At 54.4% G+C, this 60,948-nt stretch overlaps 1 protein-coding gene across 1 annotated transcript; it reads right to left on the bottom strand.

Moving 5' to 3' along the window:
• Positions 1–3,238: 3,238 nt before the first annotated feature.
• CSPG4 (chondroitin sulfate proteoglycan 4) lies at positions 3,239–30,125 on the bottom strand (the record flags this gene model as incomplete). Its single annotated transcript, XM_083871312.1, has 10 exons — positions 3,239–6,145; positions 6,338–6,521; positions 7,389–7,543; positions 7,674–7,808; positions 7,979–8,177; positions 11,092–11,268; positions 11,644–12,123; positions 12,404–15,982; positions 16,973–17,136; positions 30,032–30,125. The coding sequence occupies 10 exons, from the start codon at positions 30,123–30,125 to the stop codon at positions 4,266–4,268; spliced, it is 7,047 nt and encodes a 2,348-aa protein (XP_083727438.1). The 3' UTR covers positions 3,239–4,265.
• Positions 30,126–60,948: the final 30,823 nt, after the last annotated feature.

Below are 60,948 nucleotides of genomic sequence, written 5' to 3'. Positions count from 1 at the left end.
TCGGCTCCTCCAGGCAAAGATACGAGCACCAGCTGGTTCCCTTGGCTGTGGCTATAAACGCTCCCTTCTGCTCCCAGCCCAGGGAAATTATGGGGAATCACTGGTGTCTGTTTTAGGGAATAAGCTGGGAATCAGCTTTAATGAGGGTGTGTCAGCCTTCCAGGTTCCCCCTGCTAAGCATAGCCAGTGTGATGCTCAGGTCAGACCCTGCCCCAGCTCTCTGTGCCAGCCAGGATTCTGTCTCTCCAGTTCCTCAGAAGGTGCTGAGCACAAGGGGTAGATCCTGCACTGCCAGGGAGCTGTGTTTCTGGGTGTGTTGTTTGTGCAGGAGGGGTGGGGAGCCCAGGCTCTGGGATGTGGTTATCCCTCCGTCATTGTGTGTCCGCCTTGGAGTTGCTGGGTGTGGAAACAGAGGTCAGGCTCAATTTATCTGAAATTTAAATCGCAGCTGGGCTGGGGAGCCATGGCAGGCATGGGGGATGCTTTCTGCTGTCCGGGTCCTCACCACTCCATACTTTCCCTGGGAGCTGGGAATCTCCTCTGGCCCTGCAGCGTAAATCCGTGTGCTCTATCTCACGTGGGCAGGTGGTGGGAGAGATGCCAGCCCGGGGCCAGCCCTGTCCCTGTGTGCGTTTGTTTGAGGTGCTCCCAGGGTGACGTTCCAGCTCTTCCCCCGGGCTCCATCCCATCCTGCCGGGCTCGCTGCCAGCTGAGCCTGTTCTGCAGGCTGCGGGCATGACTGGCCCGAATCACACAGGCACGTAGCAGGGAGGGAGGGAGAGCTCCCGGCATCCCGGGGCACCGGGCTTGGCTTGGAGCCAAGTGGAGGTACCGAGTCTCGTCACAGCATGCAGCTGTCAGCCTCGGGTCTGGCTCTGAGCTTTCCACGTAGGACAGCTCCCAGGAGGACCTGACCTCCCTTCACCTGCCTTGGTGTCCTCCTGCCCTCGCAGGAGACTGCTCCTCATCACCTGCCATCAGGCAGCCTGACCTGTGCCCCCTGAGGAGACCCGGGATGCTGCTCCTGGCTTCCGGTGAAGTCCAGTGCATCTCCTGGGGCTGGTGAGAGCTGCCAGGGAGGTTTTGGGACTGGGACAGAGAGGCCGTAGCCCTGGGACCATGCCTCCCCAAAAGAGAGTTTTGCAGGGGTTGCCTGCCTGAGCTCAGGGGGTTCCTGTGCTCAGTCCGAGGAGAAATATGGACAGTGCTGTTCCAAGGTCCTACAGCTGTTGTGGTCCAGAGCAGTGGGGGATTTTGGAAGCATTGGATGCTTACGTGGGTCCCAGTCTCCTGTGCTGGCCTGAAGCTGGGCTGTGAATAAAATCCCACATTTGTTGAGCCCCTGCATTTGCATGGCTAAAGCTTCCCGGGGGAGGAGGGGATATTTCAAAGCCAAAGGATCCAACCTGCCCTGGGTGGATTCTTTGTTTGCATTTGAATAGGTGCTTGGAAACTGGTTCACGTCACCGGAGCTGTGACAGCCTCCCCTCCTGCTCGGTGTCCATCCCTACCGGTGAGCCCCAGTGCCTCCAGCTCCTGCTGAAACCTGACCTGAGACCACGCTGCTGGTGTTATTCACCAGGAGAGGAGTTGGATCCAGCCTATCACAGGTGGCATGGCCGTGGGGTTATGGTCCACCTCCTTCTTCCCGAGATGCTCTCCGAGGACTCTGGGGACAGGCTGGGAGAACTGGGGGTGTTCACCTGGAGAGGAGAAGGCTCCAGAGAGATATTAGAGCCCTTTCAAAAGCCAAAACAGGCTCCAAGAGACCTGGAGAAGAACTTTGGACAAGGACCTGGAGTGACAGGACAGGGGGCAAATGGCTTCCCACTGGCAGAGGGCAGGGATAGATGGAATATTGGGAACCAATTGTTCCCTATGAGGGTGGTGAGGCCCTGGCACAAGCTGCCCAAGAGAAACTGCCTGCCCCATCCCTGGAAGTGTTCAGGCCAGGCTGAATGAGGCTTGGAGCAACCTGGGACAGTGGAAGATGTCCCTGCCCATGGCAGGAGGGTGGAACAAGATGACCTTTAAGGTCCCTTCCATTCCAAACCAAACCAAACCCAAACCATTCCATGGTCTTCCCTGAACTTCTGCTAGTTTTATAGCCAGCTTGGCAGGGAAGGGTGCCAGGAGAGGGCCTGGCCAGGAAACTTTTGAGATTGTCTGGGCTGTGGTTTGTGTTTCATGTCCAGGCAGGAGCCCACCTGGGCCCTCAGCCCTTCCTCAGGTGGGTGGGTGTGTGTCAGTGGCAGCACTGAAGCTGCATCTGATCCTGCAAATCCTCAGTTCTGAGGATTTAAACCCTGCCAGCAGAGCCTGGCCCCGGAGAGCCACTGTCCGCAGTCCCGTTTTCCAGGTTACTGCCTGTCCTCCCCTGACCTCAGGAAGGGGATGTTTCCCAGCAGTGGGAATACAACCACAAGCCTTAAAAATAACCTGGTTCACTTTCAGTGTTCCTTACAAAATAGGCCACGTTCCTTCTATTTAATCCCTGGGCACAAGACAAGAATCACTGGGAAGGAAAACACAGCGATGCTTCCAAGGCAGCCCTCGGTGGATGCCACCCCCACCCCTCACTGGGGGTATGTAAGTAGTGAAGACAATAAAAACTGTGTGTTTGAATGAGACAGGGAGGCGCAGAGCTGTGATGTGGAGTCCATGGCAGAAGCTGTCCCAGCCTTTGGGGAGCAGCATGGCCCTGGCAATCTCCCAGCTATGGCGTGGGCAGCACGGTCACTCTGACCCCATTTCACAGTGGGGAGAGGGTGTAATTTGCCTCTGAGCAGAAGGAAACCTCATTTTTCCCTCTAGAGGAGGCAGGAGGAGGGTTTTGGGGGTGGGGAGCAGACATCCATCAGTCTCCCCCTTGGGCCAAACAGACTCAGAGGTGCCAGGTTTCCACTGTGCCCTGTCCTGTGGGGTGTGAGGACACAGGGTGCCTGTCTGTACCATGATGGGTTTATGTGCCCATCACATGTGCCAGCACCAGCTGAAGCAGGGCAGGTGTGTTTTAGTGCTCACTGAATGTTTGGCACCATAAACCCAGCCAGGAAAACTGCTGGCATGATCCAGGCAAACATCCCAGCTCTGCCACAACCTTGGAGTGGGACCACATAGGGTTGTTGTTTAGGGAGGGATCATGTGGTGAATTTTATCTTGGGTGAGAGGGGTGCAGGTGGTCCCCCGTGGTCCCTGGGGGCTCATGTCAGCTCCCCATCAGACATGTGTGAGCAGGATGTGCCCTGTGATGAGATTCCCAGCTGGAGCAGTGCTGGGTGTTATTGTTGGGTTCCATCCTGAGCTCAGCGCTCAGTTTTTCCTCTGCCCTCCCTCAGACAGTTTCTATTTCAGTTTTTAAGACTCCGGGCTGGGGAATATTTGAGCAAGAGCCCAGAATATGGTCCATTACCTCCAAATGTCGCACAGCAGCTTAAAACAGGCCTGGCAAGGGGGGCAGCTTAGGAAAACAGTGATGCACCTTGGAAAAGGCACTTTATTCTGTTTGCTTCTGCCATACTGGAGTATACAGTGGAAAACCGTGCTGGCTCCGCTTCTCTGCTCTCCTCTCTGGTTTCACACTGCCCAGGTGAGCTCCAGCCATCCCTCCCTGCCAAGGGCATCCTACCTGTTGTGCAACCCCCCCAGGGCTCGGTGCAATTGACTTCATGCAGCACATGGCAAGTAGAGAAAGAGCAGAGCGAGGCGGGTATTTTTCCAAGTGGGTGGGGACTCCTAAATTCCCCTGGCATTGGCCACAGAATATTTTCAGAGCCTCTGCTCCAGTGTCTCAGCCCGCCTAGCCCTGGGGAATTTGGGCAGCTTCATCCCCAGCCTGACTCAGCGCAAGCTGCTCCTCATCCTCTCTCTCTTACCAAGAGCTGTGAAAAGCACCCCAGTGGCGACTGCTGCCTTCAGAGGAGCCACCACTGGACCAGCCGGGGTGGCTCTGGCTCTGTGGGGACCAGTGTCATCAGGTGCCCCCCAGCACTGTGGCCTCCATCAGGTGGCCCAAATGAGCACCCAAAGTCAGCGATTCCGAGCAATGCTCAGGAATTTTGCCTGTCCCCAATTGCTTAGGCAGTGTCCCCCTCCCCTGCCCAAAGGAGATGCGGGGCTACAAGGTGGGCTGGAGCAGCAGCCCCTCCTGCATCTGTGGGATGCCAGCTCCCAGGGAGGAGGAGGAGGGCTGGGAGGAGGTGGCTGGTGGTGCTGCAGGAGGGGCAGGATGCCCAGGTGGTCTCGTGCCACCACACCTGAGCCCTTCACACCCAGTACTGGTTGTTTTTCAGCGGGGGGTTGGAAGTCCGGCAGTACTGGAGGAGCTCGGGGTCTGGAGGTGCCCCCGAGGGCGGGGGACCCGTGCCCTTGCCCTCCAGGGTGGTGACAGTCGTTAAGGGGATGTTTTGGCTGGGGTCTGTCCTCCGGAAGGTCTCATGGTCTGGCACAGCCCCGTTCTTGGCCTTGGAGGCGGGAGTGCCCTGGACGTTGTGCTTCCCAGTCTTGTTGCGCTTGTGCAGGTAGAAGAGCAGGGGCAAGATGAGGGCCAGCAGGAGGACAATGAGGCAAATGGGGATGATGATGCTGAACATGTTGGCCTCAATGAAGCTGAGGAAGGTGCCCCCTGCCCCAGGGCTGGGGCTAGTGGGACTGGGAGCCAGCCAGGGAGTTGGGGGCATGCCCAGCTCGCTGGCATTGGGGCTGCTCCGTGCCGTGCCATGGGGCACTGGGGGTGAGGGTGCCAGCGGAACCGTGAGCAGGGTGACACCATAGGATTTTGAGGCATTGTAGGGCTCGATGCTGTACTCCAGGGATGCCAGTGCTGGTGGCACGCCAGCAGCCACCAGCTCGAAGGAAAAGCTGTCCCTCTGCAGGGGTTGTTGGGAGTCCCCAGCATCCAGCACCTCCAGCCCCACCAGCCCTTGCTCCAGCTCACTCTGACTGAAGGTTTCAATTGGGGAGGCGGGTTGTCCTGGATCCCTGGATACCCTCACAAGACGGCTGGCACGGGGCGCCCTGCGGACCTTGAAGACTGGGACACTCTTGGTGTGGTTTGCTAGCTCACTGGCATCGAGGACACTGGTGTCGAGGAGGGCTGTGGTGCCTCGGGGCCACAGGCTGCCCGCTCGGGTCTTCACTGCTGCACGGACAGTCACATTCACCACCCCAGTCCTGTTTCCTGCCCGTGAAATAGCAACGAACTGGAAGTCATCCTCGGGTGACCTGAGGTCACTGAAGGTGAATGTCACCTCCCTGCGATCCAGCTGCTTCTGTGAGAAGCCCCGTGATGGCTTCTGGTTGACTTGCACCTGTCCAAACCTGGGGTCCTTGATGATCCTGTACAGGACATTACCTGCCCCTCGTGGTGCAGCACCCAGCAGGTGATGATGGGACACAGGGGCCCTGTTCAGGTCTTGGGGCACCTCCAGAAGTGCAGTGGTGCTCAAGGCAGGCAGCACCTCGATCTCCAGTGAGGTCTGGATGGATGGGTGGTGGCCACTGGAGAGACTCAGGGCTAAGGAGCCTGGGGCACGGCTCCCAGTGGCCACAAACACCACGAGGCCAGCATTGACATCCGCTTGGGTGAAGCGGCTGATGGGCTCCTGTGGGTTGTGTGCACTGGCCACGTGGCCAGCGAGGGGTCTCTGGAGGACGCTGTACACCATCTCCTGTGGGGACACCACTGGGTCTGCCACATCCAGGTACTCCTGTGACAAGGTGACTACGGAGCCTGGTGGGACCTGCAGCACTTCTTTCCGCTTCACCACCTGTGGTGACTTGGCGCTGCTCGTCACTGTTATGTTGAATGCTTCAGAGATGACCACCCCATCCTGTGGAGGACGGACAAACTGTTGTTCCCGGGGCTGGAGCCAAGCCTTAAAACTGAAATGATCTTTGGAGATGCTGTTCCCACTATGGGCGTACACCACACGCCTCACTACCAGGTCTGACTGCAGGAAAAACAGGTGTGACTGCTCCAGAGGCACACCAGCCACCAAGAGCTGTCCATGAGCCGGTGGCTCTGTCACCAGGAAGACAACATCATATCCAGCCCTCTCAGGGACCAGGATCTGGCTCAGGAGGTTGGAGGCATCCAACACTGAGGTGTCAATCTCAGCCTGCTGAGCACTTGTGAGCTGCAGACCTGGCAAGAAAAGGGATAAGAATTAAGTAATGAAAGCTTAATTTCATTGATGTAATGATGGAAGAAGGAATCGGATGCAGTTTTAGATGTCTGATGCAATGTATCAGCCATGGAAAACAACACAATGGTGTCTTCTTCAGACAAACAAGCCCTCCTGAAGAGCTGGTTAGTCCTTCTCCATCCTACCCTTACCTGCGTTTTTCCAAAGCTGAGTCAAGCGCCGGGGACAATTTTCCTCGAAGGAGATCAGAACGAGGAGGATGAAAGAATCTGAGATGGTCGTGGGAGTGACCACTCGGAAGCGGATGGCATCTTGGGCCAGCCAGAAGGGCTTGTCTGGCATCTCGTGCTGGTAGAAAATCAGGTTGCTGTCCACCTGAAAATGAAAAAAAAAAAAAAAAAAAAAAAAAAAAAAAAAAAAAAAAAAAAAAAATCCTTGCTCAGCTCCTGTCTTGACTCTGGGATGGAGCAACCAAGCTCTAATTAGGTAAGAAATGGGGATTTTCACTAGCCATGGCACAGTAGTGACCATGGAGAGCTCATGGTGTATCTTTACCAGGATGTGAAATTGTGGCTGCCCCACCCCTGAAAGTGTCCAAGGCCAGGTTGGACAGAGCTTGGAGTAACCTGGTCTAGTGGAAGGTGTCCCTGTCCATTGTGGGGGAACAAGGTGACCTTTAATCTCCTTTCCAACCCAAACCATTCTGTGATTCTGTTATGTTTCTCCCAGCAATTAGGGGAACTGAGGCTCAGAGGAAGGGTTGAGCTTGTTCAGCATCCTCCAAGGGTGAGGACAGCACAGAGAAGCTTCCAGGGAGGGTAAAACTATGTGTCTCTGAGTGATGGAATAAAATAAGACCCTTGCTGGGCCCTGCAAAATTTGACCCCATGGGAGAAGGGTTTTTTCAGAGCAGAGGTGAAAAAATCATGCTTGGCTCTTCCTTTCAGCAGCAGCCAGGCTGGCTGGCTCTGCAGCAGGGAGATGGCCTAGGAAAAGGGATTATAGCTCCCTCAGCCTCCCCCAGTGCTAAATCCAAGGCTGGGACAGCAGCTCTTAATCCCTCTCAGCAGCTGTTGGCAGAGCTGGGAAAGTCACAGCACGGCTGGAGCCTTGTGTTGCCTCCTGCCTGGGATCAGGTGCCTGTGGTGGCAGTGGGCTCAGACTGGGACCCCCATGCTGTGGTGAGGGATGATGAAGGGCTGTGTTTGGGGTTCTCAGGGGCTGGAGGAATTGAAATCTTACCTGGGCTTGGGTGAAGTTCCTGATTTCCTCCCCCTGTGAGGTGGTCAGCCTGCCCAGGCGTGGGGCTTGCTCGATGCTGTAGTACAGAGTAGTGGAGCTGGTGGGACTGTTGCTCACTGCCTGCAGGTTCTGGCTGGTGATGGGCTGCAGGGCACCTGGAAAACACATCCAGTATGGATTTCAACCTGGCCACCCACCTGGAACCTCTGCCAGGGGCATCTCAGCAGTGCCTGGGCAAGGAGAGGAGGCCCATTTGAACTGGGAGAAAGGGGAAGGGGTACCCACCTGGGCAGACAGTGAGGCTCTGCTTCCTGACCAGGGTAATGACGGGCTCTCTCTGGGCCCTGATGAGGAAGAAGTGCCCAGGAGATAGGTTCTCACCATCCCACAGATCAAAGGCAAAGCCGCCATCCAGGGGTCCTGTGGGAAGCACAGAGCTGGGAATTTGTGGGAGCCAGAGGAGATGCAGCCCCCCATGAACCTATCAGGGGTTTTGGACCAGGGATGGGTTGTGCATCTCCTGTGGTGGCACAGTGTCCCCATCACCCTGGGGTGGTGCAGGGGGTGCAGGACACTCAGTCCTGCCCTACCTTGGTGCACGAAGAGGACGAGGCCGTTGTCTATCTGGGCCTGAGTGAACCTCTGGACTTCAGTGCTGGGCGCTGCCCTCAGCACAACCTTCCCGTTGGCTGGGGGCTGGATGGAATAGGTCACTTCTTCTGCTGGGGAGTCCTCATCCTCGGCACGCAGGATGTGGGGACTGAGAACAGCCGTGGCACCTTCCCGCAGCTGGGGGACAGGGAGAGGCTGTCATCCCCCTGCCATACCCCTGGCACTTCTCCCCTTTTCCCATCCCAGCTCAGGCCACTCTGCTCTGCCAGAGCACATCCCAGCCCAACAAGGGCGCCTTGTCTGCATCCTGGGTGACTCCTCCATCATCTGGCCTCTTCCCAGCCCTGCGTCACTGCTGCCGTGTTTGCCAGCACGTGCCACGCAGCCGGGTCTGTGCCTCTGCACGGCTGTGCTGGAGGGCAAAGGTGCCTCAGTTTCCCCAGTTCCTGGAAGTGGAAGGGGCCCCTGGGGGCGGGCACTGTTCCTTTGAGACCTTGCTTTGCAGGGAAGGGGTTTTAGTGGGGTGCATGAGCTGCTGCTGGGTACACAGTGACCACAAGCAGCCCTGTCTCTCCTGGCTGGGTGTTTCTCCTTGCTCCTGCTCGTCCCAGTTCCCGTCCTACCGCCCCCTCACAAGGCTGCAGCAAGGCCCGCTGTCCCAGCAAACCCTCTAGGAATGACAAATATGTGGCCGAGTTCAGAGCCACTGAGGAACTTCCCAGGACCACTTCCTCCCATCCAGTGGTGCTGACCCTCCTGTGGGAACATTGCCACCCCAGGGCCCTGGCATCTCCCATCTCCAGCTGGAGGCAACAATTTTCTCCGCTCATGACCCTGTGCCACATCTCTGTCTTGGCAGACCACAGGGATGAATCTCGTGCTGCCAAACAGGTTCTGCCCACGCAGCCCAGAGCTGCCCTTTGCCTTCAGGATGCCTGGAAATCATGGGGTGCATGGATGGAGCCGTGCCATGGCTCACGTGGGGTGGAGAGGTGGGATGTGCAGCATCCCACAGCATCATGAGGCTGGGATCTCGGAAATCTGCATCTTAGGAATCTGCAAGACAACACCCAGGCAGGCACTGGAGGAGGTTCTCTGCTGGATGAGCTCTTTTCTGCTGTTTTCAGCTGGCCTAACCCAAAACATTGCTTGAGTGGGTGTGGGTGCCGACAGAGAAATTAAATCCCTCAGCAGTCCCCATGGGATGGCAGAGGCAGGCTGGAAAACACAGCTTTGGAGAGGCAGGGTGGGGGAAGTGCTGCTGGACACACAGCTGGGACAGCAGCTTCACTGTGCATGCACTGAGTTTTTTGGGCTGCTTTCTCTCCCCAGCACCCACAGCAGTTGGAATTGCAATCACACCAGGGGCTTGGAGCCAAAGAAAACTCCCTGTGGGCAAAGCAGTGGGGGCTGGCAGCCCCAGGGCATCGCTGTCCGCTGGGAAGGGACAGTCACAGTGGCTGGAGTAGCTTTGCTCCCCGCCCCGAGCCGCGGGAGCTGACCCATTTCTCCGTGCTCCTCGTCCTCCCTGAATTATTAAAGCCTTCCGCCTGGCTCCTGCGCTCCTTGCTCAGCTCATTGTGTTTGCTCAGCCTCCGTGTCGCCTCTGCTCGCGGGGAGAGCACGCGGGGAGGTGGCGGAAAAGCGCCGGGAGCGTGGCCGTGTGCTCTGGGGCGGCGGTGGAAGCCTCTCTCTCGGTGGCATCCAGCCATCCTTCCTTCAGATCCAGCCCCAAAACTGCTGCTCCTTCCCAAGGGGCTCTACTTTGGGGTCTAGACCCAGCCCGTTGTCTCCCAGCCCTCCGAGGGCTCGGCATCCCTGGAAACCTTTGTGCAATCCCTCTCCTGGGCCGGCCTGACCTTTAAACACTGAAGTCATCCCTCAGCAGAGCACAAACACAGCAGGGCCGGGCCTCTCCCATCGTCCCTGTTGGGGGAAGGAAGCCTTTCCCCACTCCAGAGCTCCTCTGGGCAGCTGTGGTTGCTCTTTCCAGGGTGCAAAGGGAGTCCCATGGAAAGGCAGACAAATTCCTGCCTCAGAGTTTATTTTTAGGAGGTTTTTCTGTCTTTTCACCCTTATTCTTAGCATGATGGCTGGTGGGGAGGGAAGGCCGTGCTGACACTGGATGTCTGGAGTGGGGAAAAGGGGATGCACAGGCCCAGCAGCTAGGGGGTCAACTTCTCCCTGAATTTTGGCTCAGTCGAGACAGGTCTATAAAAGGGATTTGGTGGGAGGCTTCCTGGGCTGGAGGGGGAAAACTGGGCCAGGCAAAGAGCTGGGGCTGGGGGTACCTCCCAAACTTTGCTGGTATCCCTCAAAATGACTGTCTCTGGGGCTAGGCAGGGCAGCCCCCTCCCCTTGGGCATCTTCTCCAGAGTCCAGGCTCCCAGAACCCTTCCCAAGGGAACTGTGTGGTGATCCTCATGGAGCAGATTGCTTTCCAGCTGCCACCCTGGGAAATCCCGGGATAGTGAAAGTACGTGCAGGGGGGTGGGGGGGGTGGGGGGGGTGGTGGGGGGGAGAATGATGATGCTTCCGTGTTTTCCACTAAATTCTTTGCTAAAATTTTGCATTAGTGACTCCGAAAGAGACAGGGAAGTGTTGGAAGCAGAAGGTGGGGGGGGTTCAGCAGCAGGTGAGACCTCTTCCCTTCTGCCGTTTTTCGGGATGGACATAAAGAGAGGTGTGAAAGCTGCCCAGATGATTGAGTAATTCCAACCTGTGTTGGTGAAACGTGGGCAAGCTGCTCTTGGAGCTGCCGGGGCTAATCCCGCGAGCCAGGGCTGCGGAGGAGACGCTGCTGCCGCCGTGGCAGCGCTCGCCGCGCCGGGACCGCGGGGCGATGCTCCCACCTCGCGGCCGATCCCCGCATCGGCGGCGGGGCGGGACGGGCTGGGAGCGAGGGCAGCTCGCTCTCCGCCTCCTCCACAGCCTCGCCCCGTCGGGAAAACGCTCCTCCCTTCCCCATTCTCCGTGACTCGCCTCTGGGCGGCAGCCGGGCTCCGCCGAGCCCCAGCTCCTGCGAGTGTAGGGGGGTCCCCACGCTGGGCTGGGGGATGGGGTGTGCATCCCCGTGGCGTCCCTCCCTTACCTGCAAACCAGCGTTGACCTTCAGCCGCGGCCCCTTGGTGCTGCGGGGCAGGATGGTGATGAAGAGAGTCCGGGGATGGCTCTGCCGGGATACCTCGGAGGCGTTGGCCAGGATGGTGAAACTGTCAGTGAGGGATCGGGGACCATCCTGTCTGTACTGGATCTGCTGGTTCTCCACCTGCGGGGCAAGGGCCAGGTGATCCTCCATGGAGGACAAAAGCTACCGGCCCCTCTGGGGTTCAGGGGACCCTGAACCATCCTGGGAGGATGATGGCAGCCCACCACTAGCTCAGGAGCAACCTTGTGGGTTCTCTGCTGGAAGCAGACCTGGAGCCCAGCCTGGGCTGCTCTGCCTCCATCCCCACCCCATATCCCCAGGGGCTGCAGAGCAAACCCATCACCCCAAATGCCTCCATCCCTTCTGATGGGGAGAAGACTCCTGCAGCCCTCCCCAAACTCCCAGTGTGGCTGGGGGCTGGAGACCACCCCGAGCTCTCCCCAAACCCTCGGGAAAGCAGCCTGGTGGGCAGGTGGGTGCCCGTGGGTGCTGTACCTCGCTCCAGGTGAAGCTGTGCAGCCCATCCTGCTCGGGCTGCTGGCTGCTCAGGAGGGTGCCAAAGCGGGGGGGCTCGAGCACGCTGAACTCCATGCCAAGAGCTGGGTAGTAGGTGTTGGGGATGTGCAGGATGCTCGAGGAGATGGTGGCAGAGCCACCTCCTGGCACTGTGATGTTGTGGACATCCAAGGGGACGGTGATGGGGAGCACAACCAGGCTGACCACCACTCCCTCCAGAGGGTCTGCACTGCGGGCTGTGATGTCCAGGACAAACCGGTCATGCTCCTCGTTAGGCTTGGAGTGCAGGTAGAGGACTCTGCCACTGTTGATGTCCTCCTGGGTGAAGGACTGGATGGGGTCCAGGCTGGGCTGCTCATTCATGTCCTGGCTGTGCTGAAGCATTGCCAGGAAGCCGGAGGATGGGGGGCTGCTCACCAGGTAGACAATGTCTCGGGAAGATATCTCTTCGTGGGTCACCTGGGAGTGTAGGGGAGACCAGGCATGAGTGGGAGGGTTGGTAACTGGGGCTGGGCTGTGCCACAGCCCACCTACTGTGCAATCAATCCCTCAAAGCTTTGCTGTGGGATGAACCACCACACCTGAAGCCCTCTCTGCCCCTGGGCAAAGCCTGCCAAGAACACAAGGCCTTGACTCTGAGCAGGTGGGAGTAAAATGGAGTCCCATGGGTGGCCATCTGGTTTGGTGGCCAGGGAAGTCATGCAAGGCATGGGGAATGACTAAAGAAGGGCATACTCACCAGTAAGTCCTCCTCCTTGATCCCAGCTGCTTCTCCCTGGAAAACATAGATCTCCCTGTGGTTGACTATGCTCAAGGGGCTGGGATGGGTATCCAAGAACACGCTGATGGCCAGCGTGTCCTCTACTGCCACCTCATTTGCTTCTACAGTGAACTGGAGCTCGTCCCGGCTGTTCCTGCTCCCATTGTGGTGGTAGGAGATCTCTCCTGCCAGCAGGTCCCTCTGGGAGAAGGCCATGACCGGCTGCTCCCCTCTCAGCACAGTCCCCCACCTTGGGGGGGTGGTTATCAGGAACCGTATTTCTTCATCTGACCTGATGTCCATGTTGGTCTCCAGGCTGAGGACAGAGGAGTCAATGCTCCCTTGGGTGCCCTGGTGGATGACCAGACCAGTGTTGTTGACTATTTTGATGTAGGGCTCTGATGCCTGCACTTCCAGGAGCGCTGTGGTTTGATGGAGGCCATCCGAGACCTGTAGCTGGATCCAGCCCCGGTCAGCCCCAGAATGGACAAAGAGGATCTTCTTCTTCCTCAGGTCATCCTGTGTGAATCGATAGACCTGGTGGCTTCTGTCATCCACAGACACAATGCTGCCAAACAAGATGTCCTTCCTGGTCAGCACCAGCTGCGCGTCAGAGAAGCCGGAGTCCTTGTCAGTGAAGGCAATGTCGTCGGTGGTCAGCAGGTGCTGCCCGTTGCGCACCACATTGAAGACTCTGTTCACTGCCCGCACAGGGCTGTGGTCATTGACGGGTTGGATGGAGACCCTGAAAACGCCCCTCACCTCCTCAGCCTCCGACTCGGCGCTGCCCTCGCCCTGCCTGATGGCTACAAAGGGGATGTCGTCCTCCAGCGTCTCGGAGTCATCGTGCTGGTACAGCAGCCGGCGCTGCAGGATGTCGTCGTTGCTGAACTCCGTGATCTCCTCTCTGGAGGCCCAGCCATGGGACGCAGCCCAGGCCAGCCTGCCATGTGCTGGCCCCTCAATCACCTCGTAGACATAGTCCATGCTGTTCACGCTCTGCACAAACAAGTGATCCTTGGAGATGATGGCCTGTCCACCTTCCTGCACGGTCAGGAGCACATTGGTTAAAGTTGGTGCGTCAGGATCCCCACCAATGCTGATTCTGTAAGTGTAGACGGGCGAGTGCTCCTCACCAGCGTGGACACGGAACTGGAAGAAGTCCTCAGCTTGCTGGGAGTTCCTGATGGTTACGCTGTAGCTCAGGTGGTTTCCCTGCAGGTCCTCGTCAGTAAATCCAAAGCCTTCAGTCAGCCTGTTGCCAAGCAGCTCCAGGTTTCCCTTTTTGGGAGCCTGGATGATCATGTAGTGGAAGGGAACTGGGGCAGAGTTTGGATCTTCCAACATTGCCTCCAGCTCCTTGCTGGTGATATTTCTGTGCCGCTTATTCTTCATCTGGAGGGGAGCCATGGTCCTCATCTTAATGGTGGCTCTTTTAATCCTTATGAGGAAGGTGTTGTTTGGCAAGAGCTTCTGCCCCACCTGGACTTTGAACCTCATCTCCTCCACGCTGTCTTCCAGCCGGTGTTCTGGGTCTGTGCTAAAATACTGGATGCGTCCTTGCTCCAGGTCTTGCTGGTGGAAGGACTCAACTTTTTTCCATTCCACTCCCATGCTCCCTTGCTTCTGGACCTCACCATACTTCAGAGGCTCCGTGAGGACATACAGGATGGAGACCCGTTGTTCCACAGCATTGGTCTCCACTGACAGGTTGGCTGTGGTGATGCGTGTGGCCCCTCCTTGGGAGAGGGAGAGGCCGGTGTTATTGAGCAGGCGGATTTCAGGATCAATGGCGAGGATCCTCAGAGTGGCAATGGGGCTCGGGACAGTGCCATCACTCACCTGCAAGGTGAGCTGTAAGTTTGTCCCACCCTGGTGTACATAGACTACATTGCCAGCTTCCAGGTCCCTGCAGGAGAACTCTTCAACGGGCACTCCAGGGTGGAAGTCTAACTCCACATAACCCTCCTCCATCTGCTGACCATGCACCTGAAATTCGAGGTCATCACAGGACGAGTCATCATCCAGGACCTGCAGGATGTCTGTGGTCAGGTGTTTCCGTGTGTGCCTCAGGATTGTCATGTGGTTCCCATGGGGGAAGATCACCTGTGGGGCATCGTTGACAGGGTTGATCATGATGGGCAGCAGGTACACCTGTCCCTGCCGCAGGCACTCTGGGACCCCTTGCTGGGTGGTCACTGTCACCTCCAGCATCAGCTGGTCCATGGGCCCCTCGGAGCCATCATGGATATACCTGACCTTCCGATTCACAATGTCTAACAAAGTGAACTTCCTTCTGCTCCTGGACCCGGGAATGTCCAGCTCCAGCTGCCCATGCCTGGGGTCATTGGTGATGCTGAAGAGGATTTGGGACTGGCGGATGTTGGCCAGGCTCAAGTCTACCGTTGGCTGGGCGTGTTTCCACTCCAGGTAGGCCATGCCCCCCTCAGAGACGATGAGGGGGCTGACGTGCAGCAGCCTGCTGATGTTGGCAAAGGCGGGTGGGAAGCTGCTGTCAGGCCGGCATGGTTCCACCACCAGGCCTGGTGCTCCTGAAAAGCCATTTGGAGGTGGGGAGGTGGATGCCTCATCCTGCTCATACACCTCCTCATAGTCCCAGTAGTGGTCCTGCTTCCCACAGCCTGCTGTGATGTCCTTTGTGATCACGGCATCCTGCAGGCTCCTCCTCTGCAGGTTTATCCGGAGGTCCTCCAAGCAGCCAACAAATGAGTGGTTGGTCATGGTCCACAATGAGATGAAAGAAAGATGGTGCTCCCTCAGCCTTTGCAAAGCTTTTTCATCCATACCTCCAATGAAGAGGTTTCCCTGAAGGTCCAGGTAGTTGTTGATGCCCCGGTTGGAGGTGGATGAAGCATAGTAATCTATCAGTATCTCAAACTTGTATTTATCTGTGTGGACTTTGACATAGTGCTGCTGCTCATCGCTGATGAAGACGTTGTTGTGCAGGACGATGACGCCATTCCCCTTCTCCACAAACCCTCGCAGGCGCCCATTGGAGATCTCCAGGTAGAAGAAGTCATTCTCCAGCCCTGCGTGGTAGATGAGGGGTGCCTGGGTGATGCTTGTCGTTATCACAAACTCAATGGTCGCTTCTTGCCTCGCGTCCCACATGGGAAAAGCAATGTAGGAGTGCGGCCCCGGGAACCCGAACGGGTCCTCGGGCTCTGCAAAGAACTCTGTGCTGCATCCTTCCTGGACACGGTAGAAGGTCTTGGAGCTCCCATCAGCAGACAGATGGGAGAGGACATCCAGGCCATTGAATGTCACCAAGTGAAGACACCCCCTGAAGGGAGGGCTGGCCTCGGCAAGGTACGGCAGGTCCAGGCTGCCCGTCCCGCCAGCGTAGAGGCCGTACTGGATGTCCAGCTCCCTTGCTGGCCCTGCAATGTCTGCCGAGCTGTTAAAGAGGCCATTGATGGTCAGTGTCATCCTGCCATCTTCCACCAGCAGCTCCACATCGTGCACTGCCAGGTTATTGAGCTGCAGCCCTGCTGGGGACTGCAAGGTCACCTCCTCCAAGCCCAACTTCAGCCTGGCCTGCAGGGAAAGACACAAAATCCTCAGCTCATGTGAGACCTCTCCACCTTTCAGTAACACCTGCTGAAGCATGGACCCACATCCAGGCGCTTGCAAGGGTTTTGCTCCCTTGGTTCAGTCCTACACCTCTGGATGTGCTCCTCCTTCATCTTCCCCATGGCCCTGCCCTCTTTGTCCTGCTCTCTGAATTTCTCTCCTTTTTCATTCATCCTCAGCAAACCCCTCCATCTCCCAGTCTCATGGCTGGGCTTCTCTCCCCTCACAGAGCAGCCCTGCCAGATGCTGGCTCTTCCTTCCCTGCTCTATCTTGACCACTGCCCTCCATCCTTGCAACCTGGGCTGCTTCCAGCCCTTTCCCTGGGAACTGGCAGGGGAAATAGCAGGCTTTGCTCCTCGTGGGCAGCAGCCTGGAGCCTGCTTAAGTAGAGGGTTAGTTGGTGGGACACGTGGCCTGCATTAGGGACACCTCTGGCCAGTGGCTCGCTTGCTCTTCTGCTTTAGTTTAATGTGGTTGGTAGCCCAGCCCAGTCTGCAGGAGAGGCAGGATGTGTGCCTTGGATGCTCCCTGCTCTCTTCCTTCGTGGTGGATGCCAAAACCATAACCACAGCAGGGAATTTTATTCCTCTGTCTTGATTGCTTCCCATGTTCCAGCTGGGACAAGGGAGATCTCTTCTTTCCCTGGATCCTCTCGTCTCACCTGCTCACACCTGAGGATGTTGTGCACCATGTCTGACCACGCAGTGCACACAGGGTGCCAGTGCCAGGGTGTCCCCATGACCACCCCCACCATCACCCAGGCAGTGGGTGAGAAGCTTCCCCAGATGGAGCCTTTTTCTCTGGATTTAACCAAACCTTCCAAGACTGTGTCCACTCCCCTCTGGTACCCTTCCCTGTCAGGGGTCCTGGCAGCTGGGCTGCCCCTTCATCCCCTCACTGGATGAAGCCCTGACACAGAGCCCAGGGAGAGGATGGGGGTGCCAAGGGGTGACCTGCAGGCGGCCAGCTTCCAGCTGGAGCAGGAGGTGGTCGGGCTGGCCGGCAGCCAGGAAGAGCAGCCCATTCCCCTGGCTGGTGAGCAGCTGCAGGTGCAGCCGCACTGTGCGCGAGGCATCCGCCAGCGGCATCTCCACAAAGCTGTCCCCGAAGAAAGAGGCTGGGGAGAGAAGGGAGAGAGGTCAGGCAGGGAAGGACACCTCCTGAAAGCCCTGAGAGAGATCCCAAACCCCAAAAAGAAGCAGGGAATGAGACCCCAAATCCAGGAAAGGGCAGGGAATGAGATCCCAGTCCCAGCAGGGATCAGGGAACAAGATCCCAGATCCCAAAAAGGAGATAGGAATGAGACCCCAAATCCAGGAAAAGGCAGGGAATGAGATCCCAGTCCCAGCAGGGATCAGGGAACAAGATCCCAGATCCCAAAAAGGAGATGGGAATGAGACCCCAAATCCCAGCAGGGATCCAATCAAGCAGTGCAGGGAATTCCCATCAATTCCCACCCAAACCCCAACCCAAATCTCCCCAAATTCCCCTAATTTCCATCCCCAATCTACCCTCAACCCCCCCCAATTTCCCCCAAATCTCCCCCAGTTCCCACCTCAAACTTCCCCCAATTCCTGCTCCAAATTTCCCCAAATCTTACCTCAAATCTCCCCCAATTCTGACCCCAAATTTTCCCCAATTCCTGCCCCCAATTTCACCCCAAATCTCTCCCAATTCCCATCCCAAATCCCCCCCAATTCCTGCCCTAAATCCCCCCAAATCCTTCCAAATTCTAACCCCAAATTCTCCCAATTCCTGCCACAGGTGGGTGCTGTGATTATGGAGCCTCCCAAGCTCATCCATCAGTCCTTCTCTTGTTTGCTATCTGACAGGTTGCTGGAGTTCAGCAGTCTAAAAACATGCTTGGAGGAGTCTGTTTCTCTGATTTTCCTAAAGAAATCCTAGAAGGGTTTGGGTTGGAAGGAAACTTAAAGCTCATCTAGTCCAAGTCCCCTGCAAAAGTCGGGGGCATTTTCCACTAGCCCAGGTTGCTCCAAGCCCTGTCCAACCTGGTCTTGAACACCTCCAGGGATGGGGCAGCCAGAGCTTCTCTGGGCAGCCTGTGCCAGGGCCTCAGCACCTTCTGATTAAAGAAATTGTGTTTCTCCTCAATGCTGGAGGAATAAACATGAGTGCCAGTGATCCATATGTGGATGTGAGAGCATACGGAAACCTCGTCTCAGAGTGGGCGCCTGGAGATGCAGCTGGAACATGTTCAACATCCAGCATACATCAGCCCTGGAGGACTCAGCTCAATGGCATGTGGTCATGAAATGACAGACTGTGTCACAGGGCAGAGGAGGAAGAGTGCAGGATTAAGAGTACAGGGAGCGGCGAGGCTTAATTTTAGAGCGCTTTTAGTTTTTAGCTGACTCAAAGCATGCATGTGCACCTCACACATGTTAAATGTGTGTGGCTGGGCCATGCAGCCACCCATCCTGCTTGGCTCCAGCTCAGCCTGTGGCAAAGCTCTGTGCTTAAACATAAACACTCCAGCCCTGTAAGCTGGAAATGTTTGGGGAGGATATGTCAGGGACTGGGGGCAAATGCACATTTTCAGTCCATATGTAGTCACAGCTCTGCTGGAGTTTATTTGTGTGAAGTTTCCCTGCTGTGCTTTACTAGAGCACTTATCAGATCCACCCACTTGCCGACCTACCCTTTGGGGTCCCAGATCTGTCTTGCTGAGGGCAAACAAGAATAGGAATTTGGCTTTCAGGGTCCCAACCCCTGACCTCTTTTGGAGGAGGCAGGGGTGTGTGTTGGATGCTGGGGTGAAACCAATCTTCTGCACAGCTAGGTCTGCATATAAACACCCACATCTGCTCTTACAACTCCTTCCCTGGTTGCATTTTCCTCTTGCCCAAATTTCTGTGGGATGACCAGGGTGGGAACGGGCAATGCAGGCTTTGATAGCGGTGTGGTGCAGTAAGTGAAAACCCAGCCCTGCAAGACAGCCACAGTCACTGAGACATTTGGAAGGGAACCATTTGTAGAGGTGATGGCAAAAGCTGGTGTGGCAGGGGCAGAGTTGGAGCACTCTGTTTTGGCTTTTCACATTTTCTTCAGAGCTAAGCCCTGCAGTGCCCTGCATGGGCAAAGCTCTTCTGAGCCCTTTGGGAATGGGGGAACCTCCTTGTCCAGGACACCACCAAAAATCATTTCCTGCCACTGGCAGCAGAAAAAAGTGCCTCAGTTTTCCCTTGTGGTCTGGGAGGATGACGTGGGTGTCGCAGGGACCATCACCCCACCTGTTCTGGACTGGGAGGAAATGGCACCATGGAAATATCTGGCCTTTGCTGTAACACCGAGCCCTTTGCCCAGCCCAGGGCAAAGCTGTCAGGGTGCCTGCTCATTCCCTGGCCCTCGTGCCTGCTGCTGGCTTGGGGCACTTTGGCTTCCTTGTCCTCTTCAGCCCAAGCAGTGACTCAGAGGAGCTGTGCTGTTCTCTGCAGGGCTCTGTCCTTCCCTGACCCGCTCCCTGCTTCCCATAGTCCCAGCAAAACCAGCCTTGCCCAGCAGCCAAGGGTGGTGGGTGCTGGGGCTCTCAGCACTGCCTTGTCCTGGGGCTTGGTGAGCAGGAGTGATGTGGCACAGTGGAAAAGGGAATTTTCTGTCCCTCCTTGCACAACCACAGGCACACGTGTGCACATTTGGTCCCCAGAGACATCCCTGTTATGTGCTGGCTCCTGTCGAGGTTCCCTGTGAATGCTCCATGCTCCAGCTCCCACTGGGATTTTGCTACGTTTTAGTGGCTTTCCCTAATTCACAAAATGTTTTTCAGATGGGTTCTGAGAGGCTGCTCTCACGAGGAGGGAAAGCTTGGCTGGGCTGGACCCAGCAGCAGCTCCCATGTCCGCCCAGGGACTGGGCAGTGTCTTGCCGTGGGTGCTGGGGATGAGGGTTTGGGGCTGCTCCAAGACCAGCTTGTTTTCCAATGTGCCAGGGGGCACCAGCTCCTGCAGCCAGCACATTTTGTCCTGCCCTCACTCTCCCAAAGCTGCCAGAAATGTTTTTCTTCTTCTCTCATAAAATACTCCTAATAAAAAGCTCCCAGAGGTGCGGATGCCATGGGGAGTGGTGCTGTTTGTTGGGGAGGATGAAGGACCCTTGCCCAGATCTAGGAGGCACTGGAATTTTTCTCCAGCAGCAGAGGCATGTAAGTTACTGCTGTTTGTTTTCCCAAATTCCTGCTTTATTTCAGGGCCACTCTCCTCCTCCTCCCTCATCAGCCCAGACAGGATGTGAAGCCACTCAGCCTGTGACATTTCACTTTCATGAGGGACCTGCAGCTTCTCACCTCCATCTCTCCTCTTCATTGCCCTCCACTTTGGAAAAGACACAGAAAACATGGATTTTTTTGGTTTTTTTTCAAACCCATTTTGCTCTGGAGGAGCCTCCATAGGACAGGGTGCCTCATCCTGGTCCATCACTTGGAGCAAGAGGGTCTTCCATGCAGCCTTCCCCATCTGTGGGCAGGCTCGGGTGAGCTCCTGGGATCCTCCCATGAGGATGAGATCCCATGCCCCAACAGCACCTATCTCAAGTGATCTACGGATGCCGTGATCACACCACAGGCGTGTTGTGCCCCTCATCCCTGGACACAGATGCCCAAGGTGGCCCCTCCTCTCCTGTCACGGGGAGCCACAGCCCAACAACCCATGTCCCAGCCACGGGTTGGAGTGGACATTCCGGATGTCCCACTCACCCCAGATAAAAACAGTTGACATTCCCAGCTTGCTGCGTCCCACAGGAAATCACCATCGGAGCCTTGCCAAGCCGATTGAAAGGCGTTGACGAGGCGAGAGGAGCCTCCGTCACAGTTTCCGAGCAGCCAGCCAGCAGCCAGCAGATTATAGACTGCAGTGTCACTTGGTTGTGGGTTTTTTTTTTGGTTTTTTTTTTTTTTTTTTTTTAGTTTTATTTTTGCATTGAAAAAAACAAGGAGATGAGCCAAAAGCTCAAAGGAGGGGTCTGGGAGCGAGGCCCCGGGTGCGCTGGGCTGCTCCCGGGGCCTGCGAACAAGCGAGGGCTCTGTGCGAGCCCGCCCTGCCCCGGCACCCGCCCCAGCCGCCGGCCACGCGCCGGCCCCGGGACGCTTTGGCCCTTTTCCCCTGCTCCAACAGCTGAAAACACGGCTGCTCTGGCCTCTCCAGTTGCTGGGTTTTTTGATGTTCAGAGAATTTTCTGGCAGAGCCTGGGGGGATCTCCACCCGCTCAGGGGGCTCTGGGCTGGGGGCCCTCCGAGTGCTTGGGGCTCAGCAAGGCTGTTTTGGGCTCTCCTTTGTGTTTTAACAGACATCTCAGCACAAAAACTTCTTCCACCTCTTTCCCAGCACGTAGGAGGTTGAAGGAGCCAACTCCAGGCCCAGGGAAAGGGAAGTACTCGGAAAGCTCAGTTCAGAGAGAAGCGGCACTGGACACGAAGGGTTTTGGGAGCAGGGAGACATCTCCTGGGTGTGCGGGAGGGCATGGGAGCTGCTGGGTGGATGCTGCCCTGCCCGAAGGCTCCGACCCCAGCGTGGGGCATCCCCAGCCCTGCCGCAGGACAGCCAGCAGCGTTTTGGGTGTGCGGGAGGAGGCTGCAGGGTCTCCCCCAGCTCCGGCCGCAGGAGGACGCTGAGGCTGAGCAGGAAGGAGCGGAGCAAACCCTGCCCGGGGATGGGGGTGTGGAGCCGGGGAGGGGCTGGATGCTCAACAAGGCTACATTCAGGCTGCGGTGGGGCAGGTGGGAGCCAGAGCCGGTGGCCGGCTGTGTTTGCAGGGAGGGGACTGGAATTCATTAAAGCAGCTCTTTAATGACCGCAGCGGGTGCCAGTAGAGCCCCGTGCAGACACACGCGCCCCCCTGAAAGACTCCCTGTGTTTGCAGCCGCTTCCCACCCCGGCCACACCGGTTTTCCAACGGTGGAAAAACAGCCGGGGAGTGAAAGCTCCTTGTAGCCCGAACAGCCCCGGGTTTGTGCGGCCGCTGGTGCAGCCCAGCCCTCCGGCTGCCCTCCTTCCTGCCCGCCTACCCTGTGCCAACAAGCGGCCCCTGTGCCTGGTGCTGGGTGCTGCTGGGCCGCCCCAAGGGCAGCTTGCTGCATTCCTTCTCCGCAGCCTCCGGAGCTGGTTTTGAGGCGCTTTGAGTTGTTTGGGTTGGGTTTTTTTTAATTTAAGTAACTTAAGGTAGTGAGGTCACCCTTGCCAGCCCCATTGTGCTGCAGCCCCACCTGGAGAGGCTGGGGGATGTGAACACTGGAGAGACTTGGGGGATGTGAACATGGGAGGGGTCCAGTGGATGAAAATACTGGGGGGTTCAGGGGAATGCCAACACCAGAGGGGCCTGGGCGATGTGAACATCAGAGGGGTTCAAGGGGATGCAAACACTTGAGGGTCTTGAGGGATGCAGACACTGGAGGGGCTCAGGGATGGCTGCCCAGCCCTGAGGATGCTGCTCAGCAGCTTGATCCCCTCCTGTTCCCCCCGAAATGTGTGCATAAGGCTCTCTTGTCCCACCCCCAGTGTCGGCAGGGTGGGCAGGACCAGCACCGTGGGTGGTCCTGGGGGCTCCCTTGTCCCCAGCCCGGCTCTCTGATGCCCAATGGGACCTGCAACCCCCCGGAGCAGGGGCTGGGCTGTGCCCCTGTCCCCACACAGGGTGGAGGAGCCACGGGAGGAAGGGATCCAATGGGCTTTTGGAGAAAGGCTTCGTTATGTTCCACATTCCCTTCATTTTATGGTGTGGTTTTATTTATGGCCAGGGAAGGAAATGAGCAGCTTGCGAGGCGGGTAAGGCAAACACAGTGGTCCTCGGCTTTGGCTGGGGGGACAAATGGGGGGCTGCTGCCTTCAGACATACCCTGAGACCCGAGCTGAGCACCCATCTGGGTCTCCACAGCAAAGAAATCCCAGTGCAATGGAGATGAGCTGGGTTTAGTCTGCAGCAAGGGCATTCAAACCCAGTGGGGACCTTGGGATCACAGCACAGTCCTTTTGTGCCTGCCCCAGGAAAGCTTGGGGTTCTGTCTCAGGATTTATTGGATGGGGTGTCATGGGCACAAATCCATCCCTGCTGTGATAGCTCCTGGCACACAGGAAAACTTTTTCTTTCATCCCCAGCCCCAGTGATTGCAGTGACTGCTGCTCCCACATCCTGAGCCAGGGCTGTGCGTGCTTTTCCAACCCCGGCAATGGGAGTGAGTGCTCTGGTTCTCGCCTCCCACCCGCCATCTGGCCCTCCCTCACGGCGGGGCTCCCAGGGGCCGGCGCTTTCCAGGAGCGCTGGCCAGCAGAGATTGCTGGAAAGCAGCACCCACAAAACCACCAGAAAAGCCATGGCTGGTCACCTTCCCAAGCCTGCCGACCACCAGCAGTGCCATCACCCTTGTTTTGGGCGTGGGAGGGAGGAGAGTCCCGGCCAGGGGTGCTTTGCTTCGCCCCCATCCCACCCCGGTGGCCTCTGGCTGCACCGCGCCGCTTTGAACCCCTCCTCCTGTGTTTATTCATTCAGTTCCTCTCCCCCGTTCCCCGGCCAGCTGCTCTCCGCTCGCTTTCCCCAGCCTCCTGCCTGACAGCTTTGGGGAAAAATAGTCTTTTTTTTACAGCCCACGGACTCTGGGGTCAGGGGAAAACATGAAAACATGCCCCCTGCTAATTCTGTGCTGTCTGGGAGGGGGCTGGTTGTACACTCCCGTGTCCTGCCAGTCCCAACCCCCTGCCCAGCGCCTGTGCCTGCCCCTGCCTGCCTTCCCCATCCTTATGGAGCAGCATTAGGAGCTGTCATAGCTGGAGGCCATAAAGCAGGGTCCAGGAGGCTTGGCTGGAGCTCCAGAGCTCCGTCGCTTATCCAGCGTGGTTTTACGATGATTCAAGCACAGCCCTAAAGCTGATGGTATTTCCTGAGCTCTCCTGCTCGGCCAGATGCAGAGCCATGGAGGGGAGGGCAAGGAGCTGGGAGCCAGCCTGAAACACGCCCCCCCCCCCCCCCCCCCCCCCCCAAAGGTCACAGGGCTTTTGGGAAGAGCTGGGGGGATGCCCCCCCTGGAGCAGGGAGCCCCAAAGCCCGGCAGGAGCAGGAGCAGGGATGAAGAGCTTTTAACGATGTGTGGCTCAATGGCTCCGGAGGGACTTAAGGGATAAGCCCAAGCTGGAAGTAGTGTTTGGAGTGTTTGCCCTGGGAAGGGAAGCGGGGGGGAGAAAGTGGGAGGATTTGGGGAAGCGGGAGGCTCAATGGGGCTTTTGTGCTGTCCCCTGCAGCGTGACTCAGGCTCGCTCAGGCTCGCTCAGGCTCCCGCTGCCAGGAGAAGTTGGCCTGGAAATATTGTATCAGCCCCAGAGGACGTGGTTTCCAAACCATTCGAAGACGGGTTTTGTTCTACTTTTTTTTTTTTTTTTTTTTTTTTTTTCCTCTCTCTCTCCCAAGCCCTCTTCCCCTGTCTCTGAGGCTCGTAGGTTTTCCAGCTCCACCCTGCAGATCCTGGCACCCGCTGCCACTGAGTTCCCTATCCCACTGCTTCCCACCCCGTGAAGGAACAGCTTGCAGAGCTGCAGGAGGGCTTGTGGTGGCACACGAGGGGACAATCCCAGCCAGCCCCGTGCTGGAGGAGCAAGAGGATCATGGAGGAGTGGGGCACCAGGGTGCACATCCCACCTGCAGATCCCTGAATCCCATCCCTGCCTGTCCAACAGAGCCACTGCCTGTTCCCAAGCTCATCCTCAGACCCAGTGAGGGGAAGGAGCTGGCGGGAGGGGAATCGGAGGAGCCGGGCCAGGGGATGCTCACAGACACGCCTGGAAGGGCTCGATGTTACCGGAGAGATCCTCGCCTGGTGTCAACAAACAGCCCGGCAACCGCCGCCGGAGAGGGGCCCGGCTCCAGCCGCCCGGGCTCTGATGTTTCCCAGCCTCGCTGGTGTCAAGTGGCTCCTGACGTGCCAGGATGGGGGGGAGTTATCAGCCAAAATGAGGGGAGAAGAACGAGCACGAGCGGCAGTGTTGAAACCTTGCCAGAAGATACCTGCTTGCCCTAATTGCAGCATCCCGCACTCAGGGATGGGGAAATGTTTTAACAGAGACGTTAAAACGTGCAATTATGGTGTAAAATGTGTAAATTGGGGTGATTCAGCTTTAGTTGTGCTGGTAATGCAGCACCCACAGCACCCAGCACCCCACAGGGCAGCAAGGACCACAGCCAGGATGAGCTTTTGGTGATGCTGAGTGCTGTGAGGGGCAGAGAAAAGTGTCTGCAGGGACAGAGATGGGGGTTTGCAGTGTGGATGGGGGAAAAAGTGAGGATACTTTTCCTCCTCTGGAGCTGACATGCTAAACTGTCTGCAAAGAGAATTAGTATTTTCTTTTTATCCTCTCTTTCTAGAGCTGAAAGCTATGCCCTCTCCTCTCCTCTCCTCTCCTCTCCTCTCCTCTCCTCTCCTCTCCTCTCCTCTCCTCTCCTCTCCTCTCCTCTCCCCCCATCCCTCCCTGCCCTGTCTCCCCCTCCCCACTCCTGCTATCCCCTGACTGTTCCATCCATGACTTTTCCCTCCAGGATGATGTTTACAGAGAAAATAAATGCCTGCTCTATTTGTAGCTCGGGGGGAGGCACGGCTGCCAGGGGGGCTGTGGGGGTGTGGAAGCTGGTGCTCACATCCCCTCCCAGGGCTGCAGGCCTTTCTCAGCCACATCTACCTCGGGCCAAGACTTCCCTCTCTTCTCCCAAGCTCCCAGAGGAAATGACCCTAGTGGGCTCAGAAATTTCTGTGGGATGGGATGCTGAAAACCTGGAATCCCTTCTAAAGCCCGGCCAGAGGCTGGGAAAGGGAATGGGAGATTCCTGCTGCCTGCCAGTGCTGCACCAAGGCAGGGGTCTGAGATGGTCGAGGATGGGGAGCACCCATTAACTCGGCTGGGGATGGCACCACAAGCAGTTGGTGACTCCAAACCCTCCCTCCCTCGCCTGCCTGCAGCTAAGAGGGAAAACAAGTTTCAGAAAGCCAAGATTTGGGCAAAAGTAGCAGCAGGGATTCTCAGGGCCGTCCAGAGCTGACTCACAGCTCACGACGGCTCCTTCCCCAGCCAGTGAGTCACGGCCATGGATGAATTTGCTCCATCTCCTTGTCTGGGAGGCACGTGATGGGCCCAGCCACCTCCAAACCACGGTGTTTGCCCCATGGCTTTCTCCACCCCCGGCAGATTTTGGCACTCCCGCCCTTCTCCAGGGCTGCTTTCTGTCTGTCGGGCTGTCAGGCAGCCAAGAGCAGCCCTTGGGCACAGGGCAGCTCCCAGAGGTATTGCCCGGAGCCATGCAATGGGTGACACACCCGGGGAAGGATGGAAAATGGCAATTTCTCACCCTCTTGGATACAAGGCTCAGGGCATAAACATCTCTCACCCCACCCCGATGACAGTTGAGAGGCCCTGTTTGGAATAAACGACTGGAAATGGGTGACAAATCAGGCAGCAAACCTGCATCCTCCCTGTCCTGGGGTTGGGAAGAGCTAGAGCAGCCCTGCTCTTATGGATTTTAGTCTGGCTTTGCAGAGCCCAATGCTGCCCTGACTCTCAGATTGCCTTTGAGGAGCAAAGGCTTTGTGAAGGGTTCTCTGACTTCATAGAGTGTATTTGGAATATACTTTATAGAATATAAATCTATATAGAATATAGAATGAATAGAATGTAGATATTATATCAATAAAACAGACTAAAAATTATCCTCATAAATAATATCTAACGACATTCTGCTATATTGGCCAATATAACCAAAAAACTTGACCTCCCTTTTTCTGGTCTATTTACCTCACAAAAGGTCTGAGGGGAGGTGTCCCACCCTGTGCAGCACAGCAATGTCCAACCAAACACAGGACACAGCTCAGAGAAGGGCTGGCTTGGGAATGAGGAAGCTCTGATGGACACTTTCCTTTCTCTGTGTCTCCAGGGTTGTGGTGAAGGGCCAAATGAGGCTTGGGATGCCCAGGTGAGAGCTGGGAAGGGCACAGGAGTATCCCGGAGTCTCCCAGCTGAAGGCTGGGGGTGATGCTCACACTTTTGGAAGCTGGCTTCCCAAAAAGGAGACAAACAGAGCCCAGCACCTGGAAAGGGCCGCGGGAGCAGCCCCGGGGAGCCGAGGCTGGGCTGGGCCAACGCCTGTTGAACAGTCTGTGCTTTGAGCTTTATTTAGGCACGCAGGCTCCCGCCTCCCAGGCCCTGTTCCTGTCCAGCCTTCAACCTGACGTGAGCTCCTCGGGGTGAGCTTAACCCTGTCCTGCAATCCTGCAGGAATGCACTCATTATATATTTGCCCACAGCCCTCTGTTGCTAAATATAAGAGTGAGACAAGAATATTCCTCCCCTATTCCCACGATACCAGTTTGTGTTCTCCCCCCTTTTCAGCATTTTTCCTGTTCTTTCCCATCAGCTGGAAACTTTTCCAGCTGCTTTGAGCTATGACCTTAAAACATGTGGCGTGATCATAAAAAAGAAAGTTTGAATAAATCAGTCAGATTTCCAAAAGTGGAGGGAAAGGAAGAGCCGAGGTGGCTCCATGGAGCTGAGAAACCTGCGGAAAGCAGGAGGGATCCTGGATGGATCCCCAGGGCAGACACTGCTCCCTATCCATGGGCAGGTATTCTGGACAAGCGAGTATCCCACTTGCCTCCCCAGGACCCCGTCACTGCTTCTGGGGTCCGCCTAAACTTTGGAGGGTGTTACATTTTTGACACCCACTTGCTGAAATCTTGGGGTGAAGCTGCTCACGGGCAGTATACACATCCAATTCTCTCTTCTCCCCTCATCCCAAACCTCCAGTAAGAGGGATTTTGGGGAAGGGGGAGCCCAGCCTGTGGGTGACCTCGCTGGGAACCGGAGGGGAGCCAGGCCGTTGAAAAACAGTTTACTAAAGCTTCACACTCTGATGTCAAGAGGACAAGTTTTATGAGTGTTTTTTCTTTTTGGTATAATCCTGTATTTGATGAAGTGCAGGATGACTCTTCCCATGCTGGGCTGGGCAGGAAGCCCTGGGTTCCTGAACCTGAGCTTGGAGGGAGCACAAAACAGGGCCTTCACCCCAAAAGCCTCCAGCATGGTGCTGGAGGCTCTCCCTGATGGAGACACAGGGATGTCCCATGGGGGGCAGCCCATGGGAACAGCTGGAATGAGTGCTGCTGGCCTCAGCAGGGATGTTCCCAACTGCAGGGGGCTTGTGGGAAGCTGCTGCCCAGACCCAGGGTCACAGCTGGAACATCTGTTTCAGCCCAGTGCAGAAGCAGCCCCCAGTATTGGAAAATGGGTGTAAATCCCCTTTTCTTCCCCAGCCCCGCCTGTTGACACCAGGGAGATGCCCACTGATCCCCAGAGCCGTGTTACAGCCATGGGGGGACTCACCTGGAGGCAGTCTGGGGGTGTTGGCAGGTGTCAGTGAAAGCCATGGGGGTTTGGGGTTTTTTTGGGGTTTCTCCAGCCCATTCACCATGAAAGAGTTTGGGGCTGCCAGGACAGCCCTCAGACCCACCCTGGACACGGCGCAAGCAGCAGATCCATGTGGGGAAATCCCATCCCAGGATTGAAGGGTCAGGGCTGGGAGGAAGGAGACCACTCTGTTCATTAACAAAAGGGATTTTTTTCCACTCAGCTTGCCAGGCACCCTCCTATTTTGGTGCATGACAAAAAATAGAAAGAACAAGGCCTAAGGTAACGAAAGGAGCATGTCCCAGAGGCCACTTGCTCTCTGGGAGGGAACAGGGACAACAAGAGACCAACAGCAGCCCTGCAGGTGCTGGGGGGCACAAGGCTGGGATCATCCTCCTCCCAGCACTAACACAGGCTGGGATGCAGAAGGTTGGGAAACAAAAGACTGGAGGTTTTCAATAATTCCTTTGGAAACTGCTGGGAGCAAGCTCCTGCCTTGCTGGTGGTCAGAGTCTTGGTCCCTGGGGGGAAGTTTGGGGAAGAGAAACTGCTCAATTAAATTATATATATATTTTTGAGGGTGAGTTAGGGACATGAAAGTGCTTTTTAAGTTCCCTTCACTTTCAAAGCTGCAGATGCTGCTGATGCAGTGCAGTGCCCAGTCAGATCCCAGGCACAGCTTGGAGGGTCAGACCTGTGCCAGTGGAATGAGACCCCTGTCCAGACCTGCAGAGCCTGCTGAGGCTCAGAGCAGGGCAGCTCTGAGCATCACAGAGCAGGGAGGGAGCAGGGCTGTGGGACAAGCTGTCAGGATGCTGAGGCTGGACACACATCCGTGATGAGCTGGGTGGGCAAACCTGGCTGCTTCATGGGGAAAACTGGGTATAAATCCCCCTTTTCTGTCCTGCTGGGACTGTGCAGCAGCCAGCCCTGTGGCACCACGGGGTGACCCTCGGCCGCAGCTGGTGAGGGGTGCCCCGACACCCCAGGGTGGTCCCGCACCCTTCTTGGGGCTGTGCTGCTGGGAGAGGTCACTCACCCTTGGCCCAGGCCACCGGCCACCCCAGCGCTCAGGAGCAGCCCCGGGAGGTGACACACGCCCCGCAGACGCTCCAGCTCCCTCCTTCCTGCCGAGCCCCCGCTCCTGGGATGAACATGGGCTGCCCTCGCAGGAGGCTCCCGTGGCAAGGCCAGACACGGGCAGGGAGGGCTGGCGAGCTCCCTCCCCGTGGCGCCGGCCTTGGCGGGGCAGCCACGGTGCCTTTCCCCCGCCGGCTGCCCCTGGCGCCGACCAAAGCTGCTCCGAGCCGCCTCCCACACGGCAGCACAGCCCGTGTGCCCTGCGGAGAGCGCCCAGCCAGGCACCCTGGAGCCACCCTGCGAGCCGCTCCCCTGCCACCCTCGGCTTTCCTGCCCCAAAACCAGCGCTCCTGCGCCACAGGACTCCTCACCCCTGGGTCACCCCAGCGCTCCCCCCTAGCTCCCCAGCTCTCCCAGGAGGAGCATTATCCCGTAGGGTTTCCCACCCTTCGCTCTGGGGCTCCCCAGTTCGCCCAGGAGGAGAATTATGAATTATCCCGTAGGGTTTCCCACCCTTGGCTCTGGGGCGGGCTCGGGGTCGGGACTCACCTCCGGCCGGGGGTCCCGCGCTGAGGGGCCAGGGGTGGCCGGCCAACAGCAGCAGCAGCAGCAGCACGGTGGCGATGCCACCTCGGGCACCCATCGTGTCCCCCGGGGCAGCAGCAGCAGCAGCAGCGGCTCCGGGACGGCACAACCTCGGCCGGCGCCCGCTTCCAGGCGAGCCCTCCTGCCACTACTATATTTAATAAAGCGGAGCGAGGGAGGGACCTGCAACTTCTCCCGCCTGTCAGAAAGGAGAAATTCGCTCAGATTACAAACCCAATTTCTCCTCTTAAAGGGCTAGAGGCCCTCGCCACCCACACCCGCTCCTGAAAGCAGCCTTGTTCCCGCCGGGCGAGGAGAGGGAGGAGCGGGGACAGAGCCCGATGCGGGGTGCGAGGGGCGGCTCCCGAGGCGCCGCCTGCTCCCGGCTCAGCAGGATGTCACAGAATCCCAAAATATTCTGAGCTGGAAGCGACCCACGAGGATCATCGAATCCAACTGTTCAGTGAATGGCCCATGCAGGGATCAAAGCTTGGTGTTATTAGCACCATGCTCTAACCAACTGGGCTAATCTGCACAGATCCCTTGGCACCGGGCACTTCTGGGGGAGCAGAGCCAGTTCCTGGTGTCCACACAGACCCAGGTCAGGGACTTGGTCCCAAAGCTGCTGTTGCCCACCCCTGGCCGTGTTCCTGAGGTGGCCCTGCAAACCTCACACCTCTCTCAGCTGGCAGTCAGGATGACCTTTGGCCCTCAGGACACAGCACTCCAACTGTGTCAGCACAGCCCTGGGAAAAGAGCTTTCCAGCTTCTCCTCTTTGTGCAAAGCTGATTCAGGACAATGTCACAACCCTTCGGAGACACAGCATCCCACCCAGCCTGGCTCCCTGCTCCTTGCTCATGTCCCATCTTCCCAACCCTCTCCAAAGGTGCTCCCATCGTCCTCCTTGGCTCCTGTGCAGCACACCCCTCCTTCCTCATGGATGTCTGGATTTCAGGCCCTTTTCCCCCCTGTGCCATGTTTGGCTGATGGATTACATGTGGCTTGCTTCCTGCTGGGCTAATTCTGACCCCTCCAGGGCCCTCGCCGTGACTTTGGCAGCATTTGCAACACCTTCCAGCGTACAGTCATCTGCAAACATAATTAATTTGTTGTTTACTTTTGCTTTCAGATAATTAATAAAGACATTAAATAAACCTGGGATGTGCTGTTTTTTCAGTAACTTTTTCTGAGTAATTTCCAGGGGCTCGCTAAGTTCATTAGCTAATTCTGTTTAGTCTGGGGGTTTCATATTAGCCAGGTTGGCTGATCTGTACAGATTCAGTTTTGCAAAGTATTCCCTTCCCTGCTCTTTATCTTAGGGCCTACTGAGGACTCTGGGAAGCTTTTCTCTCTGTCTGTCCTCAGCAGTCCTCTCTCCTTGCCCCTTTTAGGGGCTGATGAAGGAAGAGGAGGGTGCAGGGCTTTAGCCTTCAGGGTGGAGTTTGATCTCTACTGTTCCCTGTCACAAGCAACAGGTGGGCTGAGCACATCCTTTCCTCTCCCACCTACCAGAACCATCTCCCACCCACCAGAACCACCTCTAACTCACCAGGACAGTCCCCATACCACCAGGACTATCTCCAACCCACCATCAGGCATTCCTGGCCTTACTTCAGGCTCTCTGTCTTCAGGTTTGCTTTGCTCACTGGGCCACTGTGAATGAACCACCCTTTGCCAGGGGAAAATCAGACTTGGATGAGGGCAGCGAGTACAGCTTGAGCAAGGAAATAACTCCAAGCAACCTGAATGTCCTCCCCCTCAAGGATGCTCAGGGTCCACTCCACAGGCAGGAGGCTGGTGGGAAAATAACCAAGACAAACCTGTCCACAGCAAGGACAGAGGAAAACTTCCACTGCTTTTAAAATTATCATTATATTTCTCCCCTCCAACAAGGAAATCACAACCTCTGCTTGAAACTTCCTGTGTTATCCAGAGGAACATCCCCACCAAGCCCTGCTGCAGGCAGCTTTGGCCACCCCCTGGCTGAGCCCTGAGCACAGCCCTGTGCCCCACATCTGGCCAGCACATTTCCAGCCCTCAGCCAGGCCCTGGCGGCAGCGGGGGATTTGTTTTTCCCTTTCCCAGCCAACATCTGGCAGAGCAGCAAAGGGGCAGAGCCAGCCTGAAGCTGTGTCTTTGCTCTCTGGGCAGGGCTGGCAGCCTGGCTCTGCACAGGGACCCTTGTCCTGCCCCCTGCAAGGAGACAATGCCAATGCCAGCTCCATTTTCAGGCACTGGGGGCTGCCCTTGCCCTTTGGTGAGTGCCCACCATGGGGAGCTGGAGGCCTGGGGGGACTTTGGGGAGGGAAGAAAAAAAAAAAGAAAAATTAAATTCTTTCCTTCCTCTGCAGTCCTGGGGCCGGTGTTTGAGGCAGCCACAGCTCCCATCCCTTCTGGCTGCTCCCCTCCTCCTCCTCCTCTCAGTGCTGGCTGACCCGCCGGCCTCCGGATGCATTTATTTATGTGATCCCAGCTTTATTTAGGATGTGTTTCCAGGGTAGCCGGTGCAGAGGGAGGTATGGAGGGCTGCTGAGGGGGTCCACAGCTGCAGCCCTCCACCCAGAGCCCTGCCATGCCTGCAGGGCACTCTGCTCACAGGAGCACCTCTCAGCCACCCCATCTCTCACAGGAACACCTCCTCCACCTCAGCCTTGTGTAGGCTGGCCAAGCTGGCAGCCCTTTCCACGGGAGAGCCCTTTCCCTGGACAGCTGGGTGGCCTGTTTCCTTGGCATGGGCAAAGCAACTATTTCCCTGGAACACCAACATTCCCCTGCAGGGAAGGGCCTCACTGTGCACCCTTCAATAAAGCAGAGCTTTACTTGCCTTTTCCCCCCAAAACTACACCCTGTGCCCTTGCTGGGCCTTTTGGCAGACCCAGGCTCCCCTCTGCCACCCACCACCGGCACAGGAGGGGGTCAGCTGCCCACGGGGTGAGGATGGGGGTCCTGATGTCTGTGAGGGGCTGCAGCTGGGGGAGCAGCTCTGGCTCAGGGAGGAGAGCAGCCAGTGCTTGGAGCGCACGGAGAGCGCCTGGAAGGAATATCCCATCCGGCGCTGGCAGGAGACAGCACATTCATGAATGCTGCTGGGATTTAGCTTCTCAGCATCTGCCTTCCCATGAGCTGGAGGGAGTTTAAAAGGAAATGAAACAAAGCCCTTGGATATGACCTGGCTGAAGCAATGCCCTGGCTGGAGGTGGCTCTGGCCCAAGGTGGCAGGTCTGCAGCCTTGGCCATGCAGGAGCAGGGGGGTTCCCTCTGTGTGCTCGGGGCAAGAGTGATGTGAACCTCATGTCCACGGTTGGAAACAGCTGGGCAGATGTGTTGGGTTCACCCAGGGGAGCATAGGGGGATGTCACAGGGTTTGTTTGGGGTTTCTGACGTGCCTGCCCTGTCTTGGGATGAACTCAAGGAGGAAAAGGATGCTGCAGGATGCTGGGGGTGCTGTAAGCAGCCAGGATTGCTGCAAGGAGCTGGGGGTGCTGCAGGGAATTCGAGAACACTGCCTGCCTCTGCATTAGATGGGAGAAGCACAGTCAGAAACCTGTTTCATGTCTGCAACCACCAACAAATCAGACTTTGTATTTGTGGTTAATTGAAGGAGACAAACCAAAGGGCTGGGGGTGCTAATTGTCCTGACAAGCTGCCCTTGATTCTCACACACCCTCCATGCTGCCCACCACCCTGGCTGCTTTTAAATTCAGATGCCTTCAGCTTTTGCTCCTTTTCACTACAGCTGTGCTGTGGCACTGGGCAGGTGCTAGGCCTGGGCAGAGGGTCTGCACCCCTTACCCAGTTTGGAGGAGTCCCTTGCCCTCAGAGGACCAGGATGGGGAGGAGGATGTGTCCCCAGCATCCAGTAAACCTCTCTTCTCTGTTTACTTGGTGCTACTTTGCAGTGTGGCCACCTGGGTGCCTCACACACAGCCTCTGTACAGGGATGGGGTTTTGAGTCCCCAAAATGTCACATGCTGGGGCTTCAGAGCTGTGCTGGGGACAACCCTTTTGGAGCAGCCCCACAGCTCTGCTGCTGCTCCCCCAGACCCTGTGCAAGGGGTTCAATGTGAGATGGACTATATTGACACCTGTGGGGGTTTGGAGGGCTGTGATTGTACTTCCCTGTGACTAATGCCTTGTGCTCTTCCTTGAGCACAGAACACATCACTCCCCAGCATTAGTTTTAAAAAGGAAATCAATACAGCCCATTTATTTTTAGCCTGGATTTAGGGTGCTTTGGAAGAGGAACAGAGCTGTGATTTGAAGGCAGCAGGCTCACCATCTTCTCCAGGGCTTGTCAGACAGAGGAACCAGCTTTTAACACTCGGTAGATATTGACTGATGTGTTCTCAAGGAACTAACGCCCCACCGTGTGAGTGAGGAATTCTCTGAGGGCATGGGAAGGGCTTGGAGCACGTGGGAGAGCAGTGGGGAGCTGTGCTGGCTGCTCAGGCTGATTTTGTGTGTCCAGTGATTTAACTGGATTTAAACTCAGGCTTTAACTGGGCTGGCAGGGCTGGGCTTGGTCTTGGGGACCTTGCGACAGGAGAATTGTAGAGGGGTTTGGGTCGGAAGGGACTTTAAAGGTTCCTGCCATGGGCAAGGATACCTTCCACCATCCCAGGCTGCTCCAAGCCCTGTCCAACCTGATTTTGAACTTTTCCACGAGGCAGCCACAGCTTTTCTGGACAACCTGTGCCAGGTCTCACCACCCTTCCCGGGAGAAATTTCTCCCTAATATCCAATCTAATCCTGCCCTGTCAGTTTGAAGCCATTCCCCCTTGTCCTGTCACTCCATGTGACAAGCACAGTGACTACTAGTAGAAATGCTCTTCCTCACCAAGCCGGAGCTAAAGCCCAGGAAAACCAGCCCGAGGCAGTGCTGAGAACACTGGGAGCAGGGCGGGAGGGGAGGAAGGTGCAGGAGGAAGTTTGGGGCGGCCCTGCTCGGCTGGGTGCGACAGCGAGCGTGTTCGGGACGCCTCGGTGTCACAGGGAATGTGATTTTTGGGGACATTCCTGCAGCGGGCAGGGCTCGGGAGCCGCTGGCAGCGGCCGCAGCCCAGGAGATGGCACCAGCGCTCCGCGCTCGTCCGGCCAGGGACGGGAAGGAGGGAGGGAAGGAACGATGGATGAATGGATGGATGGATGGATGCATGGATGGATGGATGGATGGATGGATGCTCCCGGAGTGGAGGATAGGGATGCTCCGGGGGGGCTGGGACAGGCAGAGGCCATGCAGGCCCCACTGCCAGCTCGGGCCGTTGTCTCTCCCAGGTCTAAGCAGGTGGGGACTGATCCCTCTGCTCCTGGTCTGGCACTCCTGCTAATTCGGGAGGGTCTTCCCTCGCTGCTATTTGGCCCGTTATTGTCCATCTCTGCTGTCGCTACACCAGACTGGGAAGGTGTGCAGGTGCTGCCTTCCCAAACACACCACAGCAGCAGCAGCTCGAGGCTCTGACCCTGGAAAGCCCTGGCTGCTGCTTCACCTGCTTCTCGGAGGAAGATGAAGGTGTCTTCTTTACCTGGGAAGGTGATGGTTTCTCCAGGTGCACTGACCTGGTCAGGGAAGATGCTCAGACTCCTCCTCTCCATTCCCAGCAAAGCTCTTGGTGCCTGAAGCCCCCAAAGCTCTTATTCATCCTCATCTAATGTGTGGATAAATAAGCAGAGAAAGATGTGATGACACCAGCCCCCCTCCTTCACAATGCTCCAGCTTCCAGTGCTGTGGTTTCCCTCCCAGTCGGGTTGAACTGTGGGATTTCTCTCCCGGCAGAGGAACCCATCTGTCTTGGAGCAGATTAGAAAGATGTCACTTCGCCAGCACAGCCATTTATCACGGCGGCTGGGGAAATTAGCAGGGCCCGAGCAGGGAGGAGGGAAATTGGGCTTGTCCTGGAGCTCTAAGTAGAGGTTGTGGGGAATTCTAACTGGACTATTTCTAGCTTGGCATTAATTTGTCCTGAAAAGAAAACCAGAGCCTTGGATTTCCACCTTCAGGTCCTGATGCGGTGTAGAGCAATAAATCCTATTAAAATTTACAGGGCAGTATAGCTGGGATCTCTCAAGCATTGGGGTTTTATCCAAAAGCTAATATCCTCCTGCCAGTTGTTAATTCTGCAGCCAGGGTATAAATGAAGCCATAATAACAAGGGTAGGACAAACCACATCACCCTGTTGTGATTTGCAGGGTTACCTGCCCCTCTCTCTGGGGGACAGCAGTGGGGCCTCAGTCACTATTTGCCAGGTGGAAATATGACAAAATTCAGGAAAGAGAATAAAAAATTTTAAAAATGTGGGTTTGCAGCCACAGTGCTGCAAACAAACGAAGAGTAAAATGCAAATTAAAACAGATAAAAATTCCTTGGCAGTGTCCCCTTTAAGCGTCATATATTTTTATCTTGCTCTGGTTTTATTTGCTGGAAAGAGAAACATAAAGAGAGAAACATTCAATTAAACCTGCTTGTCAGCTGGAGCCCCCAGGCTGTGTCATTGGGGGCTGGGAGAGGGGGCTCTGCCAGGAGTCTCCTCTGCACTGTCCCCATCAGGGAGGGCTGGGGGTGCCTGGGACCATCTCTTGCCTGTCTGCTCGTCCACTGCTGTCACAACCAGCTCGTGGCACAGGGCTGTGCTTGCGAGGCAGCACTAATCACCATAGTAACCAGGGCCTCATTCCTGGCAGGATTTGTCCCCCTGGCTGCGTGGCAAAGTGGGGCTGTGCCTTCCACGGAGCAAGGCTGGCTGTCCTCGAGCACTTGTGTTTTGCCCTCTTTGTGGCAGCAGCCTCATCTTGCCCTGCCCCCTTCTTTCCTGGTGCCTGTCTGTGCCCTTTCCTTCTCTCCCCTGCACTGCCCCAGAGCACCTGCACTGGTGCTAGAAGGACCCAAGTCCTGCAGTGAGGAGGTCCCATAAATCCAGGGGTCAGAGCTGGGACTTTTGGGGCAGAAACTGCCTCTTCTGTTGCATGTGGGAGCTCTCTGGTGTCCACACTCTGCTAACACAAGAGGGAGATACTTACAGGATGGTTTCTGCTTGGGTTGTCAGCTTTTCCTTCTGGAGAGTGAAAATGTTGGAGTTTCCATGAGCTGTTTCATCCCACAAAGATGAGCAGCAGTTTCTAGATGGCAGAAATGAGGATGAGGGCTAGCTGTGAATGCCAGCATGTGACATTTTCCTGTGAATGCAGCATCTGCAGAAAGAGTCAGAGTGAAGGTCCTGAGGATAAGTTTCTCCCCAGACCAGGCAAGGCTTCTGTGAACATTCCCTGCCCGACCAGGCAGAGCTGACTTCCAAAAAAAAACTGGTAATGTGGAGGATCCAGGTCAGTGCTGGTGGGAAGGAACCAGCCAGTTGCCTTTTTCCTGTGAAGGCACAAGGCAATTGTCTTGGGTTGCAATTTGTAACCAAAAATGTGTATTCTATTTTCCATCTGTTGAAACTGATTGGGGGAATGTTTTTTTCTCTTCTATGACCCATTCCTCCTTACTCTGGGGAGGAGGGGGCAGGTGTGTTCTGTTAATGGGCAGCTGTTAAACCAGGTAAGGCAGTGTTCTTATCTCTTCCAGCACCCATCCTCCCTCCAGGGGATATCTGCTGTCCATGGGCCATCCAGGCTCACTGCAGGGCTGATACAATTCCATCATCCCATGGGGAGATGCTCCACCCAGGGGGAGGAGCCCAGCATTCCTGCCTGGACAAAACCTGGCATTCTGAACACCAGCACAGCCTGTTTGCACTGGATTCCCAGAGGGAGACTGGACTCATCACCACTGGACCTTCAGAGGAAAACTACATCCTTCTGCAGGATCATCTGTGCTCAAACAGAACCACATCTGTCACTCCAGGAAGACTTGATTGTACTGCTCCCAACACCTGACCAACATGGTGTCAGGTTGTGTTCCGACTCTGTCAGGGTTTCTAGGATTTTTTTTTTTGTACTACTACATTGTATTTTTAATATTCCTAGTAAAGAACTGTTATTTCTATTCCCATATCTTTGCCTGAAACCCCCTAATTGCAAAATTATAATAATTTGAAGGGGCTTACATTCTCCATTCCAAGGGAAGATCCAGCTTTCCCTGGCAGACACCTGTTTTCCAAAACCAAGAGAGCAGTGGAGGAGATGCTTCCAGATATAATCCCTTTGTGGGTACTTAGGCATGTCTTGGTGGGAAGGGAGTCTTCTGGCCTGGGTGGAAGGTGTTGGTTAGCAGTGGTGTGACAGGAGCAGCTGCAATGGGGACATCTGTCTCCTCATAACTACAGTGAGACCAATGCCTTATTCCCTTGCATGAATTCATCAGCTGGCAATGACTTTCTGTCTCTATTGACCCTGGGCTGGAGCTGAGCCAGAGACACAGAGGGAAAAGGGTCTATTTACCCATGAAAAATATTCCTGAGGTACCTTGAGCCTCTTTGAGCTTCAAATACCAGTGGGACCATGGATGTGCTGTGCATGGTGAGGTGCTGGTAGGACTGGAGCACCCACTAAGGGTGCAGGAAACCTCACTGAATCTTCAGGTGATGCCCATGAGACATGGGAGAGCTGCTCTCCAGGCATACCACAAGTGTCAGTGAGAGTGGCAGCTCAGCTCTCCTGCTGCCAGGATCCTGCAACCCACCAGCAGCCTCACTGAGGCCCTGGGAAGCTGTCATCCATGGATATGGCACAAGTAGAGCTGTTTCACTAAAAAAAAAAAAAACAGACAAAACATCCTCTGCTGTGTTTCCACTTGATGTGCTCGTGGTGAATCCCTGGCTGGGTGCACTGGGGTGCACCTGGGTCACTCTGCAGATGAAGAGAGGGAAGTAGAAGTGACAGGAATGGCACAAGAGCCACCAAAGACTGACTAGTTGGAAAAGGAAATGGGGAAAAAATGTTTAAGGTGAGAAGAGAGACCCCACTCGCGAGGCATGGGTTTGCTTCAGCCCTTCCATCACCTCCTCAGCCTTCTCCAGCCAATGTCTCTCCTCTCCCCCTACTCCTACATCCTCTGCATTCTTCCAGCTGACCCCATACATGTTCCCACCCTCTCCTACCCCCATCAGAAGCCCCAGTGAAGGAGCTGTACCTGCTTCCACAAAATCCTGCATCCGTCTCCTCATCCTGTCTCCTTAAATGGATGAATATTCCCCATTGTTACTGACTTTGCTCATTCCACAGACTCTCAGGGAAGCGCATCAAATTTAATTCCTGTACAGGTAACCATTATTTTTATTTTCTAGCTTATTAGAAGGGCCAGGTGCATCCCAGAAGGCTTTCCTGTGAAAGCCAAGGCTGCCAGGATGTGTGTAGAGAAAGGATCAAGGGATCTTCCTATGGATGTAGATGATCCCCAGACAATCCAGACCCTGAGGGAATTAACCACAAGAGGAAGAACTCAAGTTGGAGGAGGAAGAGTAAGGCAGGAGGAAGAAAGGATAAACCAGCTGTAAAGAAAGGAGGAGAGAGTATGGAGGCTCTAAGGGTGGATTTTTGGAGTAGCTTTGGGTTGTATTTGTTGGAAACTGCTCCTTTGTCAAAGAAAGAGTGTGTGAGAAAGGTCAGGCTGGATAAATCTCCCCAGTTTGAAAGCAGGCATCTAGAAATGCTCTGGAATGTCCATTCCTGTGATTTGTAAGTGTACAAAACAGTGAAGAGTTGGTTCAAAGGACTTTCTGCCAAGGAAAGTGAGTTTGCAGTTCAACACATAAAGACAAAAAATAAAGCAAACCCTGATGATTGAATCCAGTCAGGATTTCTGGTGGGGGGGTTTGGGCTCCCATTTGTTCCTTGCAGTTCTTCCTGGCCACCTCTGTCTTTGCAGTGAGGACAACAGCTTTTTTGGGTGACAAAGCTCTTTCCTATCATTTCTAGCAAGAAAGTGTCTGAAATCCAGAACCCTGGAAAGGGGATTCAGAAAACTGGGAATTCGATCCTATTGAAAATTCAGTCTTGCCCAAATTCTGGTTTTGGGATTCCTGTCACTGACTCCCAACCCTGATTTTCCAGCAAGGCTCCAGCCCTGGAATGTGAGGAACATCCTCAGCCTGGCACTGACACAGGGTAAAGTCACTGAATTTGGGCAATCTTTAAATATTCTGTGCTGGAGTGACTTGTGAATGTTGTGTGGTTAATGAGGATTAATGGAAATTAAACGAGAATGGCTAATAAGCCCGAGAGGACTAAACTGCTTTTGGAATAGGCTGTGAGGGGGAAGTGTTACCTGGAAAGTGCCTGGGGAGGTGGCTGCTGGCAGGGGATGGAGCTGGAGGATGATGTGAGAGAGGATCTCACCCTGCAGAAGCTCTGGGGGCAGGGCAGGGATGCAGGAGCAGAGCAGCCTGCAGCCCCACAGCCCTCTTCCCCCAGTGCCTATCTTCCCAGAGGGGCTCAGCTCAACTCCAAGTCTGGCTTGTGGGGTTTTGTGTTTATGCTTTTCTTGATCTGGGAAACTCTCATGGGGGCAGCTGTTGAGAGGCAAAGAAGCTGAATTGGATTTTTGTGTCTGCACAAAGTAGGCTCTAGTTACATAGTCCGAGAGAATAGGATCCTAAATTGGATTTTCCTGCTCACTTGGAATGGGCTCCAGTCGTGTGGGATTATTGGGGATTTAAAGCTAACATATAGGAAATGATAATGAAACCATCACCCAGCCAAGAAGCTGGGGAGCTGCTACATTCACAAATGAGGAGGAATCTCCCAATTAACACCTGAGCCACGAACAGAGCATTGCTTGGGACGCTGGAGTGTAAATCAAAATTTACAGGATCACAGGTGCTTATTATCTCCTCCTCTGATGTGAAACAAAGGCACATGTGCCAGCGTGGCCAGCTTCATCCCACTAATTTCCTTTCCATGCCTTTCCCAGCCAGGCAGGCCCTCGTGGGGGGCTTGAGGGCTTTGCAGATCCATGGATGGGTCCTGCCAGCACCTGTCCATAGAGCTGCAAAATCTCTGTGTTCTCTTGTAAAATCAATAATTTTTTTTTTTTTTTTGGGGGGGGAGGGTGCTTTACTGGCTTTGCCTGGTTCTGCGATTTAATGTCTGATTTGTTTCCACTCCTCTCCCTCATCATTGTTTTGGCCCCAGAAATGTGAAGGCTAGCTGGCAGTGTTATTTCTCCTCTTGTTTTAGCATCACCCAGTAGAGCACTGGGCCATTGGGTGGAATGTACCAGAATTACCTGGTGCTGCTGTGGGCAGCCCCTGCCCCAGGGGCTGGGGACAGTTCAGTTTGGGGAGTGCTCCCACAAGATGCTCAGCCAGAGACCATGGCTGAGAGCTGGGGCTTTGGTCTGATCCAATAGCTCATTTCATGGAGAGATAATCCAAGTGGGGCTGTGGGAATGCATTTGGCAAAAGGGGGGTTTGGAGAGCAGGTGGGATTTGGGGGTGCAGAGGGGTGTGAGGCACCCTGGGTCCCTGCAGAGGGTCCTGACTGGTGTTTGGAGGCTCCTGGCAGGGCTGGGTGCCAGCAGATGCCACTCCAGAATGTGCCACTCCTTCTCCTGCTCTGCTCCCAGAGGGCCTCCCTGGCTTTTCTGAGCTGGGGCTGCCTCCAGCCCTGCCCTCCATCCCCCTCACTGCTGCACATCCCCCTGTGCCCCACATCTCCTGCTCCTCATCCAGCTGCTTTCCAGCCTCTGCTTTGCTCTCCCGGTGTGCTGGGAGTGAAGAAGGAGGCCAGAGCCCCCCCCGCCAGAGGGAGCTGCCTAGAGACTCCAGCCCCAGGTTTTGGGGCTTGGGTTGGGAAGGGGAGCATCATGGGGAGGAGGGCTGGGAGCAGAATCATTCAGAGGCAGTTTGTTCTCTGTCCCTTGGGTGGTAGGCTCTCACCTCTGCCTCAAATTTCAAGTCATGTCACATCTTGGGAGGCTTTAAAGTGTGTTTCTCAGCAATGTTCCCAAAGAGATTAGAGGCACTGAGATGGCTGAAATACCCTCTGAGCCCAGAGCAGAGCAAGCCACTGAACAAAGAGTGGGATGGGGAAAGAGCTGCAGCATCCTCACCAGGGTGGAGGGGAGGGCTGGGGGCGGCTCAGTGCTGGCCCCTCCCCAAATCCCTCCTGGCTGGGCAGTTCTGGTTCATCCTGGTGCTCATGGGGATGTGGGAAGAGCTGGGGTAGCCACCTACCCTCCAGCATGAGATGGAGAGGCCCAACCACCATCCCAAATAGCTCATGGCGTCTTTTAACCCATGGAGCAAAAAGTGCTGCTTCCCAAATTTACAGATGGCAAGTAAGGAGTGTGATTTATGGGAATGAAGAAGGGCCAAGCAGCAGATGACCCTGGGTGTGGAAGAGATTGGTTTCCAGAGCTGAGAGGAGAAGGCAGAGATTCAACACCTCCTGATACGAGGCAGAAGCTGCCTGTCTTTCTGAAGCTTGGCTGCTTATTCCCATGGTTGTGCAGCTCCAATACTTCACGTCCTGTTTTTGCTGCTGGAGCCCTTGCACAGCAGAGAGCTGTGTTGGCTGTGGGTCTGTGTCCTGGTCCCCACTGCCCCCCTCCCTCCCTCCCTCCCTCCCTGCCTTCCTTATCCCCCTTCCTGGGACTGTGTGGAGCTGTCTGAGATGTCACCAAAGCGAATTGGTCCCAAGGTGCTGCTTGGAGGGCCTGGCTGACAGAGTGATTTGTGATCAGCTGGCTGAGCCGACACATCACACAGCAATTAGAGACCTCCTGGAATGGGAGACATCCAGCCAGGCAGGGATGGAGCCGGCTACAAATATTGGAGGGGCCGTTACAGATGCAAACTTGTTATCTCCCAGGCAATCCAGAGCCCCTCACAAGGATATCAGTGCCAGAGCACACATAGGGATGATGGATGCATCCACGGGAGCGGGTCTTGTCCTATGGAGTGGATGGAAAGATGAGCTGGTGACAGACGTGCCTGCAAACGTGGCCATCATCCCAATTACAGCCTAGGAAGAGCTGCAAGGTGTGAGGAAAGAGAATGGCTGGAAGGGATGTCAGCAGACTGGGACAAACTAGGGTTTGCTGCATGGAGAGGCCTTGGGTGTTGAAAAGCCAGGTGAAGGAGGAGCTGGGATTGAAGGAGGAGCTTGAGTGATCTGTCTGTTTATTTGGGTTTATTTGGTGATCTGCCTCCTTCTGGCATTCACTGCTCTGGGCTTCCCTGGCTAATTATGCTGCCCTGTTCCTCGTGACCTGTGAGACTCAGCTAATGCCTTGCCTCTGAGGTCAGCAAAGCTAACTGAGCTGAATGTCCAGCGAGAGCATTTACATGGCTCTTTTCAGAGTGGGCCTTTTCCATACCTCTGGAAAAATGCAAGTTGAAAGGGAATTGCCCTCTCCTCTGAACCTGGTGGGACCTGCTGCTCCAGGCCTGGCTGAGCTGTGCCTGGGGGAAGATTGTCCTTCAGCACATCCGGAGGGAGAGCTGCTGGGGTCTGAAAATTTTCCTGCCCCAGTGAGAGACCTCCAAACCTATTTTTATCTGGTTGTGCAGTTTTGTCTCTGCAATAACAATGTACTCAGTGTGCAGAGTGAAATTAATACAGAGGACATTTACCTTGGGAATATTTGAGCAAGTTTTAAAATGAATATTCATTGGATTTTTTGTGCTCTTACGTCTTGCTTGGCCCATGATGGCTGTAACTGGGCAGCTGGGTCAGCGCTTTCCGGGGCATTGTTCGCCCTGTCAGAAATGCTGGAGATGTCCCCAGAGATGGCATCCACCTCTGATTTCTCTGCAGCCTTTCAAGTTGTGGATATGATGTGAAACCTGATGTTGACACCTGCAGTGTGAGAAAAGAGGAGCTGTGCCCGGGGTGCAGCTCCTGTCTCCCATCCCAGTGGTGCTGGAGGAGAGGGAGTTTGCAGCCCTGAGAGGGAAGGTGTCCAACATCCAGGAGCCAGGTCAGAGCTGCAGGATATGCTTGGACTCTGCAATCGTAATAAAAGTATGTGAGCTGACCTGTGGCCATCTCCACAGAGAGCTCTCAGTGCTGCAGCTAAATGAGCTGGTGGCAGATTTGGGCAAAACTAAAATTAAACCAGGTCATGTACAGGCAGTATCGTGGAGCCAGGAGCCAGAGTTTCAAAGCACGCTCGCTCTGACAGAGGGAGAGCAGGAAAAAACCTTTCTGTGTATGCAGAGGACATTTCCAGAGCTCTAATCCTTTGATTATAACAGATCTTAGGAGAAACTGTGCTACTCCTTGAAGATGGGAAGGGAAAAAAACCCATAACTATTCTGAACTGATGGAAGTGGAGCTGCTAATCAGAGGAGAATAATGTTCTATTTATTGGATGTGAGACATTTAATAATGAAATACCAACTGTCTCCCCTAATTCCTGTGACTAATGGAGAAGGACATGGTAAAAAGTGCTGGAAGACACTGTGCTGGAGGTGGGGCAGTGGATGTTTAGACAAGGACAAAGAGAAAACATGAACTGAGGGCTGCCAGCAGCTTCAGGAGGGAATGGGGGTTTCCAGGCTGGATTTCAGGAGAGGAGAATAAAAATACATCTACGGATACAGCCATTAACCAGCCAGGGGACCTGGAGCTGTTGGAGAGGAGCCTCTGCTCGTGCAGAGGCTGCAGCAGCTCAGGGTGCTCGTGGAATGATCCTGTCTTGGACTCTGGGTGGGGAGAATGGCATGTGGGAGTGGCTGGGATGCCTCAGGGGGTCTGTGCTTGGTGAAGCACCAGAGCCACCAGACAGATGAGGTGTGACAAGTGGATTCTGCTCCATTCCTGGAGCTGCACATGCCTCCCCCAGTGCAGTAGCAGAGCCTGTAGCTAGGTGCCACTCAGCACCAAGGCGTCATCATGTTTTATGAACTAAGAGAACATTCCCTAATGTGCCTTGGAACATTATCGTAAATAATTAAATCTGAACTGCAGTTGTCACAGTAAATGAACAAAAGATTGTTCCGCTCCCCATGTGCAAAGTACAAATCACAGACTTTTAGTCTCCCTCAATTTTTACTGCCAATTTAAGGAAAACGGCAAAGAACTGATATAAAGTTTCCAGGTTGGGAGAGAATCCAAAATCCCTCCTAAAAAGCCAGCATTTGGGCAGATCGAATCTGTTTTTCTCTCTGCAAGGGCTGAGGAGACTGGGTAGCTCGTTGTGATGGCTCAGATCACAGAATTTCAGAATGTCTTGGGTTGGAAGGGACTTTAAAGATCACCCAACCCAACAGGGACACCTTCCACTAGACCAGGGTGCTCAGGTTTCCTGGGATTTGCAAGTCTTACCTTAAAAGTAAAGCTCAAATCCTTCTCTAGCTAAGGAAACACTTCTCTTAGGTTAAAGGGATGTAACAGGGCACAATTAGGGGGCTATTTATGTAACAAAGGTTTGGTTTAGCTCTTTGACCATCCCACTGGTCTGCTCCATAATCAGCTGCTAGAGCCAAGCAGAAAAGCAGTGCTCCCAAAAGATAGGATCAACAGGCTGGCATGGCCAGGACTTAGGGAGAACAAAATACAGCCTGTGTCTGGAAAGATGGCTCCTGTATATCACAGGGACCCCTGTGGTCGCCCAAGCTGTGCTTTGGAGAGTTTCTCCTGCCCCCTTCCCTTGCCTTGATTTAAGGCTGTTGGTGGTGAGGACACAATGATTTGATGATGGATCCTGCTGCCTGTGATACCTCTCCGAGGTACATCTCACCTCCCTAAATCTCCCTGCACAGGTCTTAATTCAGTGCAAAATGACACTGCAGGTGTCACCGAGGCTTAGATGGGACCCCCAGGCTGTGGCCACCATACCCAGCACACACCCTGGCCTCCAGCACAGGAGAGCGAGTGGCAGAGTAATCGCCTTCCTCTGCTCCATTCCAGGTTTATGGTGCAAAACGTTTTAAAAGGGTGAATAATTAAGTGCTGCTCATAAAAAGGGTTGCTTGGCACTACTGCCAGACTCCTCTGGCTCCAGGATCCGTGATCCAGATGGGGCTGTGCCGAGCTGAGACCCATCCTCTGCTGGGCACTGTGCTCATCCCGTGGGCAGAGGGGGGACTAAACATCCCAGTTTCCTCTGACAAGGAGGACAGAAACTTTCCATCTGCTGAGCAGTCCCCCACGGCTGAATACATTCACAGGCTGTCCGGCACAGGGGGTGTTTCTCTTGGCCAGATCCAGCAGTGGTAAATAATCCAGAATTTGTGCTTGATGGATGTTCATTCCACACCAGCCTGTCTCCTGAGAGTTATATAATTCCCTTTCCTGCAGCTCAGCTGTAAATCCAGAGTGATTCATGGCAGGTCCCTCCACCAAAAGCATTTACAGCCCTGCCACCCTCGGGCAGGCAAGGACAGGGTGGAGGGCACAGGTGGGCTGTGCTGAGCTGGGAGAATGCTGCTTGCCCAGGCACACTGGGTCTCCACAGGCTGAAACTCTTGAGCTGGGTCCCTCTGAGTGGCATCAGGTGTCCCATGAGGATGGGACAGTCTGGCCCTCTTCCTAAAGCTGGCAGCAGCCTCTCTTTGTTTTTCCTGGTGTTGTGGTGTGGGTGAACCAATCTCTGTGGTTCTGGAAGGGTCCCACCAGCTCCGAAAGTCCCAGAGAGCAGGGGAAGCCAAAATCCTGATGGATCCTTATTCTGTTGTGTAAGCTCCTGCCTGGCCGTATGCCTGACTGATGTGGTGGAAGCCTGTGGGATTTATGGTCAGGCTGGGCACTCCAGTACTGCTGGAGGGGGCTGTGGCCCCCCAGGGATTGGGGAATGAAGAAGCAGCTCTGCAAATATTCCTGTGGCGATGTGTTCAGTGCTCAGGGATGATATCCTGTCTGCAATATTAGCACATGTGTAACGGAGTATATCCCTGTTCCCCCCTTAAATCAGATGGACCCTGTGGTGGAGGGAGCTGAAAAATACCCCAGGCAGTTACACAGGCAGGGAAATTTAATTAATTCTTATCTCTGGCAGAGGCAGCAAGCAGCAGGCAGGAAAATGGATCTTTTTGGCCTCTTTTCCGTGCTGAGGAGCTGGAGAGTAAGGGAAGCTGCTGGACTCTGCCCAGCAGAGGGTCTCCCCATTCCCATCCTGATGCCTAAGCATGGGAATCTGCTGGGAGGAAAGGAAACAGAAACCTGCCAGCCTGCTGCTCATAGGTCTGATCCATCAAAATCCAGGCACCTAACCACATCACAACACTGGGACATATAAATAGCTATTTCCAGGTACTTGAAGTATGTCTAAATAAAACCAGTTCGGCTCAACTGCTCATCCCAGACAATGAACACCTGTACATGGTGAGGTGTCTGCGACGCACACCCATTCCTACATGGAGAAATATTTTGGAGTGGTGTTTATCTCTGGTGGTTGGCTGTGTGGTTGGGAAATCACAGCAAGGCTGGGTGGTGCAGTGTGGGGCAGAGGGGGAGCCAAGGGCAGGGAGCAGGGCATGGGGTAAAGGGGGCACCTGTTTGATGGTGGGATGGACACCCACTGAAGGGTCACCTTCTGCAGCTGGTCCAGAAGTTTCAAAGCAGCCTGGAGCATAAGGTTCTGAGCAGATCTAGGGTCAGGGGTGGTGTGCTGCCTGAGAAGAGCTGCTCCAAGCACCCCAGCTTTGCCCCAGCTGTTCACCTGCCCCTGGGAAATCCCCTGTACCTGGGGGAAGAGGTGGGGAGGGTGGGACCAGGTCTCAAAGACAAACCCCAGTCACACTGGGGCTGTGGAGCTCTGGTCTGGGCAGGAGAAAAGGGTCCCCACCCTGTGCAGAGTGTTCAAACTCCATCCAACCTCACCAATGCTGATCAATTCCTCAGTTTTTAATGTTCCTGTCCTCCCAAGAAGCTTTGTTTTCTTTTTTCTGTTCTTTTTCTCCCTGTCACTGGCCATTGCATTTTCATCTTATTCTGCCGATAGTTCATTTTCATTTGACGTATTAATCTATGCTTCTTTCTGCAAAGATAACTCATCCCTGCCTGATGGCAGGAGTGCATAACCAGCACCACGCCAGGAATATTTTACTCCCTTTGAAAAGACGATGGAATAACAAGTAACCAGAGTTGAGCTGGTATCACCCATCCATTTTAAGAAGCCAGAGGTCCCTGGTAGGAGGCCTAGCATAAGATCTTTGTAGGTGGGTGACATTTGGAACAGGAGCTGGGGGTCACAATGCCCAGGTGGGACTGGATGCTTGGGCCCCCCCCTTCCCTACACACACTGGAACCTTGGGCTGTTGGCACTGGGTTCATTTATTTGCTGCTGTTAATCAGCCTTGTGGCTGGCTGGCAGCTTTAATGCTGTTTATATAAGGAACGGTAGCAGTGTACAAGAGCAATTATTCCCACCAATCTGCCTGGGGGTGGGGAGCTGTGCTGATCCCATCACCCCCTCCCTGACAGCAGGGGTATAGGAGGCACCACACAGGGTAGCAAATGTCACTGAGAGGAAGATTTGACAGCAAAAACTGCCCAGCTTCCCCTGCACCCATCTGCTGAAACCACAGAGCTCCGGGGATGCTCCCAGTGCTGTTCCTTTAAATGCTTAAAAGGACTCCATCTGGTTTTAATTATTCAAATGAGCTGACAGGGTAATCAATATAAACGGTTAAATGTGGCCAGGACTAGTGTCAGCTCTGCTGCAGCACCTACAAAAGCTCTGGAGAGGGGGGGATGAGCTGTGTGAGGGGTGCTGGGGCTCCTCTTGTCTTGTGGGCACGGGTGACATCGCAGCCTGGGCTGGGGGTCACAGGAAGGGTGTGTGTCCACAGCCACCCTGTCGGATGCAGGATTTAAAGCCATAACCTGCGGTACTTCTGGCTCTGGCTGTTTTTTTATTGCTAATATACTGCTAATTGCACTCTGCTGTGTGGTGATACTAATAAAGAGATTTAGAAAGCAGGAGGCTGGAGAGAGTAAATCAAGGGCACGGCACAGCCTCAGCTCTCTGCATCACAATTACCCACAGCTCCCTGGCACCGGGAAAGGGTGAGGGACCCCAGCACCAGGACCTGCATCTGGGGTCCCCAAAGCACCCCGAGAGGCTGGTGAGTGACACATCTTGGGGTGGGGACCTTAACTCCTCCCTGGTGCCAGAGCACTTATGTCCTTGTGCCCTCCATGGCAACAAAGTTTCTCCTGACCCCTTTCTCCTCTTTGGAGCTGTGGCCGTGCTGCTTTTTTTGTTGTGTTGCCATGGAAATGCTGCCTGTATCCATCCCTGGTCCTGCCTGTCTCCATCCTGCCGTAGTCCTGTGTCCTGTCTGCAGCTCACCCTGGGATGTTTCCACCCTTGCTCCTCCCTGCATCCCTCCCTGGTCCTGCAGCCGGTGAGTGCCACCAGGCTCCTCCCTCGGGACTTCAGAGGGGTTCTCCCATCTCTGCCAACACTGGACAAAACATTATTAAGAGATGAAAGGAAAGCGGGGGGAGGTGGTGGGCAGTCCCCAGGTTATTTACTCTGTCTTTGCCGGTCCTTTGCTGCAGCTGCTGGTGCCCGTCCCTCGGAGCAGGAGGGATTCATCAAGCCAACCCCGCCTTGGAGCAGGTGAGATTCATCAAGCCACCCCCGTCTCGGAGTGGGGTCCTGCAAAGGCAGCCATGGAAATGAGAACAGCTGAAATTCTGCACTTGGCAGGAGAGGAACAATGGCAAAACCTGGGGGGGACAGTGACATTCCTGTCACCACCTCTAGCCAGCCATGAGCTTCCCAGGTTTGTCCAGCCCTGGGTGAAGGCAGAGCTGAGGCTGGGCTGCTCCTGCTCCTTCTGTCCCCAAACCCTCATTTTTGCCTTGCATTATGGCATGGAAATGTTTGACTTTACGGCCTGAGTTTATATTGCCGGGAAGTAACTTAACTGTGCTCTCTAAGTGTTGAAGCTGCATTTCTTTTTGATGATTTCAAAGATTTATTAAGTTCTCCCAGGGAGAAAGAAGGAAAGAAAAAAGCAAAACCAAAAAAAAAAAAAAAAAAAAAAAAAAAAACCCCAAAAAAACCAAAAAACAAAAAAACCCCAAAACAAAAAACAAACAAAAAAAAACCACAAAAAAAAAAAAAAAAAAAAAAAAAAAAAAAAAAAAAAAAAAAAAAAAAACACGCCAGCAAATAAGATTCAATGGTAAGCCCAGCAAATAAACCTGAAATATATGTGCAGTGTTTAGAGATTTCACTGGAGCATTCACTTGCTGCCAGCTCCTGCCTACAATAGGATGTAGATGTTCAGTATTATCCTTGGCTGTTGAAGCTTTGATGCCTGAGGATGGTGTTTTCAGGGTTCCCCCTTTATTTTGGGGTGTGGGATGCAGGAGCTGAGCAGGGGGTAATTTAAGGTTTGCTGCTTGCTAACAGCTGGAACATGAGGAAGTGATCATCCAAACCACTCAGCTGAAATTAAAACATAGTAAGTGCTTCCTGAGCTGGAATCTGGAGCAGTTCCTGGGCAGTCTGGGAACATGAGAGACAGGTCCAGTTCACCGCACAAGTTAGTTGCAATTAATTAATGAACTGGTTCTATTAATTTACTCCAAAATCCAATCACTAGGGGATGAGGTCACAGCTGGCAGAGATGTACCAGCAGGTTGCAGAGTTTTCTGCAAAATAAATTAGCAGCATTTAATTTCAAGAATCCAGGAAAAAAAAAGTGTTAAGAAGTGATGGAGGTCTGGAAATCAGCAGGGGCTGCAGCCAGGAGAGGCATGGCCAGCTGTGAGGTGGGTGAGACACAGAGCCAGGCTTCTATCCAAGGGTATTTATGTACCTGCTCCATCAACCTGCTGCCCCAAGACTGAGCTGTGCACCTACAGAGGAGAAATTCCCGGGGGAAGCCAGCCTAAATTACTGTCTCCCCCAAATAGATGTGATTTGAAGCAATTTTCTGAAGTGTGGGATTATTACAGGTAAGTCATATATTGATTTTGAAGGCTTTCAGGTGAGCAGAAACAATTCTTGCCTCATCACAGAAAAGATGAAGGGTTGGGGTGGGTTTTTTTTTTTTTGCTTTTTTGAAGGAAGAAGAGGGAAATGCACCATAATAAGACAGAAGTGAGACATAGGAAGGCAGAGATGGGTTTGAGACCTCCAAAAGAGCTCTAGCCACTGAATTATCCTCAGTGAGAGGTGAAAAGCAGTGAATTGTGGTTCTCAGGGTCCCACAGGTGTTTGCCTTCCCCCCCTTTTCCTCTGCACTCAGCATCTCTCCAGCCCAGAGAGGGAGCAGCACATTAGGGGGAGTGCTGAGATAAATCCCTGTTAATCTCTGCTCGCTGTACGTGAAGGCCAATGGCTCTGCATGTTATTTTCTCACCTGTTTGGTGAGCTGATGGAAAATCAAGTCATATTGCTCTTCCAGTCCCTGCTCTGACAGAGGCTAAGCTGCTGTGCTTGGGTATGGGATGCTGTGGGAAGATGTACTGGTGTAATTACCCACAACATACCAGCAATCCACCTGCCCTGGGAACTGCAAAAATTGCAGCTTTCCTCAATAAAAACTACCTTTTGATGGGACCTGGGCTGCCCAGATCCTTCCCAGTGCTGCTGGAAAGAGGATTGCTAACATCTAACCTGTCCCTTCCTCTCCTTCTCACATTGCATGCAGGGAACAGGTTTCTCTCTCCCACTTTGCAGCCACCTGTATTTGCAGACTCAGTTTTGCCCTTGACGCTCTCTTCTCTGGGTTAAGCAACTCAAATTCATTCAACCTTTCGTGTTTCCCAGATCTTCCGGACTGACTTTATTAAATTCATTAGTGGGTTGTTAGGCCAGGAGGAGGGAAGGTCCTGCCTGAGCCCCAGCCTCATCACTGGAGGTGAATATTCTTCCCCTGCCATGATGCCTTTGGGGAGGTACAGGGGATATTTTAAGCAGTTTTGGGGATTTTTTTTTGCTCTTACCTCTTTTGCAGGAGGCCAGCAGCACCACTTGCAGCTGAGGAATCAGGGTCTTTATCTAAGCACATCAATTTGGCTTTTCCTGAACTCAGTCCTGCAGGAGCACCTCGCTGCTTCTCCCTCCATGTATATATTTAGGTATTTTCCCATATCCAATTACTCTAGCCCCTGCCTCGATCCATCCTGCCTTTCATCCTCCTGCAATAAAGCAGCTTTTGTTAGCGGCATGCTGCTGGCCGTGTTCCTCCGTCAGCCTTGTGTAAAACATCCTCAGACCCTGCGAGACAGGGACGTTCATTACCCTCTTCTGCAAACCTTGGTGCGGGGAAGGGCAAGGGTAGAGGTTCATTATATTCTGAGCCTGAGCCCCCTGGCTGACAGGCAGCCAGAGGCAAGGAGAGCTCGAACATTGCTGTGGTTAGTCAGAAAAAAGTTGGGGCTGTAACCCCAGGAATTGGGATGGGTCTTGCCAGAGCATCACACCAGGGTTGTTTTAGCACTGGGCACTTAGTTTGGCCTGAGAGTTTCTTCCCCTCTTTTCCCCATCAGAACCCCTTTGAGGTAATGGATGTTTTTTCCACTGATGACATGTTTTATTTCCATTCTCTCCCCTCCATTCCCCCCCCCCCTCCCCCCCCCCCCCCAGCCCAGGGATAATGAATCCAGCCTGGCTGGCATGTTCAGGTGCCTTCAGGGAAGGAGATGATTCTGTAGGGCTCTTCCTGTACCTGGTGAGGCTGAGGGTGTCCTGTCAGTGGATGTCATTCCCAGAGTTTAGGGAGATGGCACTTGGGAATGCAGTTCTTTCCTGGCTCCTCCTGCCAGCAGCACAGAGGTGTTTTTTGGGAAAGGTGCAACTGGGATTGCAATCACTGAGCTGGGCACCACCTTAACTCTCCCCCATTTGAAATGTGTTGTACAGAGCAGGGACATTACAGGGCATCTGGAGATAGGATAGCTTCTCCAAAGCCCTGAGGGATGCCACTCATCTCCCTTCCCCTTTCCCAGCAGAGGTTTGTGAGCAGGTCATTGCCATCCCTCTCCTTTCCCTCCTGATGGATGCTGTGCTGTTCCAAGTTTAACGTCAGTGGGTCTGTCAGAAAAATTAATTTTTTAATTAAAAACATTTTTTTTGGTGGTGCTTTAATGTCTGGATCTGGAGTAATTATTAGTAGCTCCAGGGAGACTGTGCTTTAGAAAAATTGTTGGTGCTACTGCAAAAGAATTTATCTGATTAACGTCAGCCTTCACACGTGGCTGTCAGGGGGGATGGATGAGGGTGGGAGTCCTGCTGCTCTCAAGCAAACTGATTAATCATGGAAAATGAGGCAGGGCTCGGCAGGTGCTGATTTTCCACCTCAGAGGTGGGCTGGGAGCATCAGTGTGGAGGTCCCTTGCCGTCCCCTACTCTGCACACAGGTCCTGGGATATGTCTTGAACGACTGGAGAGGTGAGTGATGGGTTTGTCCCCAGCTGGAATAAAGAGGCAAAAAAAAAACACCAAAAAAGAGCATGAACAAAACCTTGGATATTGTTGCCCCCATCCTGGGTGGGAATGGAGGGACAGCTGCCACCCCAGGGCTGGGGATGCTTGGTGATGTCCCCATCCAGCCCCTGCCCTGCTGTGGCCACTTGCACCATTTTCCATGGCCAAATCCTTCCTTGAAGGAATCAGCTTTTCTCCCAGCTTTTCTTTCCCAACTCCTTATTACAGATTTATTCCTGTGCTGAAGTGTAAGCATTTAGATTCTTTCCCAAACTCCTGGCTCTGGAGGTTTTTGCTAGTTTAATCCCTGTAGTTCTGGCTGTGCTGGCTGGTCCAGCTCTGGATTCTCTTGGCTGGGGGAGATTAACTGGGGAAAGTGGTGTGAAGGCACCTGTTGGCTCATCCATTCCCCTTCTGCAAGCACCTCCTGGTGCTAGGGCTGAAGGGAGGGAAGCCTGAAGGGAGGGACGGATGGATGGATGGACAGAAGGGAGGGAGGTAGGGATGGGTGCAACAGTAGGTCCTGGGCTGTCCAGAAGTGGGAGGAACAAACCCCTGCACTGCTCAGGACCCTCTTCCTCTTGTAGAACCCGTTTACCCAACTCCATCATAACATTGCCAGCTGCTTCCCTAATGGGTTCTGCAGGCTCCAGGCAGATCCTACCCTTTGTGCCCAATTAACAGGCTGTACCCTGGAGAGTGGGAGGCAATACAAATATTTTCCATGTAGTAATAGGAGTTTTAAAAAAAATTCCTTATTTTAAATTTTTTTGGCTGTGGTGCTGTCATTATAATATTGATTTGACATCCAGGTGTCAGAAACAGCTGGATGGCAGAAAAAATGGCAACTTTAATTCATTTTGCAGGCAGGGGAGTGGGGGGAACAGTTTCCTCGAGGCTTTTCTTCCCCACCACCACCTTCTCTCTGCGATGCTCCATGTTCCACCCTGACAGGACCATTTATAAACTGCCACTGTGGGGAGTATTATTAACAGCTCGATTCCTTAAAGATGCAATTAATTATTCACCTGCTTCCAAATCAGTTTAAGCAGCTTCTAAGCTGCAGTGTAAATAAAACCTTCCCCACTCTCCTCTCTTTCGCATACGCATTCCTGGTATTCATAAAGCGGAGCTATTTAAATTGAGCCAAACTAGCAGTTATTGTAAATTACTGCAGCTCCATTGGCTTCCCGGGCTCTCCGCTGAGTTACGCCAGCTAGGATTTTAACTCATCCTTGTGGGGATGGCAACTGTCACTATTTCTCATTTGCCATATTTTTAGGCTATTTTTACCTTGTTGCTAAATCCCTCCTGTTTTGTCATGCCTGTCCCCCCTTAGCCCAATCTCCCTTTTACCTGTTTGCTATTCAATAAATCATCCCCTAAATGATCCCCTGATTCGAGCATCAGCTACAACGCCTCGGTGCAGGGTTTATTTATATTTTTCCCCCTCTTTGGAAAGACGTTGATTAGGTCTCAGCTGACTTGCTGCTTTCAAAGGAGGAAATGCCGACTGTGCTCCAGGGGGGTCTGCAAGCAAAAGGCTCGTTTATTGTGGTTAAGTTTCTGGGCTGAAATTTAGGTTTGGCAAATGGCAGATATTTGGGGAGAAAACATTTTAAAAAGAGGTTTGGACTCTTTTTCTCTCAGGGAAAGCTGAGACCTGCGGTGGATTTTAATGGGAGTGGATGGGGCAGAGCTCCTGAAATACCTTGTCATCGCTCTCCAGAAATGCTGAGCACCTGGGGCTGAAGGGACAAGGGAGCAAGCAGGAATGCCTGGGGGATGCTCACCTCCATAAACAGACTCCGAAAAGGAAAAAAAAAATTAAATGGATAAAAATCCCCTCTCCTCTTGCATGGGTCCATCTCCAGCATGAACACAGCAGCCGCCTCCTGTGTTTCCAAGAGGCCAGGCCAAATCTTTGCATAGATTAGTCGTTAACAATGGAGTTAATAATGATAATGGCACGAACGTCCTGTGACTGCGTGAGTTACACTTAGGAAAATATGCCAGCACCAGGTAATCACCATGTTTCACACTATCAATGAGATCAATCATGTCGAGAGCCCATTCATCAATCAGCTATGCCTGGGGTTTAGCAGGCATGGGGGGGAGTACAGGCAGCTCTCAATGCCTCAAAACCCAGCTCCTGCGGGAAAAGGGGTGGTGCCCCGGGATTAGAGGTGTGGGGAGGTGTCAAAGTCCTGGTGGGCTCCAAACCCAGCTGGGTGCCAGGCAAAGCCCGTGCTCACCTCCACTCAAGGGTGCTCCCCTCTCTGTGGTGGCTGGGGCTGTCGGGGCTCCTCTGCCGGAGACAGATTGTTTGTTGCTGTTTCTCCATCTGGCTGGAATCACGTCTGTCTTCCACTGTGTTATTTTTTGCCCGACTGCTACCTGTAAACTGTCCTTTCTGCTTGGCTTCCTGGCAAGGAGATGTGCTCAGCTGCACGGCCTCAGCACCGCCCTCAGGTCCCTCTACCCCACGTGGGATCCCAGTCCACCAGTGCTGGAAATCCTGCCCCAAGGAGCTTTCTGCTCTGAAAAATAGAACCTTGCCTCAAAAATCCTCCCTAAGCCTGTAGTCCTGGCGGAAAGGAGCCAGCAGGCAGGAATGGGCAGCTGTCCCGTGGCAGCTTCGCTTCAGCAAGCAGCAGGAGGTGATGGAGAGCCTATCCCCATCTGCGGAGAGCCCAGGGTTGGACCCCGCCCCAGGGCAGTCAGCCAAGCACAGCCTTGCAGAAGGGACAAGAACAGACTGTAAGGAGCATGTTTGGGCAGTTTGGGGTCTGCAAACCCTGCTGGACAATCCTTTATGGCTGCTGTGTTGTTAAGGGAGACACACCTAGGAGGATTCCTCCCAGTTCCTCTCAACACCAGACCTTGTGGGACAAGGACACCTTGGTTCTGGGGTGGGCAGTCCTGCCCTGCCTGTGCATCCTCCCTGCTGACTGATGGGTGAGCACACTGGGAGCTGGGAGAGGGCTCCAGGCACTGCCAGCTTGGAGCTGCCATGTCTGGCAAGGCTGTCACTCCTGGTCTGCATGAATCAGACAGCTAAAGACACAGGGACATGGAGAGGACACAGCCCTGCCTATCACTCCTCTGGCCTCTCCATCCAGCCCCAAACCATCCTGCTGCTGTCAGCTCTGCCTGCAAGGATCTGCTGGTCTCCAGCCTCTGTGCTAGATGTGGATGCAGCCTAGGGACCCCCTTGGCCAAGGGGGATTCAGGCTCACTGCCAGAGTAGGATTTTGGGCAGAGGATCATTACCCCTTATTCTGCATCTTAGTGAGAAGGGAGGAATCTCACCATTGTACCAGGTAAGTAGAAGTGCTAAACTCACCACTGGCATTGGTGATGGCACCTCCAGGCAGCCAAGAGGGTGTCCTGAAGGACCTGGCACTCAGTTTAAACTCTGTTCCCTGCATGGAGCCCTTGCTTGTACAACATTTTAATAATTTCTGGGGCAAATACTATTGCAGAGCACAGCCCGTGAGCCCAGGCTCAGCACTGTGCTCTATAGAGGTTGAGCTAAACATTCTCAGAAGCTGTGAACCTTCCTTGCAGTGCTGTGGCCAGCATTCTCATCTTCCTCAATGTGGTACCCAGCTACTCAGCACCTCTGCCAAGGATGCTGCAGATGTTGCCCAACAGGTAACAGCATCTTTCTCCTCTCAGCTGCACCAGGAAGGGATGCAGGGCTGGTTGTGGGGCAGAGTGAACCCCAGGAGTCCCCATTTGGTTCTCTCCTCCCTTCTCCCAGCCTTGCCTGGCCCATTTCCGTCTTTTTCCCGACAGCAGCCCTTTCCTCCTTCCCTCTTCTTTTCCCCACTTCTGGGAGGCTGCTTGATTGCCTGGCTCCCTTCATTAGCATGATACCTCCTGGAAAATTGGTAAACAGAGGCGTATGAATGAGGTGTTGATTGCAATCAGCGGGGGAGAAGGGGGACTGAGAGCGCTGGAGAGGCCAACGATGCTTCTCAATCACCCGGTGGTCCGGGTCGGCTGCTGGAGAGGATCCGCTCCCCGGCACGACCCATGCGGGGCGGCCCACACACGCACCTCGTGCTGGGGAGCGGATCCTCTGCAGAAGCCACCTGAGCATGAGGGTGCTGCTTGCTGGTCCTTCCCTCTGGGGAGTGTGGGATGTGGTCTGGAGGAGCCCATCCTCGCTGCCGGGATGGGTGGGCTGCCGAGGGGCTGGGTGCCAGGACGCGCTGTCCCGTGCAGGGCGCAGCAGGGAAGAGCTCCAGGGGATAAACCCATCACCCATCCTGGCGGTGTCTGATTCACCGCGGCCCTGGGCTGCTGCCAACAGCTCACCCACAAGTGTCTGTCATTAAGCATCTATTTAGGCGTGCAGAAGTTGCCTAATTTTTCAAGAGTGCTGCAAACCCCCAATGTCCTTGAAGTCAGATGTAGCTGAAAGCACCTGATACCTCCAAAAATGTGTCATGGGACACATGAATGTGATGCCCAGCAGAAATAGGTGGGTAAAGAGCCAGGCTGTGTGTGGAATGGACATTTTCCTATTATCAAAGGGGGTGTCAGTGCATATCAGAACCCTCCTGGGTGTTGGGAGTGATCTCCTGACTGAAGCCAAGGCAGACTGCAGCCCTGCATTGTTGGAGAAACCACAAGAGTGATGGGAAAGTGCCTTACCCTGTGGAGCATCCTATTGCCACCTGGGCTGTCTCTGCTCCCTGTCCCCAGCCCTACTGCTCCCCAAAGGTGGCCTTGGCTCATGGGAGCCAAACTACTTGTAAAGCCCTGCCTAGAAAAGGCAGCCAAAATATGATGCTAGAGGATTATTCTCCAGCCATCCTGAGCAGGAAACACAACCACTGAGAATAAATGCAGGAATTAGAGGAGGACACCTGAAGACAGGCTCAGGCTGGGAGAAGGATCCCTTGCAGAAGGAGGTAAAACACTGGCAGTGATTTTTACAGGTTTTTACTCCCTTGTAGCTATTATTTGACCTTATAAAACTCTATTTGTGGAGGTGGTTGTTATTTTTTGTTAAAAACTTTTAATGTAAAATCTCATTAGGCATTAGGCATAAGTGTGTTCATTTGTGAGCAGAAGCAAAACAGTTCGGTGTTTGCTCATTCCTGTATCTTCCTCACTTCAAACAGATGAAATAAAGTATTTTCTCTTTCCTTCTTGTTTTCCTTTGTGGTTTGGCTTTCTTTAGGAGCCTTCAAGGCAGTTCAGCCTGGTTTTCCCCATTCCCTGCACCGCACGTCTCTTCTAGCTCTGCTGCTTTCAGGTCTGTTGAAATCAAATAAATTCACAGGATGTCTGCTGAAGCAGGGACTTTTTCTTTGCCTGGCTCTCCTGTCACTGGGGTTAACCAGCCCATCCAGACTAAATTGTCTGACTTTAGGAAAAAGGAGCATTAAAAGATACATCCAGGGTGTCGTTTTGTGTGTATGCCCATCTCCACCAGGCAGCAGCAGCCTGTGGAGGGGATGGCCTGGTCCCCACACCTAGGGGGGTAGCACAGTGGCCCTTTACAGTGTTTTTTGGTTTTTTTTTTTTTTTCTTCACCTCCATTTTTCTATCATCTTTATTTCAGGAATTGCTTTAAAACCAGGCTTTGAATAATTCACTGGGAGCACACGGCGGTCCACCCTGATTGCTTCGTCACAGCTTCCCTTGGCTTCAATAATTCACTTTCCCACCAGGAGCTGATGTGCTTTCCTTGTACGTGGGTTTGCTGCTGAGCACACTCGGCTCCCAGAGCAAAGCTGGTCAGGAGGAGGAGTAAAAGGGGATTTAAGGCCAAATGCGTTTGTTTTAAGGAGTGCTACATTTCTGGCAAGGCAGAGAGTTGGCCGGATAGCTTCTCCAGCTGTGGAAAAGGAAACACCAGGTTCCCCTGGGAGCAGAGGCCGTTGGTCACGCAGCCCCTTTCTTGATGTGAGGCTTTGGGGGCTGCACCTCCAGTGGGTCAGTATCCACTCCCAAAGAGCATCCCAGAGCTCCCCAGCCAGGGATGCCCCTCAGCCCCACTGCTCCAGCTATTGAAAGCTGCATCATGCCTCAGTCTTCTTATCAAGTGTCTAGGCTTGTATTTTCCCCCAGAAAATCAAGCCAAAGGGGCCAGTTAGTTGGCAATGGCCAGGAACAGCAAATAAGAGTGGGAATGGGAACAAGCCACAGGGATTCATTCAGCAGCCTTTGCATCCAGTTCCTGCTTATTTGAGTAAATTTGGGTTTAAGTTAAAAGAAGCACAAAGGCTTCCGTTAACTTCAATGGAACCATCCAGGCTCCTTGTCCATTGCAGTGTATTGATGGAAGAAGGTTTGATACACACGGGGAGTAAATATAAAATATATAATATACAAGTGTCTTAGTTTGAAAGAGAGGCAGGAACCTCCCTTGGAATGGAGAATATGACCTTCTTCCCTCTGAAATACTATAACTTTGAAATGAGGGGGCTTTCAGGCAAAGCTACGAGGAAAGGGATGCCAGTTCTGTAGGTGTGTGTCTGTCCCATACAGATCAGGCCCCACAGCGCTCGGGGCCCTGTAGGGCTGTGTCTGTACCTCCCCACGGCGCTCAGGGCTCCGTAGGGCCGTGTCTGTCCCTCCCCACAGCACACGGGGCTCCGTAGGGCCGTGTCTGTCCCGCCCTCAGCGCTCAGGGCCCGGCGCTCCCCGCCCGCTCCCGGCGCTGCCCCTGCGCTGCCCTGCCCGCCACAGTCGCCAGGGGGCGCTGCCCAGCCCGGCTCCCTCAGGCGGCGATGGCGGCCGGGCCGGGGCCGAGGACGGGCCCCCGCAGGAACGGCCGGCCGGGCTTACCCGGGCAGCGAGCAAGAGGCAGCACAAACTGGGCACTTGTGCCAGGAGCCGCGCGGTGTCCCGGCACGCAGGGGCTGTGCGGCCACAGTGCAGCAAAAACCCCGGAGCAGGGGCAGAGAAACGGCGGGGCTGGGCAGCGGCAGCCCCGCTCCCGAGCTCGGCCGGGAGAGGCTCCCCTGGAGGGGAAGGGCCCGGGATTTCCCCTGAGACACCCGAGCAGGCGGTGAAGGGTCCTTTTTCACTGAGGTCGGGTGTTGGTGAGGCTCTAGTGCAACAGGCACAAGCACAGCTTCGCTCCTGGCAGGAGAAGGCAGCAGCAGACGGAGACGGGCAGTGCTGGCGAACTCTCCCCACAGTGACACAGCCCCGCTGCCCCTCCGGGGCCGAGAGAGCGAGGAGCTGCACCCGATCCACTTCCCCCAGACAAATCTGCTCTCTCTGCCCCTCCAAGAGAAACTCCCCAGCTAAGAGAGTAGCCAGCCGCACTCTTGCCGTGGCAACTTCTTTTGTCTCTGTTAAGTAGTAGTCGTTATTGTCTCTTAGCAACAAACGGGACAAAATTCCACGAGGGAAAGAAACACAAAGGAAAATCCTGAACCCCAACAACAAGCTGTATGCCGTAGTGTTTCTGCTACTGCTGTGGATCTCTTTTCCTGCCATCTCGGGAGCAAGGCTGGCGAGTAATGTGCAGCCAGGAGCCATGGCTGTGAATAACCAGCAAATTCTTGAGGGGAGAGCTGTGCACCTGATCCTGTGGATTCTGTGGGATGTGTGTTTGCAGTGATGCAGGCTGA

This window comes from Zosterops lateralis (genome assembly GCF_965231275.1).
Source record: "Zosterops lateralis genome assembly, chromosome: 13".
Classification (NCBI taxonomy): domain Eukaryota; kingdom Metazoa; phylum Chordata; class Aves; order Passeriformes; family Zosteropidae; genus Zosterops; species Zosterops lateralis.
This window is presented reverse-complemented; position numbering and strand designations above follow the sequence as displayed.